General features: G+C 43.6%; 1 protein-coding gene across 1 annotated transcript; it reads right to left on the bottom strand.

Annotated features, from left to right (window-relative positions):
• Window positions 1-9,838: 9,838 nt before the first annotated feature.
• On the bottom strand, window positions 9,839-45,578 carry LOC121579196 (myosin heavy chain, fast skeletal muscle-like). Its single transcript, XM_045218293.1, has 39 exons — window positions 45,351-45,578; window positions 44,843-44,989; window positions 44,467-44,623; window positions 41,453-41,480; window positions 41,081-41,189; window positions 40,786-40,878; window positions 40,549-40,609; window positions 40,250-40,348; window positions 39,183-39,286; window positions 38,614-38,752; window positions 38,174-38,292; window positions 37,879-38,028; window positions 37,614-37,784; window positions 37,085-37,388; window positions 36,560-36,624; window positions 36,379-36,466; window positions 36,157-36,274; window positions 35,773-35,896; window positions 35,252-35,388; window positions 30,495-30,750; window positions 30,002-30,244; window positions 29,509-29,685; window positions 29,265-29,410; window positions 28,989-29,079; window positions 25,998-26,387; window positions 25,770-25,896; window positions 25,474-25,592; window positions 25,124-25,320; window positions 24,790-24,973; window positions 24,489-24,654; window positions 24,038-24,162; window positions 23,552-23,860; window positions 12,764-12,967; window positions 12,531-12,656; window positions 12,233-12,403; window positions 11,534-11,638; window positions 11,350-11,445; window positions 10,767-10,898; window positions 9,839-9,959 (listed from the first exon to the last, which is right to left on the bottom strand). Exons 1-39 carry the CDS (start codon window positions 45,564-45,566, stop codon window positions 9,939-9,941), a joined length of 5,814 nt encoding a protein of 1,937 aa, XP_045074228.1. The 5' UTR covers window positions 45,567-45,578; the 3' UTR covers window positions 9,839-9,938.
• Window positions 45,579-63,254: the final 17,676 nt, after the last annotated feature.

Here is a 63,254-nt window from a genome sequence, read left to right as displayed (position 1 = left end):
CGACGCAAAACCCACCACTGGTGTTTCATATGATCATAGCACCAGGTCCAATCCAAGTGCCGTTTAGCAAACTCCAGGCATTTACATTTGTTGAATGACATTGAAAATAGAGCAGAAAAGAACCCCATACCTACTGTAGAATGATCCTGGGGCCCTTGTTAAGGTCAACGGCATCGTGAACTTTATCCGTTATCATGACATCATAACCCACAACTTGGTTGCCTCTGCCAGGAGGCTGACTAGGATCTTCAAGCAAGACAATAACCCCAAGAACACATAAAAAATTAATCCACAAAGAAATGGTTAATTGACCATGGTGTAATATTCCTCTCCAATCTCACAAAACATTTCAGAAAAAGGCTCAGCGCTGTTATCCTCACAAGGTATTGAAAGGTATTGAAAACAGGGGTGCCAATCATTTTGACCTCTAGGTTTTTGAGAAAAGTATTACTTGTTAATAAACAAAATATATTTCTCTGAGCAATTGTATTAGTATAACAAAATATAATTTCGAAATGTTTTGAGCATACGATACAGCTTAGTAATTGTATTATTTATTTATTTGGACTTATTTTATACAGTCTTTTTTTGCTCATCTTAATCAAGGCCAATCATTTTGGACCTGACTGTATGTGTGTCGTGTCGCCTTATGACGGTGTTAAGACCATCGAAATAGAAGAATGGGTAGAACGTTCTAGGAACCTCTGGCAATTTAACTGCTGAACTAACTCATGGGTACACATACAACGACAAAGCTGGTATTGCGATGTATAATTTTCATGGCAATTTTGAAAAGTTAATACTAGGACTATTTGCTCTCAATGACTTCTTTGGACGAACAGATGTTGAGTATCTGTAAAGTACAGTATCTTCTCACTCACTTTTTTTGTCAAGTTAGCCTGAATGGCTGTCAGACATTAACTAGCCTTGTGTTGTCTGACATCACACCGTAAACGGCGGTAAAGACTGGAGATTGACAAAGGCCTACAAAATGAGCTGGTCTCTCTGATATTTACACACTTGTCTTCAGTCATTATCGCCAATGGCAATCGACCATTATCCTTTGAAAATCATGTAAAATACAAAGCACAAAGAACAAATGTCTCTTTTTTGCATGTGCACATTTAGGCGTGTGCATCTCTTCATTGATCTTCAGTTTTCAATACTTTATTTTCATCTAATTTATTTTTGCTTGATGCGAGGACCCCTGAACTAAATTGAATCGCAGACGTTGACCTTCATATTGAGTCTGTCTTTCTGATGTTTAACACGCGTATCTCTTTCCCCCTCTCAGTGTTTCTGTTTTGAGGAGCAGCGGTTGAACCCTAAAGAGGAAGTGGACATAACCGTGTTCTTCTACATCGACCCCGAGTGTGATGAGGACCTGCGTATGGCCCACGTCAACACCATCACCCTCTCATACACTCTCACCCCTCCCTGGATAATTTGACTTCACTACACGGCTAAAGATTGGCCTCGTCTTGTCAGCCATTTTTAAAGACTATTTACTGCCGATCCTCAGAGCTGCTGAGAGTATGTCCAGTATATACAGCAGGCATTCAATACATGTATTGGATCTAGTGCTGAGACACATTTCATCCCTGCAGTAAGTGGTTCACAAAAGCAAAAGGTTTATGTATGTGGATTACACTGTAATATCAGTCATCCCTGAATGAGAGAATGCAATTTAATATATGAAAATTATAATGTACAGAGAAGAGAGGTTATTTACATTTTAGTCATTTAGCAGACGCTCTTATCCAGAACGACTTACAGTTAGTGAGTGCATACATTTTTCATACTGGCCCCTGTGTGGGAAACGAACCCACAACCCTGCCGTTGCAAGTGCCATGCTCTACCAACTGAGCTACAGGAGAGCCCCTGAAGTCACTTTTGTAAAAATGTTTTCCATGCGATGAATAGTTCACTGATCATCAAGTGTCTTTAAGTGGAGGGTCCTCAGAGGAGGAAGGGGAGGACCATCCTCCTCAGTGAATATCATCAAAATACAAATAGTGAAACATAAAAAAAGTTATACTTTTTAGATAAAACTCGACTAAATATATTCACGTCACCAAATCATTGCAATGAGGGTCTACAGTAGCCTCAGCAGCACTCTGTAGGGTAGCACCATGGTGTAGCCGGAGGACAGCTAGCTTCCGTCCTCCTCTGGGTACATTGGCTACAATACAAAACCTAGGAGGCTCATGGTTCTCACCCCCTTCCATAGACTTACACAGTAATTATGACAACTTCCGTAGGACATCCTCCAATCTATCAGCGCTCTTGCAGCATGAACTGACATGTTGTCCACCCAATCAAAGGATCAGAGAATGAATCTAGTACTGAAAGCATAAGCTACAGCTAGCTAGCACTGCAGTGCATAACATGTGGTGAGTAGTTTACTCAGAGAGAGAGAAAGACAATAGTTTAATACTTTTTAACAAATTAATTTATTCCAAAATGATGGAGAAGCAAGAGAGACAGAGAGAGATTTGGTTGTATTTTTTTAAACGTTCACTTAGCTAGCGAATGCAGCTAGCTAGTTTAGCCTATTCAAACACCCTGCTCAAACAGAGAGGGATGCTATGCTAGCTAACTGGCTATGGCTAGCCAACACTGGAACTCTTAGTTAAGGTCAGGGTAAACTTTTGGTTTTATTCATTCATTGTCACTGGGGCCAGCCGGGGTAACTACTAAACTGCTTTCTGACTGTATACTGTACTGCATGATTGTAGCGGGTTTTCTAAACCGTTAGTTCTAGTAGCTATGTTGACTATGATGTGACAACGATGTAGGCTGTGTGTAGCGGTTAGCAGTCATGATTTGAAGGTTTGGCTTGGAAAGGTTTTTTCACCTGGTCACAGACAGCGGATGTGTTGAGCACTGAAGTCCACAAGTGAAGGGAAAAGGCGAGAGAAGGAGAGCGCGTTGATAGTTACAAGAAAAAATTATATAAACAACGAGCAAAGGGATCATGCTGTTTTTATGTGGCTGCTATGAAAGTGAACTGTGTTTGGGTATGATCAGGGGTGTATTCATTCCGCCGATTCTGTTGAAAAACGTTTCTTAAACGGAAGCCAACGGAACGAAACGTGAATAAACATAACTGAATTTGTCCAATAGAAACTCTCGTTTGCAACTGTTGGACTAATGATTACACCCTAGATCAGCTAGATGCAGGCAAGAGTGTACAAGGCGGTATTGAATGTGTCACTGACTGTCACTTTGATTACTAAAAAATTATCTTGACCTGTGCACCTACGTTGTAAACTTTCATTCATAGGCTAGGTTGTAGCAACCTCATGATGGGTACAGGGAAAATGTGAGTATCATGTAGTAGCCTGAACCTATCGATGTTACCTTGAGCTGGGTGAATGGAATATGAACGACAGTCATCCAATGCGCTGTAATAGAAATAAGGCCATGCAACAACAACAAAAAAATCATCCTCCCTCATCTTAACGACCATCACTGCTGCACAGGGTTCTTCAAACAAATACATTTTGATTAAGGAGCTAATTGTTGAGTTTTTCATGATTTCGTGAGCACTAATCAGACTCTTTTATTTTCCTCATGAAAGGTCAATTCATCCATCTGAACTTGCAAAAAAGCCTTTTGCGTGTTTATTTGTCTTACAGTGTTTATAATGTGTATTATCGTGATTTCACCACTAGAGGGCAGGAGGGATACGCTAATCATTATGGAACTGTACATCTGCCAAAGATCAATTGGAAATACAAATTAACTAATGATAAATCAATATCACAATTGTCAGTTATTATGGATGATTTTCAAGTACATATGTTGTAGAATTAAACACCTATATGCCTTAAAATGTTTATGGATTGAGAACCAGTTGAAGGGTTAATACAGAGCAGAGACATTTATGTGTTTTTCATAAACTCCCTGCAGCTGGTCTGGGTATGTCAATGACATGTGATGGCTGTGTGGAGATTGGAGTAACAATGGACCTAGTGTTATCATTTGTTTTGCTTATGACCCTATGACCTGACACATGGCCACATGCACATAATCTCAAGGGCCAGGGAGGATGGTAAATGATAAAAGTTTAAATGTATGTATGTGTAATGAGATTAGGGAAAGGGTCTGCTACTAATATAATGAGATTAGGGAAGAGGCTTCCTGTGGAAAAGCGCCCATGACCTTTTGGAGTAAACCACATGTGACATTTGGACGTTGAAAGATAAGGGTAGAGTGGCACTAAAATAAGTTAATCATTTGCCCTAAGGGGAGGGACTGTATATGCTATGTAACATGATTATGCATTTGTGTGTATCAAAGAGAGACAGTTGTTGTTCCATGGAACAAGCTCGGCTTTGTTATGCAAATAATAAAGTGTAATTCTTAGATTCACAAGCTCCGATGTCTTGAGAGATATTTTTGAGTTGACTATTTTTGAGTCAAATATTTCTACGACATTATTGGTGAGCTTTGCCAGGAGTTGAAAAATAGGGACCAGAGACGGTATACATCTGCAGTTGTGAAACGGCTTGGACGGACCATACAAACAAAAGCGGCCGCTTTTAACAGGTAAGCCAAGTTCTTACTTATATAGTATAACGTTTGTGTGGTCCGATCCGGGGCTCGGCAACATCTAAAGAAATACCAAAATAGGTCTCTCCAAATTTAAGAACCAGAACATTAGAGGCTAGGAGCTTTTGAATTTAAGAATACATGTCGATGTCACTCTGTTGTTTGTCTGAACCGTCTGTTCAATTGATTTGATTGATTTGATTGATTTGATTCATCTTGCTGATCGCTCTGTCTGGGTCATTTCGACACGGGCGGCTGTCCAGCTGGTTGAGCGATCAGACAATAACATGTTAAAAAGACCTACAGATACCGCTCTAGACGTGTAGTGGAAGTGAATCGTCTTGAGGACTGCTTAGGTAGGCGAAATCCTGTGCAATAACGCTCTTTCTCTGTGTCGTGAAAGTGTATCAGAGAAAGAGGGCCGAATTTACAGGTCGCTTAGGAAAGCGTAGTAGAAGTCCAGGTGTGTAGAGGAAGTGTAACACCTGGGCTAAATAAATAGAAATCCTGTGGATACCGCTTTGGAGAGCTAAAATTAGCACTCCAGAGGTCTGAACGGGCAGGTGGCTGGCTAAATTTGGGACCTACGGTACCGCTCTAATGAGGAATTCATTGTTAGAGGTCTGCTCGGGTAGGTAGGGCATCATCCTGTGTTGTGGTGATGCCAAAATTAGGTAGGGTCGATCAGGTAAAAAAGTTAGGTCAATCGGCGTAGGTGACAGCATAAATTGGAGTAACACCGGTCATCCTGAGTAGGTGAACGGGTTAAATAGCTACAAGGGCTTCAAAATATTGAGAAAGTGTTAAATAGAGTAGGTCTGCTCATCTCGTATGGGTGAATGGTTTGCTTGGGCCGCTGTGAGTCATTCAACTGTCTGATTTATTTGGGCACAAGTGGCTGCTCATCTGTATGAATGAGAATAATAAGAAATCCTGCAGATAACAGCTTATTTTCTGAGAAGCTGTGTTTGAGGTCGTTTGAAGTGTCGGTGTTTGGTGGAGAAAGGTTGGCGCACCTTTCCTGGACCGTTGTTTGAGTATAACCTGGTAGGAAGGATGCACCCGGTCTCACACCAAGAGAGGAAGAGTGAATGGTGCGTGGATATTCATTGACCAACTGAGTGTAGAAAATTCACGTTACCAGGAGGGGTAGAATAAAACCTGTTGGAGGAACAGGTCACATGTACCGGTGTGGTCATATGACGTCTATGCATTGTATTTTGATAAATCTTTTAGGGTATGTTTCTGACATTATATTTAGAAACTTTAGAGGTGATGTATTATTATGATAAATTGACTACAGTAAAATAATAACTAGGATAGGGTTAACATTCCAAATTTGGGCCCTTTGATAGAATAAAATATTCTTGTAGGTTATACAAATAGTAATTAAGGGCGTTTGAGAGCAACATTGTATAAATATGGAATAAGAGTGGTATAATGATGTAAATTAGTCGCACTCTGAAGTTTGAATGATGAGATATAGAGGTGTGTTTGATAATTATATATACGTTGGAATAATAAGCTTTTCTTGTAAATTATATCTTGGAGTTTCGTACAACAATGCCTGTCATAGAATTTTGTAAGATCAGGGAATAGTGACCAGCATATATGATTCTAGGAGGATTCTATGACTGAGGGAAAGGATTTGGGTAATTTGTTGTTTGTTCCGCTGAGACTAGATGGTGATTAACAGATTGTGGCAATAAAGAATAATTAGAAACATGAATGGTTTGGTAGATAAGAATATATTGGAATATAATGAATTTTCTGTGAGTGTGATTTAATACGAGGGATTGGATAAAAGTATAGGTGTTGACTTGCACGCCCAAACACGTAGACGTACGTGGAAATGGGAGAGAGTACATACGGCATGTGGTAGAATTAAGCATTATAATAAACTATCTATTATTTCAGAAGCAGAGGTAAGATAGTCAAGGAATTTTTGTATATTAGGGGAAAATATAATTTATTTGGTTAGGTCGTTAGATCTGTTTCCAAATCAATGAATGTGGGGTTTGACTTGTTGACTGTTAAATTGTATACGTTGAGCGTGTGAGATCTGTGTCCTTCAAAGCTATTTTCTGATAAGGTGTGGTATGTGCCAGATACTAAAACTACTGACCATTATCATTGAAATAAAGGAGGATTAACTTGTCTTTTCAATAAAGCATAGATTCTGCATCGCTGAACAGAGTCTGGGTTTTCTAAGTATAGTTTAGCTATAGTTGTGGGTTGTTTAGATTGAAGGAACATTCAGGATAAGACTGGACGATCTAGTAGCCTGAGTCTTTTCAGACTGAAGGACTCACTTATTCAACGGGAAAGAAGGAGGAGTGTCTATAGTCTAAATCAGAAAGGACAGTTACATTTGAATAGCGGACTGGCAATTTGGATAAGAGATTTGGCCATAATTTGAATTGTTTAGGTAGACTGGAATGAAAGTAAGGTATTATAATAGTATGAATATAAATATATTATTAGTTATTGTTGGGATGTTAATAGACTTTACTAATGCCATGAATTAGTTTCCGGTTAAAAGAGAGTCATACTTGCTTGACTGTATCGAGCTGAAAGAGATATTTGAAGCAAGTTTGAATAGTTGGATGGAAAACATTTATTTGACAAAATTCTAATTGTTATTACTTTATTCTATGGTTTGCGTGACACCAGTAATGTATGCGAATAGTTGGTGAATTGTAGAATGATAATGTATTTTCGTTACGTGAACTAGGGGATGCAAGGAGCTTTGGCTATTATGCCTGGTGAATAGCACCAATTTATAGTGGGTTCTAGATTTGTTGAATAAACAAACTTATATTTTAAACTAAATAATGCAATAGGCTACAATTATAACATAATCAGAAAAAGGCACTATACGCTCATCTGTGGTCCTCTGTAGCTCAGTTGGTAGAGCACGGTGCTTGCAACGCCAGGGTTGGGTGTTCGATTCCCAAGGGGGGCTAGTATAAGTATAATAATGTCGTTTGGAATAAGAGCATCTGCTAAAATGTTAACGGGTATGGAGAGGAGAGTACGTGGTGGTAATTTTTTAGTCATTGAATAAGGTGTTGCTAGATTAAACGAGTGACAATGGTGGAATATGTCTATAGATAAATTGGATTGTGATAAATGGATGATTTCAATATATGATGGTAAACTACAGCAAGTGTTTGGTGTTACTTGTAGTTTACTTAGAAAGGATAGATTAATAGATCTCATTCATTCTGATAATGGCGGAGTGATGGTTTAATTGCGTGGCATGATTTTAGTTGATTACAAGAGAAATAGGATATAGTTTGCGACGCATGGAGAAGCGAATGTCTTATATGGTAATAGATCAACTGAACCAAACATGACGTTACTACGGCAATTTAGGATGGTTAATGTTGTTAAGTTCGTTTTTAAACCCTATGATAGAGGTAAATGCAGAATGCTGTTTGAAAGTGTGTTTTATTAGGTCTGCTAGTAAAAATGGAAGAATTTCCATTTTTGTCTGTGGGTGATAAACATTGGGGCTTGCTGAAACGTGAGAACGCTATAAGGGACATTATGGGTTAAGTTAGGTGTACAAGGATCGCGTATTTTGTAGGAAGTCATAGGAGGTTGAATATTATGACTGTAAGTCGCTTTGGATAAAAGCGTCTGCTAAATGGCATATTATTATTATTATTATTATTATCGGCAGGAAATTGCTAGCTAGTTAGCGGTGAGAGCTAGTGCGGTTTTCGTTGGGTGCCGTCACTTGCTCTATGAACTGGAAGTAGATGCTTTGTGTGGCATTGGTGGAGCGACGGGTAATGGTGCTTCGATGGTGAATGTTGTCGATGTGTGCAGAGGGTCCCTGGTTCGAATGCAGTAAGGGACAGAAAGCAAATCTTTTACATTGATGCTATTGATGTGAATTACTGGTTTCATTGATAACATTATAGGAAATATGTTGTCCTACCAATCCATGTCGGATAGGATAACATAGTAATTAAAATTGCATATTGGTGAATTGGATGTTTTATTGGTTTTTACTATAAATATAAAATAATTTGTCATCTGTTGAGGTACCGTTATAAGGGAAATTAGCGGTAGAGTATGATAGATATTGTAGAGGGTTTAAAAAATAAGTTAATTGGGTGATGAGACAGGTTGACTTGATGTTGAATGGGATTGTTTAATAGAAGTAATTATTTATATTTAGGAGAATGAGAATATGTTATTAGGTAGTATTGCTTTGTGGAGATGATTTACTAATGAAGAACATGTCTCGATAGTTGAATAAGGAACGATATTTGATAATTGACCATTTTATTATGACATTATATAGTTTGTTTAAACAGCAGTGAGTTATGATGATTGTTTATTACTTCAGATAACGATAATTTGTTTATAGTACGTTGAACGATGGGAGATAGTTGTTGCTGTTGGCCTGATGAATTAAGTAGACATATTTTTATGGGTTTTGGATTATGAAACAATATGTTTATATTTTAAAAAAACATCAATGCAACAGTTTGCGACGTTTAAATTACTAGGTTTATAGTGGAAGGTGTAGTTAACTTAATAAAATGTGTTATTATCTAGTGTCTTCTAAGTGGGAGTTTTCTTTTAAGGATTGATGGGAGTCTCCTATAATATTATGTTAGGGGTAAAGTAGGACACGACGTATCAAACAATTTTAAATCGATGCTGGGGTTAATGATTGTTGATGAGATAGGACTGGGGATATATGTATGATGTTTTGTGTGTAATTACTATCTTTGGATTGTTGATTATATGTTAACGACATGTATACTTTCTCTTCCAGGAACATGGGGATTTCTTTATCTCATTGGGATGTTAAAAAAGTCTGTAGGCTAGGGTGGAATTCCCATGGGGGGCCAGTATAAAAAATAAAAAAAAAAAAAAAACGGTATTCACTAACTGTAAGTGGCTCTGGATAAGAGCGTCTGCTAAATGACTTAAATGTAAATATATTTACGTTGTCTCTCCACACAAGATTATTGTATGCATAATCGATGGCAAAATTCCCTGAAAACTTTGTTCTAAGTATTTCCAGACAATCTCCAAAGTGTTCTTTTTCAATTGCTACCATGGTTATGCATATGCTTCTCATAATTTGTTTTATTTTAGAACAATTTCAATTTTGGCGTGTCCATATAGGTAAATGCCGCAGAGTGTAAAGGGTTAAAACTATCATTTTGATGTTATGGATGGTCAGTCCTTGCATCCATAGCTCTGTTCATGAATTTGAGCTGTTTTCTGAGTAATAAGTCCACAGTCACAAAGGAAGTTTATGTAGGTCAACATATTTTTAATCAATGCTCAACATTTCACCATGAAAATCATATTTTATGCATCAAAGGAAATTGATCAGACTTTGGTCTTGTTTATTCAGCAGCTTCTTTTCCCTGTAAGAAGAAATACAGAATATAATGGATCAGTATTAATAATGAACATGATAAATATATGGACAGACTTGGATAGAATATAATGGATCAGTATTAATAATGAACATGATAAATATATGGATAGACTTGGATATAATATAATGGATCAGTATTAATAATGAACATGATAAATATATGGATAGACTTGGATAGAATATAATGGATCAGTATTAATAATGAACATGATAAATATATGGATAGACTTGGATAGAATATAATGGATCAGTATTAATAATGAACATGATAAATATATGGACAGACTTGGATAGAATATAATGGATCAGTATTAATAATGAACATGATAAATATATGGATAGACTTGGATAGAATATAATGGATCAGTATTAATAATGAACATGATAAATATATGGATAGACTTGGATAGAATATAATGGATCAGTATTAATAATGAACATGATAAATATATGGATAGACTTGGATAGAATATAATGAATCAGTATTAATAATGAACATGATAAATATATGGATAGACTTGGATAGAATATAATGGATCAGTATTAATAATGAACATGATAAATATATGGATAGACTTGGATAGAATATAATGGATCAGTATTAATAATGAACATGATAAATATATGGATAGACTTGGATAGAATATAATGGATCAGTATTAATAATGAACATGATAAATATATGGATAGACTTGGATATAATATAATGGATCAGTATTAATAATGAACATGGAAACTTGATGTGGTCATATTTGAACATGAGTCAAGTGTACGTTTAGCAGCAGTCCTGTACCTTTCCAGTGTCGCGGGTCTTGGCTCTGAGCTTGTTGACCTGAGTCTCAGCGATGTCAGCACGCTCCTCAGCCTCCTCCAGCTCATTCTGAACCTTCCTGAACTTAGACATGTGCTGGTTGGCTGCTTCCTCCTGGGTGAGATAAACAGAGGAGAGTATAACATCAGTATTCAAAGTTTGAAGCTTCAGATAGCAAATTAAATTAATTTTTTTATCGATATATTTAGGATAGCAATGTATTTAGGGAGATAGATGATATAGCAGAGAAAGTGAGTGGTGGAACAGAGGGATCAAACTGCTGCCTCCAGGGGCATATGTGATATAGGGGCGGCAGCACTACCACTAGACCAGCCCCCGGCACAAAGCTAAATAATATTCAACCCCCTCTCTTTTAAATTGGTAACACATAGGCAGAGGAGTCACTGTGCATACATTTCTTCAGCAATTACTTGCACTATCAACTGAGTCATTGTTGACTGATGTGCAGTAGCAACACTTCAACTAAACTGTCTGGACATGAAGTTTTGTAATGTCTACTAAGGAACGTAAGCTTTCAGAGTATTTGACTAAGTCTGTGACTCACCGCTTCCTCAGCCTGCCTCTTGTAGGCCTTCACTTTCAACTGCAGCTTATCTACCAGGTCCTGAAGTCTGCCAACGTTCTTCTTATCCTCCTCAGTCTGTGGGAGAAGATCAAAGAATCAATACCCCATAGTTTAATACACAAACCAGTGTGCTTTAGTGTGTGAAGAAGGCACATGTTCTTACCTGGTAAGTGAGCTCCTTGACTCTGCGCTCATACTTGCGGACTCCCTTGACTGCGTCTACACCTCTTCTCTGCTCGGCCTCCACCTCAGTCTCGAGCTCACGCACCTTTGTGGAAGAAATAAAGGTAGGCATTTATGTGAGGTGGTGAAATCAGACGTAACAAATCTTTGTAAAAACAGAAGTATATTCTTCTGCTAGTCAAGGAGGCACAATTGTTGTCTGTTCCTATGTACTTTTACCATTTTAATTAGAGGGGTCTATAATGAAAACAACTACTTTTCCTTATGTAGGTGGGTTATTGAGAGAGATCGTCTTACACAATGCCCCTGTGTAGGGAATCTTATGCCCTCTGCCTATAACAGAACACACTTTATGTCACCAAAAAAAATTCCAGCGCTTTCCATGCCTTACTGCTTAAACACCTAGACTTTAGCTTTTAAGAGTCAATTACTCAAAAATGTAATAATAAAACGTATACAATGTATTTTAACACACTAATCTTCAGGGGGCACTTATAAAAAAATTATTTTCCAAAAAATTGCCAGTATGCCATATTCAAATCTTACCAAAAGTTGCTTTTTTTTGTCAGAAAATATACATTTTCCTTAAGGGGGCATTTCCCCCGAAATACCTTATTTTTTATATGATCAAATACATTTCCAGCAGTCTGTCTTTGAATACACCCGGCTGTTAACTCACCCTGGACTCCAGTTTCTGGAGCTGCTTCTTGCCTCCCTTCATGGCCAGATTCTCAGCCTCATCCAGGCGGTGCTGCAGGTCCTTGACTGTGACCTCCAGGTTCTTCTTCATCCTCTCCAGGTGAGAGCTGGTGTCCTGCTCCTTCTTCAGCTCCTCAGCCATCATGGCCGCCTGGAATGGTACTTAGTTTAATTTATGCATCAACTGGCACCAACCATAATGTCCCTCTGAGATATTTGTTGTGGTTAATCAGCCCAGCTACCATTGGCAATCTAGCTAATGTAATTCAACGACTCACGTCAGTGATGGCCTTCTTGGCCTTGTCCTCTGCGTTCCTGGCTTCCTGGACGATGTCGTCCACCTCTCCCTGAACCTGAACCAGGTCAGTCTCCAGCTTCTTCTTGGTGTTCAGAAGGCTGGTGTTCTGAAGGAGGAAACAAGGCCATTTGTTTGACTCAGAAATTACGAAAATCTAAAAGCAAGCATTGCCGAATTCCATGTGTTTAATTAGAAATGGCTTTTGACCCGTACCTGGGAGTGCAGCAGTCCGACGCGCTCGCTGGCGTCTACCAGCTCAGTCTCAGCCACTTTGCGGCCTCTCTCTGTCTGCTCCAGAGCAACTCTCAGCTCCTCAATTTCAGCCACCATCAGACCGTTTCTGCGCTCCACCATGGCTGCCTGCTCCTTCATATCCTCTGAGAGGCGGACAGCGTCATCAAGGTGCAATTGGGCATCCTGGGGTTCACAATGACATAGGTTCATTAGGACTTGTGGAAATAGAGCGATGCGATCAGTGAGAGAAATGTTAATGGGTAAAAATGTTCCTCAATATTCCGACCTTTATACACTCTTAGAATTAGTGGTGATTCGAGGAACCCTGGAGATCCTCAAGAAACCCCTGGGGTTTCTCATTGAACCATTGCTAGTCATATTTGCACCTTCAGTTAGTTGAGGGGTTCTTGGAGGTACCTTTAATGGTTCGATGTAGCAACGAGTTCCTGGAGGCATGGCTTAGTAGGTGCGTGGTTTAAGACGCTTACATTTTTTGGGCCACCTGTCAGAGTAAATGTAATTCCTGTTCATCTGTTCTGTTGTATTGTCATTGTGACAGGTTAAAGGACATATTCATAGCCTGTTATACACTAAAAAGTATTAGTAAGTTCATGGTATGTAAGGATCTTAAAATATCTAAGGTTAAAAAGATTATGCATCCAGTACTAGTTCATAGAGATTGATAAAATGCATAAATGTGTTTAAAATCCGTCAAGTGTAAAAGGGTAAATCATTGTAAGAGGAATGTGTAAACGTTATATTGACTACTTTATTTTGTGGTGCCTAATTTAAGGGTAAAAGTGTTCATCTGTGATCTACTAAATGCTCTTAATCTATGAGCCTGAGATCGATTGCTCTGGTCTCCACCCAACTTCCTGGGGAAATCGCGGTCTTTTTCTCATTACACTAAATTTGTCAGTGAGGAAACATAACCGCGTCACGTTCGTGATTATTTCTCCCCTTTTTTCAGGTACGTTATTGATATAAAACGAGTTAATTTGAATGTAATAACTTGCTAACCTGTGAAGAGAGTTTAAGGTATGTGTTAGTAACATCTTGAGGAAGTTAGAGTTAAGTTGAAGAGAGTTATTAGGTGCGTGTGTGACTGTAATCTGCTTGGTTGCAGCGATATAGCTTCGTACTGAGAGTAGCTGCCATTTTATGCTAATTGTGAATGAATATGTGCGTTGTTAATAATATATTTGGGGTTATTTGTATAATGTGTTTCGAATACTTTGTTGACATGGTTGATAAATGTAGTTATGGGTTACTGAGCTAAAGCTACTTTGTGTTTGACAGTTATATTGAAACATTTGTATATGTTTTAGTGAATTACAGTTTATGCTGTTGTGACTTGAATAAGCTTTGTACCCTACAAAACTCTGGTTCCTGTAGATCTGTTGTTCTGTAAAATGTGGTATTTTTGTAAAATCATTACACTAAATTTGTCAGTGAGGAAACATAACTGCGTCACGTTCGTGATTATTTCTCCCCTTTTTCAGGGGTGTAACATTTTGGAGGCTCCGCTGAGATTGCTGCTCAGATGTCCGGCTTCCACATCCTGGTCGCTGAATTCTGAGCCAGCTAAATCCCTACATAACAACCCAGGCAGGCTGCAGTGAGGAAAGTGTTGCTGTTCGAGGGGAGCTGGAAGTTGGGGGTTAAGTACGTGTCAACTGAGGCCGTTGAGAGACCATCAGAGACAGTAAGGACCATCTAATTCAGAGTCAACTCCTGCACAGTAAAGGTTCCTCCTGTCCTGTCAACATGACAACCGCCTTGGAAGAACTACAGGAAGAGGTAGTAGGAGAATTGCACACCCTGACTAAAGACAAGTTACTAGACGTATGTGATTTCCTTGACATATCAGGCGAACAGAGAAGAGTTATTCAAGACAAATCCCGCATATCATTGATGACTCACATTATGATGTTCCTTGAAAGAGAGGAAGTTGCAGAGTTAGAAGATGGCGGCATGTCGGAATTATTGCTACTTAAAGACAAAATGACAGAGATGATCAGTGGCATAGATAACAAGACAGGGCAAACTGACCATGATATTGAAACAGCCAGAACACATCACAGAATAGAGGGACTGAGAACTGTAACCCCACAACAAGGGGTGGGAACTGAGCAGAGTACTGCAGACCAAGCCAGTGATTCTCTGCGCCAGCCCCAACCCCCTGCCCATCTTCAGAGGAGCATGCAGCTCTCACCCAGTGCACAGCCCGGCTCATACTGGCGCAAAGAGTTAAAAATTTCTGGTCAGATAGGTGAACCGGGCCAGAAAGATAAACTGACTTTTTCCAGCCTTGCCCATCAGATTGAGAATGGACTTAACAGAGGCTATCCTGAGGTAGAAATAGTAGACGCAGTAATCAGGGCTATTTCTCCAGGCTCACAGCTACGCAGCTACTTGGAAGGTAAACCCCAGCTAACTCTTCCCACACTTAGATGCATCCTGCGTTCCCACTTCCAAGAGAAGAGTGCAACAGAGCTTTACAAACAGCTAGCTTCAGAAGCACAGCATAGCAAGGAGACCCCTCAAAGCTTCCTGATGCGCGTCTTAGATTTGAGGCAGAAAGTACTATTTGCGTCCCAGGAGTCAGAATCAGGGCTTAAGTATGACCCTGCTCTAGTCCAGCGCATGTGTTTACACACAGTCCTTACAGGTCTCCAGAGTGACAGTATCAGGATAGACATGCAGCCTCTCCTGCTTGATAGCGAAACATCAGATGAGGTTTTGCTAGAGAAGCTTAACATTGCTTGTGCTAATGAGATAGAAAGACGAAACAAAAAGCGTTTTAATGCCCCACAGCCTGCTACAACTGTAAGTGTAGTTCAGTTAGAAGATACGCCATCTGCAAAGTGTCCTGTGAAGGAAGCCAAAGCTAAGATACCCGCAGAACTGTTAACAGAGTTAGCTGAACTTAAGACAGGTGTAGCTTCCCTAAAAGGTCTCAGTGCAGAGATTGCTCAGATTAAGGAGACATTACAGCAGCCTATGTTTCAGTCATCGCCTTATGCCCATGCCCCACTTCCAGTTAGGAGGCCAGATAGGGACCCCCAGCCACCTGTTTCCCAGCAGCAGTATTACAGCAACTACAGTCAGCCCCAAGCACCTGACCCTGCGCAGTATCAATATGCACCTAACCTGTATACCAACCGCTCTGCTCAAGCTCCAAGGAGGTGTTTTGTCTGCCAGCAGGCCAGAACAGATGCACGCTGCACACACTGCTTCCGATGTGGGAGTGGAGAACATTTTCAAGCTGGATGTAAAATCCGGGAGTCAGACCATCCAAAGAGGCCCCTTTAAACGGGGAAGGGTTACCGCTGAGGGACAAGTGTTAACCGTAGCTACCAAAAAGTCCCAGAAATGTGCAAATTGTGCCAGAGAAGATTCATTTGAGAACCTGAAACAATGTTCATCATGTAAAGAGACACTGTACTGTTCCAAAGGATGTCAAAACCAACATTGGACTAAACATAAGGAAAAATGCACTCACCTGAAAATGGACTCTACCTGTGAAAAGCTTTCCTGTACAGAAGAAAATGCCCACTCTTTACCATCCCTAGCTCAAGGTTGCCACCCCCCATAAGGTCACCTCGCTAGTCGGTAGACAGTGCCTTGTTGAGTGTCACCTGAATCGCCACCACCTCCAAGCTCTATGGGACACAGGCTCTCAGGTATCGGTCATTGATGAACGATGGAAAGCGGAATCTCTCCCAAACGCAAGGCTGAGGGATGTTTCAGAAATTCTGGACTCACCTGATGATCTAAGATTGACGGCAGCAAATGGGACTGAAATGCCGTACCTGGGATGGATTGAAACAACTTTTCGGTTAGCCTCTGAAACTGACCAAACGAAGGAACTGATCATCCCAGTGCTGGTAATGAAAGGCTGTCACCTATCTCATCCCATCATAGGTTTCAATGTTATTGAGCACATCCTGACAATGACCGAAAAGACTAAACGGTACAGTACAGTGAAAAAAGCTTTCCCAAGCCTCAAAAGAAATAAGGTGAGGGCTTTTATACAGGCTGTTAGCGCAGAACAGACAGATGAATACGCAGTGAAGACCAAGAAAGAGAAGGTTGCTGTACCAAAACACAGTAGCATTCAGATTGAGTGCCGGGTAGCTTCCCAGCCTTTCAAAGATGACATGACAATGCTTTTCCAGCCAGACCTGAACCCGCAGTGGCCAGATGAACTTGAGTTCTTTGACACACTAGTCAGAGTTAAGAAAGGTGTTTTTCCAGTTGTCATGCTTGATGTCTCTAACCCCACTGACCACGACATTGCCCTGCTAGGACGCACCATAATCGGTACAGTACAAACCATTATGACTGTGTTACCTGCCCAAGTCTTTGAAAAAGCTGTCACCCCAGCCACAGTGAATCACACTAGTGTTCAAACTCCATGTACTGCTACTGAACAGTGGGATCCACCAGTAGGTTTAAGTCACCTAACCGAAGAACAGAGAGAGGTTGTTAGGAAAATGCTTAGAGAAGAGTGTCACTCCTTCTCCAGATCAGACAATGACATTGGCTGCATTGAACGATTGAAAATGACTATTTCTCTAAAGGACTCTGAACCAGTCAAGCGCACATACATGTCAGTGCCCAGGCCACTGTATCAGGAGATGAAGGGTTACCTTCATGACCTCATAGCCCAGGGTTGGGTTAGGAAGTCAAACTCTTCATATTCTTCACCTGTCGTTTGTGTTAGGAAGAAGGACGGGACCCTCCGGTTGTGTATAGATTACAGAGACCTGAACAGAAAGACACATCCCGACCGCCAGCCCATCCCTCGGGTCCAGGACATCATGGACAGTTTAGGTGGTAATTCCTGGTTCTCCCTTTTAGATCAGGGAAAAGCATATCACCAAGGGTTCATCTCGGAAGAAAGCAGATCACTGACAGCATTTGTGACCCCATGGGGACTCTATGAGTGGATACGTATGCCATTCGGCCTCATGAACGCTCCTGCAGCTTTTCAGCGTTGTATGGAGGAATGTTTGGAAGGGCTCCGGGACAACATCTGCATTCCTTATCTGGACGACACGCTAGTTTTCAGTAAAACTTTCGACAGCCATGTGAATGATGTGCAAAAGGTTTTGCAGCGTCTCAGAGAGTATGGCATCAAACTCAAGCCAAGTAAGTGTGATCTCTTTAAACCCCAGGTCCGTTATTTGGGCAGAATAGTGTCTGCAGACGGCAGCAAAGTTGACCCAGCCGATTTTGAAGCAGTAAGAGCATTGAAAGAGATCAGACCACAGACTGTGGGCCAGCTCAGAAAAATGCTTGGTTTACTCACTTACTACAGACAGTACATCAAGGACTTTTCTAGGAGGGCCAGCTGTCTGTATGACCTCCTGAAAGCAGATTCAGAGAAATTACCTGACCACCCACGGAAAGCAAAAACAAAGAAAGTAAGTCATGTGGTGCCCTCAAACAAGCCAATCCTGTGGACTGACCAGCATCAACAGGCACTTGAACAGCTGATTGAGTGTCTGCTTCACCCACCAGTCTTAGGTTTCCCTGACTTCACTCAGCCATTTGTTGTACACACTGATGCGTCACACCAAGGCTTGGGAGCAGTTCTTTATCAAGAGCAAGATGGGAAGCTTAGGGTCATTGCTTATGGCTCTCGAACCTTAACAGCAGCTGAGAAGAACTATCACTACCACTCTGGCAAGCTAGAATTTCTAGCTCTAAAATGGGCAATCACTGATAAGTTCCATGATTATTTGTACTATGCTCCGACCTTCACTGTATACAGTGATAACAACCCGCTGAGCTACATTCTGTCTACTGCAAAACTGAACGCAACCACTTCCAGGTGGGTTGCAGAATTGGCTGATTTCCACTTTACAATAAAGTACAGGCCAGGCAGAGAGAACGGTGATGCAGATGCTTTGTCAAGGATGCCACTGGATGTAGAGTCACTGATGAGAGAATGTTCTGAGGAGCTTCCACCAGACACCATTGCCGCCACTATACAAGCAGTAGAGGTACAGAAAGAGCCTTTTGTGCCTTGGTCAATTTCAGCTGCATCTATGTCAGTATCAGCTGAAGGTGAGACAACTACAGCAACAATCAGCTCGATCCCAAAAGAGGGGATAAGAGAGGCACAAGAGTCTGATCCGGTCATCCGTCCTGTGCTCGATTTCAAGCTGTCTGGTTCCAAACCGCCAGTTAAAGAGCAAAAGGAATTCAGTCCAAAGACAAAATGCCTATTCAGAGAATGGGACAAATTGACAATCGACAGTGATGGTATTCTTTACAGAATCACTACAGCCCGCAAGCAGTTAGTTCTACCAGAGCAGTACAAAGGTAAAGTGATGGAAGAGTTGCACAATAACATGGGACACCAAGGTACTGACCGCACTGTATCACTAGTACGTGACCGCTTCTTCTGGCCTTATATGCAATCTGACATTGAGCACTATGTGACTAAAACTTGTAGCTGTGTCAAGCAGAAAAAGCCAGGCCATGAAACAAGAGCTCCTCTGACAAACATTGTGACAACACAGCCATTTGAACTGGTATGTATAGATTTCCTCCATCTCGACAGATGCAAAGGGGGGATATGAGTACATCCTCGTGATTGTTGATCATTTTACACGTTACACTCAAGCCTACGCCACCACATCAAAGTCAGGAAAAACTGCTGCAAATCTCATCTTCAATGACTTTGCCCTGAAGTTTGGGTTCCCCTCCCGCATCCACCATGACCAAGGGGGAGAATTCGAAAATCAGTTGTTCCATCAGTTAAAGAAACTCAGTGGCATGGCGGGGTCCAGAACAACACCCTACCACCCGATGGGGAACGGTCAAGTGGAACGAATGAACAGAACATTGTTGCAAATGCTAAAGACACTAACTGAGACACAAAAGTCAAACTGGAAGGAGTCTCTAAACAAACTGGTTTATGCCTATAACTGCACCCGTTGCGAAGTGACTGGCTATTCACCATTTTATCTTCTGTTTGGGAGATCACCCAGGCTTCCAGTTGATATGTTCTTTGGATTGTGCACAGAGGCAGGTTCCAGTAACCAGCGAGACTACGTGGAGAACTGGAAACGAGGAATGGAAGAAGCATACGCCATTGCAAATGAAAATGCTCAGAAAGCTGCTGAAAGAAGTAAAAGTACTATGACACTAAAGTTAGGAGTTCAGTGCTACAGCCTGGCGAGCGAGTTCTGATTAAAAACCTGACACCAAGAGGAGGACCAGGCAAACTCCGTAACTATTGGGAAGATCAAATTCACACAGTAGTGAGACAAATGGGTTCAGACCTGCCGATTTATGAGTTGAGACCAGAAAAGGGTAGGGGACGCTCCCGGGTCCTGCACAGAAACCTGCTCATGTCCTGTGACTACTTACCTTTTGAGAGACAACCAGAAATGACTAAAGATGACAAAAGTAAGAAAAAGAGACATCAGCCTGGATCACAGCCTCTAGATTCTGATGAAGACAGCGGGGATGAATATGACCTTCATCATGAGCCGCTACAGGTCCCCACATTTCCTACAGTACCTGAGAGGTATGCTGAACCAGCGAGAGAGTCGGAAAACAGGCCCCCACCAGTGAAACAAACAGTTGCGGTGCCAGTTCCTGATACGCTACCAGCACAGCCTCTTGTTGAAAATCAGCTGGAGGAGAAAACAACAGTTAAAGAACTGCCTGCTGAGGAGATGAACTTGCCTGCTGAAAATGTGCTGGATGATCGTCCACTAAGTGCCTTTCCTTCATTAACTGCTGCTGCTGAACCTGAGGAACCAGCTTACCAGCTGCCACAAAGAGAGAGACACCCTCCAAGACGTATCACCTATGATCAGCTTGGTATCCCTTCCTGCTACAGTATACAGCCACAGCCACAGTTGTTCCCTGTCTACCCTGCACCAGGACTGGTTCCATGGCTGCCATCACTACAGGGATATTACCTTCAGCCACCCTACATGTATGGACTTCAGCAAACTTGAGGCCACAGACAGAGTTGACATGTTTGACCATGGACTACTGACTGATTTCACAGACTTTCACAAGACAATTAGCAGACTATGCATATAGATCATTAAAACTGATGGACTGTTGACAATAGTATGAGAAAAGACTGCTTATGGACTGTTTATACAGCTGGTCAACAGATATGGACTGTGAATATAACTTCTTGGTTCTATTTGAACTGTGAACTTTGACCTCTGCTCAAGGACTATCTTACAGAAGAGGATTTTCTACGTCCAGTGCTTATAGACTGTTTATGAAGATAATGTTGGTAATGTTGGGACAACATTTATTTTGTCGGGGAGAGTGTGACAGGTTAAAGGACATATTCATAGCCTGTTATACACTAAAAAGTATTAGTAAGTTCATGGTATGTAAGGATCTTAAAATATCTAAGGTTAAAAAGATTATGCATCCAGTACTAGTTCATAGAGATTGATAAAATGCATAAATGTGTTTAAAATCCGTCAAGTGTAAAAGGGTAAATCATTGTAAGAGGAATGTGTAAACGTTATATTGACTACTTTATTTTGTGGTGCCTAATTTAAGGGTAAAAGTGTTCATCTGTGATCTACTAAATGCTCTTAATCTATGAGCCTGAGATCGATTGCTCTGGTCTCCACCCAACTTCCTGGGGAAATCGCGGTCTTTTTCTCATTACACTAAATTTGTCAGTGAGGAAACATAACTGCGTCACGTTCGTGATTATTTCTCCCCTTTTTCAGGTACGTTATTGATATAAAACGAGTTAATTTGAATGTAATAACTTGCTAACCTGTGAAGAGAGTTTAAGGTATGTGTTAGTAACATCTTGAGGAAGTTAGAGTTAAGTTGAAGAGAGTTATTAGGTGCGTGTGTGACTGTAATCTGCTTGGTTGCAGCGATATAGCTTCGTACTGAGAGTAGCTGCCATTTTATGCTAATTGTGAATGAATATGTGCGTTGTTAATAATATATTTGGGGTTATTTGTATAATGTGTTTCGAATACTTTGTTGACATGGTTGATAAATGTAGTTATGGGTTACTGAGCTAAAGCTACTTTGTGTTTGACAGTTATATTGAAACATTTGTATATGTTTTAGTGAATTACAGTTTATGCTGTTGTGACTTGAATAAGCTTTGTACCCTACAAAACTCTGGTTCCTGTAGATCTGTTGTTCTGTAAAATGTGGTATTTTTGTAAAATCATTACACTAAATTTGTCAGTGAGGAAACATAACTGCGTCACGTTCGTGATTATTTCTCCCCTTTTTCAGGGGTGTAACATCATCACATGTTAATATTGAACACTGACAGTTTTGTAGCTTCAATGAGGCCAATGGAGGTGTATGAGTTGCCCATGAGCAAATCACAAAGTTAAAATTACTCAATTAGAATATGTAATTTGCATAAATATTCAAGGAACATTTTAATTTGCAGTTTTTAAACTGAAGGTGATGAACAGGAATTACATTTATGCTAATGGTTGACGAAAAAATTATCCTACAATAAGCCACGTCTCCAATCTGATAGGCTGCCACCTCTACAATATATTATTAAAATGGTTCAAAATATAACCCCTCCCATCACAAAAAGGTTCCGGTTTGAAACTTTAGACAGGAGTTATGAATAGCCATTTCAGAGGGGATCATCATTGAAACTTTTTCAACGAGAAAGGTTCCACAGGAGCAGCAACCCAAAAGATTATTCCAGGCACCTTTACTTCTAAGAGTGTACAGTGTATTACAGTGTATTACAGTGTATTATGGTGTATTACAGTGCATTATAGTATATTACAGTGTATTACAGTGTATTATGGTGTATTACAGTGTATTATAGTATATTACAGTGTATTACAGTGTATTATGGTGTATTACAGTGTATTATAGTATATTACAGGGTATTTCAGTGTATTACAGTGTATTATAGTATATTACAGTGTATTACAATGTATTAGTCTTTACTTCTAAGAGTGTACAGTGTACTACAATGTATTAGTCTTTACTTCTAGGACTGTACAGTGTATTATTCTTTACTTCTAAGAGAGTACATTGTATTAGTCATTACTTCTAAAAGTGTACAGTGTACTACAATGTATTCATCTTTACTTCTAGGAGTGTACAGTGTATTAGTCTTTACTTCTAAGAGTGTACATTGTATTAGTCATTACTTCTAAGAGTGTACAGTGTACTACAATCTATTAGTCTTTACTTCTAAGAGTGTACAGTGGATTAGTCATTACTTCTAAGAGTGTACAGTGGATTAGTCATTACTTCTAAGAGTGTACAGTGGATTAGTATTTTCTTCTAAAAGTGTACAGTGTATTAGTCTTTACTTCTAAGAGTGTACAGTGTATTAGTCATTACTTCTAAGAGTGTACTGTTTATTAGTCTTTACTTCTAAGAGTGTACAGTGGATTAGTCATAACTTCTAAGAGTGTACAGTGGATTAGTATTTACTTCTAAAAGTGTACAGTGTATTAGTCTTTATTTCTAAGAGTGTACAGTGGTTTAGTCTTTACTTCTAAGAGTGTACATTGTATTAGTCTTTACTTCTAGGAGTATACAGTGTGTTAGTCTTTACTTCAAAGAGTGTATAGTGTATTAGTCCTTACTTCTAAGAGTGTACAGTGGATTAGTCTTTACTTCTAAGAGTGTACAATGTATTACAGTGTATTAGTCTCTATTCCATTCCTATTTTCTATTATTTTCTACTGATTCACAAACAAATCCCTCCCCATGTTCAGGTTGTTGAGCCTGATGTCCCAGTCCCTTTACCTTGAGCTGTCCCTGGACGTTCCTCAGCTGTTTCTGGGCCTCAGCGGCCTGCCTGTTGGCGTGGCTCAGCTGGATCTCCATCTCATTCAGGTCTCCCTCCATCTTCTTCTTCACCCTCAGGGCGTCATTCCTGCTCCTGACCTCAGAGTCCAGGGTGCTCTGCATGGAGTCAACCACCCTCTGGCTGTTCCTCTTGATCTGTTCCATCTCCTCGTCCTTCTCAGCCAGCTTCCTGTCCACCTCACCCTTGATCTGGTTCAGCTCCAGCTGCACACGCAGAATCTTGGATTCCTCGTGCTCCAGTGTGCCCTGGACAAAGAGAAGCAGTCAGGTGAATTGTGCTCAATACATTTGGATGTGTATAACACAAGGAATTACATACTGTATAAATGACTACAATAAACACCAATAAAGGGGAGCATTAGACTGTAGCTGGCATTGGCTAGTGTAACACTGCTTTTCCTATCAAACAGCTGTAGTTTGTACCTCAGCCTCCTCCAGAGCGGTCTGGATCTCAGACTTCTCTGTCTCCACGGTCTTCTTAGCCTTCTCCAGCTCATGGATGCTCTTGCCAGTCTCTCCGATCTGCTCAGTCAGGTCAGAGATCTCCTCTGCACACACAAACACAGGAGCAGATTATACTATAGAGATTTCCACAGTGGATATCACCAATGCACTGAAGTTTATAATGAATCATAATAACAGTTAATTAATTAACAGCATTTCATACTGTCTTCCAAATCTAATTGCCCCCCACATTCTTGGGCTATTCAAAGGAATACCAATTACAAGTTCCAAAAAATAACATTTTATACTTTACATGAAAATTCTGAGATGGTTTAATAGTAATTTTGATATAATGTTGATGATTACAGTTAATTCCATTTTCAAACACTAGTCAAACATCAGTCAAATATAACTGCTGTCAAATGCTCACGTTGCAGGTTCTTGTTCTCTCTCTTCAGAGTCTCCAGATTATCCAGAGCCTCCTCGTAGGAGTTCTTCATCTTGAAGAGTTCAGTGCTCATAGAGCGAGCCTCCTTCTGAGCTCCTTCCAGCTCAGCCTGACCCTCCTCATACTTCTGCTTCCACTCTGCCAGAACCTAGGGAAATACATGGGATTTTCATTAGAACGCATTGATGGAGAGTTTTGATTGAGAAATATGCTACAATTATACTACAACTGATCAAATAGCAGACAGAAAATATCACCTAGAGTGAGGTTTATAAATGTTCACCTTGTCAAAGTTCCTCTGCTTCTTGTCAAGGTTGGCGGCCATTGCGTTGGCTCTCTCAACGTCAATCATGAGGTCCTCCACCTCTCCCTGCAGTCTCTGCTTGGTCTTCTCCAGGGAGGCGCACTTTGAGTTGGTCGCCTCAATGGTCTCCTCAGCCTCCTGCAGACGCTGGGCCAGTTTCTTCCTGTTGGACAACAGAAGGTGGTGTTATGGTGAGCAATTTGTTGTGAAACAAATGTTGCACTACATATTGACATAACATTTTCTCAGAGCCCCCTATCACCCTCACCATCCACACCATTTATTTGATTTTTTGCAACTGCGTGCAACTCACTTGGCCTCCTCCAGCTCCTCTGTGCGCTGGATGGCATCAGTTTCATACTTAGTCCTCCACTGAGCCACCTCACTGTTGGCCTTAGACATGCCGCGCTGCAGCTCTGCCTTGGCCTCCTGCTCCTCCTCAAACTGCTCTCTCAGGAGGTCACAGTCATGGCGGGCAGACTGGACACCGTGGGCCAGTGCATTTTTAGCCTGAGAAAGAAAGCAAGAAAGACAAAGACAAAGAGAGATTAGATAGAGAGTAAAACAAATGGCAGTAGAAGTCTCTGAGGGTGGCGTAGTCACCGTCTATATGTATATAGAGCTCTAAATTGTGGTGGGTGGTTTCCATTTTGGGTCCCTTACCTTGACCTCCTCCTCAATCTGCCTCTTCAGTTCCTCTACCTGCTGGGTGAAGGCCTGTTTTCCTCTGTTAAGCTGAGACACCAGGGCTTCCTTCTCCTCCAGCTGACGGCCAAACTCACCTGCAGGGAAATAGTGACCTCTTGTTAATGGGGTCTCTGTTCTCTAAGATTGAAAATGTATTTGAGGTATCGTAGGGCAGAAACTATGTGGACTGAATTTACAGCCCAAACACATGTTATTGTTTACTACTGAGGTGAACTACATTGGTTTGGTTTGTTGTTCATTGTTGATGGTACCATTTTCTGTCAGGAGTCTGGCCCTCTGTCCGCTGATGTCGTTGACCTGGCGAGCATTCTCATCATTCTTAGTCTTGATCTCGCTCAGCTGGTCCTCAAGAGTACGGCACATCTTCTCCAGATTGCCCTGTTAGTGAATCATATGCGACTCCTGTCAACTTCAGTTTACTTGAATGGTAATGTAGCTGACCCTCCTCAACACTGCTTGACCAAAACATCACTACTCACCTTAGCCTTGGCGACAGCCTCCATGTTGCTGGAGAGGTCATCAATCTCCATCTTGTACTCACTCTTCTCCTTCTCCAGCTTCTGCTTGACACGCTGCAGGTTGTCGATCTGCTCCCCGAGCTCAGCCACACTGTCGGCCTGCTTCTTGCGCAGAGCGGCAGCTGTGGCCTCGTGCTGCAGGGTGGACTCTTCAAGATCCCGACGCAGCTTCTGGAACTCAGCCTCACGCTTCTTGTTCATCTCAATCTGAGCAGCAGTGGCGCCTCCGGCCTCCTCCAGCCTCTCGCTGATCTCCTCAAGTTCCCTGGAGAGATCGGCCCTCTGCTTCTCAACCTTAGCCCTGGCAGCACGCTCAGCCTCAATTTCCTCCTCCAGCTCCTCAATACGGGCCTAGAACAGGGGGCAGGAGCAGGGGGGATGAACACTACAATAGAGTTGAAACAATTGAACCTCACTACATAATAATAGTAATAATAATAATAATAATATGCCATTTAGCAGACGCTTTTATCCAAAGCGACTCACAGTCATGCGTGCATACATTTTTTTTTTTTTGTGTGTATGGGTGGTCCCGGGGATCGAACCCACTACCTTGGCGTTACAAGCGCCGTGCTCTACCAGCTGAGCTACAGAGGACCGCATAGTATGTCTAGCATATTTAGCATAAATGTGTTAATACATAGCCAGTTACACTAACATATTTACTATATTCATTAGACAGTGTCCCAAGGGCGGAACTAACAATGGTAAGAAGCACCATCTTTCCATCGAAAGAAGCACCATCATGAAGCACCATCTTCCATTCTTTAAAATTTTTTTTTTTTACCTATATTTAACCAGGTAAGCCAGTTGAGAACAAGTTCTCATTTACAACTGCGACCTGGCCAAGATAAAGCAAAGCAGTGCGATAAAAACAACAACAACACAGAGTTACATATGGGATAAACACAACGTACAGTCAATAACACAATAGAAAATCTATATACAGTGTGTGCAAATGTAGTAAGTTATGGAGGTAAGGCAATAAATAGGCCATAGTGCGAAATAATGTGCAAATAGAGATACTGGGGTGCAAATTAGCAAAATAAATAACAATATGGGGATGAGGTAGTTGGGTGGGCTAATTTCAGAAAGGCTGTGTACAGGTGCAGTGATCGGTAAGCTGCTCTGACAACTGATGCTTAAAGTTAGAGAAGGAGATAAGAGTCTCCAGCTTCAGAGACTTTTGCAGTTCGTTCCAGTCATTGGCAGCAGAGAACTGGAAGGAATGGTGGCCAAAAGAGGTGTTGGCTTTGGGGATGACCAGTGAGATATACCTGCTGGAGCGCATTCTACAGGTGGGTGTTGCTATGGTGACCTATGAGCTAAGATAATGTGGGGATTTGCCTAGCAGTGATTTATAGATGACCTGGAGCCAGTGGGTTTGGCGACAAATATGTAGCGAGGGCCAGCCAACGAGAGCGTACAGGTCACAATGGTGGGTAGTATATGGGGCTTTGGTGACAAAACAGATGGCACTGTGATAGACTACATCCAATTTGCTGAGTAGAGTGTTGGAGGCTATTTTGTAAATGACATCACCGAAGTCAAGGATCGGTAGGATAGTCAGTTTTACAAGGGCATGTTTGGCAGCATGAGTGAAGGAGGCTTTGTTGCGAAATAGGAAGCCGATTCTAGATTTAACTTTGGATTGGAGATGCTTAATGTGAGTCTGGAAGGAGAGTTTACGGTCTAACCAGACACCTAGGTATTTGTAGTTGTACACATATTCTAAGTCAGACCTGCCAAGAGTAATGATTCTAGTCAGGCGGGCGGGTGCAAGCAGCGTTCGATTGAAGAGCATGCATTTAGTTTGACTAGCGTTTAAGAGCAGTTGGAGGCTACTGAAGGAGTGCTGTGTGGCATTGAAGCTCGTTTGGAGGTTTGTTAACACAGTGTCCAATGAAGGGCCAGATGTATACAAATGGTGTCGTCTGCATAGAGGTGGATCTGAGAGTCACCAGCAGCAAGAGCGACATAATTGATATACACAGAGAATAGAGTCGGCCCGAAAATTGAACCCTGTGGCACCCCCATAGAGAATGCCAGAGGTCCAGACAACAGGCCCTCCGATTTGACACATTGAACTCTATCTGAGAAGTAGTTGGTGAACCAGGCGAGGCAGTCATTTGAGAAACCAAGGCTATTTAGTCTGCCGATAAGAATGCGGTGATTGACGGAGTCGAAATCCTTGGCCAGGTCGATGAAGACGGCTGCACAGTACTATCTTTTATCGATCGCAGTTATAATATCATTTAGGACCTTGAGCGTGGCTGAGGTGCACCCATGACCAGCTTGGAAACCAGATTGCATAGCGGAGAAGTTACGGTGGGATTCGAAATGGTCGGTGATCTGTTTGTTAACTTGGCTTTCAAATACTTTTGAAAGGCAGGGCAGGATGGATATAGGTCTGTAACAGTTTGGATCTAGAGTGTCACCCCCTTTGAAGAGGGGGATGACCGCGGCAACTTTCCAATCTCTGGGGATCTCAGACGATACGAAAGAGAGGTTGAACAGGCTGGTAATAGGGGTTGCCACAATTTCGGCGGCTAATTTTAGAAAGAAAGAGTCCAGATTGTCTAGCCCAGCTGATTTGTAGGGGTCCAGATTTTGCAGCTCTTTCAGAACATCAGCTATCTGAATTTGGGTGAAGGAGAAGCGGGGAGGGGGGGCATGGGCAAGTTGCAGTGGAGGGTGCAGAGCTGGTGGCCGGGGTAGTGGTAGCCAGGTGGAAAGCATGGCCAGCCGTAGCAAAATGCTTGTTGAAATTTTCGATTAACGTAGATTTACCGGTGGTGACATTGTTTCCTAGCCTGTTACTCTTACCATCTTACTGAGCCGTCAGAAGCAACCAGATAGAATGTGTGCTACCAGAAGAAATGTGTCCGTTTTTTTCAGGAAATGATTCAGGTGTGTGCTTTCCTGTACAGGAGCTTAGATCCTGTACTGTACCTGGAGTTCCTTGATCTTCTTCTGCAGCTGAGCTCCCAGAGACTGCTCATCCTCAATCTTGCTGAGGAGCTGGGTGGTCTCAAACTCCTTCCTAACAAACACAAACACGTTGATTGCAAAGTTTGATTTGGTTAGATAGTGTAAAGGGAGCCTATATTACCATTCTCTTTGCTTTTAAGAATCACATACAAATTCATAATTACAAGAATGAGCCAATAACAACCATTATTTTGATCAAGATGGCAGGTAATACTGTGGTCATTGATTTGTGTTTACTTCTTGATTTTCTCATCAGACTGCTGCTTGTCATTCTCCAGGTCCATTATGGACTCCTGGGCCAGTTTCAGATCTCCCTCCAGCTTTCTCTTGGCTCTCTCAAGGTCCATACGGAGCTTCTTCTCTTGCTCCAGAGAACCCTCAAGCTACAAGATAAAAATACACATATATTGGTCAAATCTAAACAATTGAAGATAATATCATCTTACATACTATCATGGCCAAAATGTCAAACTCCACTCACGTCGTCCACTTGCTGTTCCAGCTTGGTCTTGGCCTTGGTCAGAGTGTTGACTTTGTCCTCCTCTGCCTGCAGGTCGTCCAGTGTCTGCTGGTGGGCCTCTTGGAGGGCTTTCTTCTCCTTGGTCAGCTTGGCAACACTCTCATCCACAGACGCCATCTCCTCTGTCAGGTTTTTAACCTGAAAACGGCAACAACAAAATTAGTCTTTGGTCACTTCACCATGAAGGGGATATTTAGTTTAATTAATATTAGAAGTGTGTCAACAAGTGCTGTACTATAGATTCAACACTAGATGGCACTGTACTTCATTCCGGTGTATTGAGGGGAAGTCATAAACGAGGGGGGAAAAGAACATGTAATGAATGTGTGGATTACCCTACAAATGAAATTCCACTATTTTGTGTCTTAGTTTTTACAGCACCCACAAAAAAACTTGAATTCCTTTTCTGTTTTGAGTTGATTATTGTTTGGATTATTGTTTGGTTAGACGAAACCTTGTTTTCAGTGGCGTGCTTCTCCTTCTCCACTTTGGCCAGGGTGAGCTCCAGGTCATCAATGTCCTTCTTCAGCTCTGAGCACTCATCCTCCAGCTTCCTCTTCTTGGCAGTCAACTCAGCATTCATCTCCTCCTCATCCTCCAGCCTCTCAGTCGTCTCTTTGAGTTTGGCCTCCAGCTGGATCTTGCTCTTGATGAGCCCCTCGCACCTTTCCTCAGCATCGTTCAGATTCTCTGAATCCTGGTTTCGGAGCAGGAGAAAATATCATTGGCCTCTCTTTGTGTATCAAAACATAGACTTAGTTTGGTCAAATAGGTCAGAGCAAATGCATTTAAATGCATGAAATATAAATATATACCATGGGCAATACATTTGTTTGAGATTGCCAAAGTGTGCGTGTGTTCACATGTGCAGATGTTTGTGTGATTGTGGTCGTGTCTATGTTCATTTGTGTATAAATGTGCTCTAATGAGGGTCGTTGCTCACTCACAGCTGCGACTTGAAGCGCCAGGTCATTCTTCTCCTGCACCATGGACACCATCTTCTCCTCCAACTCCTTCTTCTTGGCCAGAGCCTTGGCCAGGTCCGTCTGCATCTTCTCATAGTTCTCCTTCATGTTGGCCAGCTCCTTCTCAGTCTCAGCACTCTTCAGCAGGGGCTTGATCTTGAAGTACACCTTCATCCATGGCCAGGTCTTCACATTCATGAATGAGCGGATGTTGTACTGGATGGTGAAGACAGAATCTCTGGTCGACAGAAAGGATGGAGTGGCATGGTGAGTGGCATGGTGAGTGGCATGGTAAGTGGCATGGTGAGTGGCATGGTGAGTGGCATGGTGAGTGACATGGTGAGTGGCATGGTGAGTGGCATGGTGAGTGGCATGGTGAGTGGCATGGTGAGTGGCATGGTGAGTGGCATGGTGAGTGGCATGGTGAGTGGCATGGTGAGTGGCATGGTGAGTGGCATGGTGAGTGGCATGGTGAGTGGCATGGTGAGTGGCATGGTGAGTGGCATGGTGAATGGCATGGTGAGTGGCATGGTGAGTGGCATGCTTAAAGATCTCCTCCAGTGATTTTAAGAACTTTTCCTGTGGAAAAGCGATATCCCAAGTATAAATACAGTAAAGTACACACACTAAAGGGTAAAAATATACATTTTGAAGAAAATAGTGTGAACTGCAGACTTCAAAGAAACTGCAAGGAGTTGGTCTGATGGTGGCTTTTCAAGGAGTTGGTCATTCATGACGACGTACTCACTCAAACTGTCAAAACTACCCCAAAACTTTACACAACGTTAGACACGGACACAAATGATCTGCTTGGCGTGTTAACACACAGGTGGTTTGTTGTAACCGAGTATTGGTGCTAAACCGTGTTATTGGAGGCTGGCATGCTAGTTGGCTTTGGCGTCATATGATTCGGTGTACCAAGTTAGCTAGCTGAACTTGAAACATTGAACCGCTGTAGTTTACAACAATTATAATTTCTAAAGTGGAAGTTGGGAGAGTTATATTTGAGTGTTTCAGTGAAACGTAAGTGAGGGAGGCCCCGCTCTCTCGCTTTCCCAGATGTTTAGTTAATTTCATTCCGATCTCCTTTGCATTATTGTAGCCATGTCAACTATGTGTCTGTCTATCCCTGCTCTCTCCTCTCTGCACAGGCCATACAAACGCTTCACACCGCGTGGCTGTTGCCAATCTAATCTGGTGGTCCCTGCGCTCACGACCCACGTGGAGTTCCAGGTCTCTGGCAGCCTCTGGAACTTCCATTCTGCGGCCAACAAGGCAGAGTTCATCTCAGCCTATGCTACCCTCCAGTCCCTCGACTTCTTGGCGCTGACGGAAACATGGATTACCACAGAAAACACTCCTACTGCTCTTTCCTCGTCTAACCATGTGTTCTCGCATACCCCGAGAGCATCTGGTCGGCGCGGCGGTGGCACAGGAATCCTCATCTCTCTAAAGTGGACATTCTCTCTTTTTCCCCTAACCCATCTGTCTGTCTCCTCATTTTAATTCCATGCTGTCACAGTCACTAGCCCATTCAAGCTTAACATCCTTGTCATTTATCGCCCCCCAGGTTCCCTTGGAGAGTTCATCAATGAGCTTGACGCCTTGATAAGTTCCTTTCCTGAGGATGGCTCACCCCTCACAGTTCTGGGTGACTTTAACCTCCCTATGTCTGCCTTTGACTCATTTCTCTCTGCCTCCTTCTTTCCACTCCTTTCCTCTTTTGACCTCACCCTCTCACCGTCCCCCCCTACTCACAAGGCAGGCAATAAGCTTGACCTCATCTTTACTAGATGCTGTTCTTCTACTAATCTCACTGCAACTCCCCTCCAAGTCTCCGACCACTACTTTGTTTCCTTTTCTCTCTCGCTCTCCTCCAACACTACTCACTCTGCCCCTACTCAGATAGTAATGTGCCGTCGCAACCTTCACTCTCTCTCTCTCCCACTACTCTCTCCTCTTCCATCCTATCATCTCTTCCCTCTGCTAAATCCTTCTCCCTCCGATCTCCTGATTCTGCCTCCTCAATCCTCCTCTCCTCCCTTTCTGCATCTTTTGACTCTCTATGTCCCCTATCCTCCCGGCCGGCTCGGTCCTCCCCACCTGCTCCGTGGCTTGACGACTCATTGCGAGCTCACAAAAGAGGGCTGCGGGCAGCCGAGCGGAAATGGAGGAAAACTAGACTCCCTGCGGACCTGTCATCTTTTCACTCCCTCCTCTCTACATTCTCTTCCTCTGTTTCCGCTGCTAAAGCCACTTCCTACCACTCTAAATTTCTAGCCTCTGCCTCTAACCCTAGGAAGCTCTTTGCCACCTTCTCCTCCCTGCTGAATCCTCCTCCTCCTCCCCCTCCCTCCTCCCTCTCTGTGGATGACTTCATCAACCATTTTGAAAAGAAGGTTGACGACATCCGATTCTCATTTATTAAGTCAAATGACACCGCTGGTCCTGCTCACACTGCCCTACGCTATGCTTTGACTTCTTTCTCCCCTCTCTCTCCAGATGAAATCTTGCGACTTGTGATGGCCGGCCGTCCAACAACCTGCCCGCTTGACCCTATCCCCTCCTCTCTTCTCCAGACCATTTCCGGAGACCTTCTCCCTTACCTCACCTTGCTCATCAACTCATCCTTGACCGCTGGCCATGTCCCTTCCGTCTTCAAGAGAGCGAGAGTTGCACCCCTCCTCAAAAAACCTACACTCGATCCCTCCGATGTCAACAACTACAGACCAGTATCCCTTTCTTTCTTTTCTCTCCAAAACTCTTGAGCGTGCCGTCTCTAGTCAACTCTCCTGCTATCTCTCTCAGAATGACCTTCTTGATCCAAACCAGTCAGGTTTCAAGACTGGTCATTCAACTGAGACTGCTCTTCTCTGTGTCACGGAGGCTCTCCGCACTGCTAAAGCTAACTCTCTCTCCTCTGCTCTTATCCTTCTAGACCTATCTGCTGCCTTTGATACTGTGAACCATCAGATCCCCCTCTCCACCCTCTCCGAGTTGGGCATCTCCGGCGCTGCTCACTCTTGGATTGCGTCCTACCTGACAGGTCGCTCCTACCAGGTGGCGTGGCGAGAATCTGTCTCCGCACCACGTGCTCTCACCCCTGGTGTTCCCCAGGGCTCAGTTCTAGGCCCTCTCCTATTCTCTCTATACACCAAGTCACTTGGCTCTGTCATATCCTCACATGGTCTCTCCTATCATTGCTACGCAGACGACACACAACTAATTTTTTCCTTTCCCCCTTCTGATAACCAGGTGGCGAATCGCATCTCTGCATGTCTGGCAGACATATCAGTGTGGATGTCGGATCACCACCTCAAGCTGAACCTCGGCAAGACGGAGCTGCTCTTCCTCCCTGGGAAGGACTACCCGCTCCATGATCTCGCCATCACGGTTGACAACTCCATTGTGTCCTCCTCCCAGAGTGCAAATAGCCTTGGCGTGACCCTGGACAACACCCTGTCATTCTCTGCTAACATCAAAGCGGTGACCCGATCCTGCAGGTTCATGCTCCACAACATTCGCAGAGTACGACCCTACCTTACACAAAAAGCGGCACAGATCCTAATCCAGGCACTTGTCATCTCCCGTCTGGATTACTGCAACTCGCTGTTGGCTGGGCTCCCTGCCTGTGCCATTAAACCCCTACAACTTATCCAGAACGCTGCAGCCCGTCTGGTGTTCGACCTTCCCAAGTTCTCTCATGTCACCCCGCTCCTCCGCACACTCCACTGGCTTCCAGTTGAGGCTCGCATCTACTACAAGACCATGGTGCTTGCCTACGGAGCTGTGAGGGGAACGGCACCTCCTTACCTTCAGGCTCTGTTCAGACCCTACACCCAAACGAGGGAACTGTGTTCATCCACCTCTGGCCTGCTAGCTCCCCTACCTCTACAGAAGCACAGTTCCCGCTCAGCCCAGTCAAAGCTATTTGCTGCTCTGGCACCCCAATGGTGGAACAAGCTCCCTCACGACGCCAGGACAGCGGAGTCACTGACCCACCTTCTGGAGACACTTGAAACCCCACCTCTTTAAGGAATACCTGGGATAGGATAAAGTAATCCTTCTACCCCCCCCCCCCATTAAAAAAAATAAGAAAAAAGGGGTTGTCCCACTTGCTATCATAAGTTGAAGTCGCTCTGGAAAAGAGCGTCTGCTAATGATGTAAATGTAAAATGTAAATGTCTGATGGTGGCTTTGTGATGTCATCGGCCTCCCCCCTTGCTTGAGGAACAATAGAGGAGCAATAGAGAACAGAAGAGGAAAGGCCCCACCCCTCACTTGTGCCATGCCATGAGGATACCTGGAGCACCTAATGAGATGTGCCTTTTGTTAAGTAAATCAGGTGTTTAATGAGGTGAAAAGGAGACTGGGGTAGGACTTTAAAGCTACGTTCTGGGATTCAAAGAATAACAAAACGGGGACCCCTGCCACTTTTTGCATACAGCTGAGGAATTGGGCTTGGGAAATGTAACCCCACCCACTTACATTCATAGACAGCTCTCTAGGTGAAAGGACTGACAGGTAATGTTAAGATCAGGAGGAGTCATATTCTTCAAGAATGAATGGGTAAATATCACAAATTTAAATAACAATTGAACAGCTTGTTAAATCCCAAACTGCTGCTATAACATACTTTCTCATAGTGAACAACTCACAGCATATACAGTCTGTAATCATAATGCTTTACATACAGGTGGTTGACAGAATTCTTTGCCAAGTTGTCTACTATTCCTCACCTCCTCTCCATCATCTTGGTGAACTCTCTCCTCATGAGGAATCCACGGCTGAGAGCCTGGACCATGCCGACCAGAGAGGCCAGCTTCTCATCTCTCATCTCCTCAAGGACACCCAGCAGACCAGCTTTGAAGAACACCTGACACAGGTAAACATGGTCAATTATGGTACCTCTGTCAGATGGTGACAGATAGAAAGGTTTGAATCAAAAGAGAGGAACAACGCCACTAGATTGATTTCACCAACATAAACATTGCAGTGCTTACAAACAAACCATGGGTTAGGTTGTTTATAAGTTGTAAGTTATTTTACAGTTGTAGATGAATAATGTACACTGATACAGATAACTGCAGCCACACCACTCTGACACAATGCACATGATAATTAATTGAGATTTTTTCAAATTCTTAAGAAATAACGAAAAGATGGATAGATCAACTGGAGAGACATTGAATGGTTAGAATTTATATTATCATTGAGGGTGTGTTTTATTGTTAGCCTTTGCTGGGGATATTTGACTGACCTTGGTGTGTCCAAACTTGTAATCCTCATGATTCACATCAATGGACCCAAGCAGCTTCTCAGAAGCCTTCTTGTTGTCCATGAACTGGCCCTCGGGGATGACACTGGCATTCAGTACTTTGTACCTGAATGAGGAGACATGTTTAACATGTGGTAGAAATTTAACAAATATCAAGTTATAATATTACGTTAACGATAAGGCTATTCTGATGTTGGGAAAACCCTTAGAGAAGATATTTCTGTGTGTCTGTCTGTTTGTGTGTGTGTGTGTGTGTGTGTGTGTGTGTGTGATTGTGTGCGTGTGTGATTGTGTGTGTGTGTGTGTGTGATTCTGTGTGTGTGTGTGCGTGCATGCAGGAATTGATTTGTGTTTGTGTGTGTGTACCTCTGCTTGAAGTCAGCATAGATGATTCTGCTGGGGAAGCCCTTTCTGCAGATCCTGATACCTTCTAGAACACCATTACACCTGAGCTGGTGGATAACCAGGAAGTTCTCCATCAGACCTGGAAACACAAACCAAGTCTCATTAACAGGTTAAAGATTGGTTCGTTAAGGTCACTGATACTGTACTGATAAGATGTCATATTTAACTCAATATTTCTTGTACCTGGAGTCTTTGTCTCGTTGGGGATCAGGCAGCGCACAAAGTGAGGATGAGTGCTCCTCAAGTTGGTCATCAGCTTGCCCAAGTTCTCCTGTAAGAGGGTTACAAAACATTTTTTCAGAGATTATTTCTGATAATCAATGCACCTTTTTAAAGCCTGAATATACACATTTTAAAAGCTCACCCTGAACTGGGAGGACACAGTCTGCATGGAACCACCCTTCTTCTTGCCTCCTTTCTTGGTTGTATCTGTTAAAATGGGGAAAAAGTGATATATGATTCTAAATTAGAGAATATCAGGTTAACTTCACACTTATCTTAATGCAAATGCTGCCAATGAGATTGTGTAAAATAACACCTATTGTATGAGTACATTAACAGAGCGGCACGTCTTGCTCTTCATTGTAATCAGAGGGCTCATATAAATACTATGCATGCCAGTCCCTCTTGGCTAAGGGTTGAGGAGAGACTGACTGCATAACTTCTTCTTTTTATAAGAAACATTAATATGTTGAAAATCCCAAATTGTTTGCATAGTCAACTTACACACAGCTCTGACACACACACTTACTCCACCAGACATGCCACCAGGGGTCTTTTCACAGTCCCCAAATCCAAAACAAATTCAAGAAAGTGTACAGGATTATATGTAAATGTAGCAACTGCAGATTAACCCTTTAAAGGAGTTTTAATATGATGCTAGTCTTACCCTCAGGTGGGGCAGCGACATACAGGGTAGCCATAAGTTTGACTGAGGACTTCCCGTACAGCTGAAGAACTGAGTCGTTCAGGGGGTCCTTGTTCTTGTCCAGCCAGCCAGTGATGTTGTAGTCCACCGTGCCGGCGTAGTGCACCAGGGAGAAGTGGGCCTCTGCCTTGCCTTTAGCAGGCTTGGGCTTCTCAAATGCCTTGTTTTTCCCAAGATGCTGGTCATACAGCTTGTTCTTGAAGGAAGTGTCTGAAGCCTTGGGGAACATGCACTCCTCTTCAAGGATGGAGAAGATGCCCAATGGCTTTACGAAAAGAGATGTATATCAAATTAGTGATATTTACATTTAGGATCACATATATTCCTTTATCAAGCATGCTATTATCAGAGTATCTTCATTTAGGGGCACATAATAGGATACAGAGTTCTCAACAGTCAGATACCTTGTACCACTGTGGTAATATCTCACACAGCGCTCTCTATGAGCTTTTGCTGTTGTGGTCCATTACAATCCTGACAGACAGTTTACCTTCTCAATAAGCTCAATGCAGGCAGCCAAGTCCATGCCGAAGTCAATGAAGGCCCAGACGATTCCCTCCTTCTTGTACTCCTCTTGTTCAAGGACGAACATGGTGTGGTTGAAAAACTGTTGCAGTTTCTCATTGGTGAAGTTGATGCACAGCTGCTCCATGCTGTTGTACTGTTGATGGAATTTCAAAAGGGATCATTTCATCATACAGGGCTGTAATCAATCTCAAACACAACTAATTGTCTTGTTCTGGTCTCATACTCACATCAAAGATCTCAAACCCAGCAATGTCAAGCACACCGATATAGAACTGCCTTGGATTCTTGGTGTCCAACATCTCGTTGATACGGATGACCATCCACAAGAACATCCTCTCATAGATGGACTTGGCCAGAGCACAGACTGAGTTATTAACCTGCAATGATAATACCTCAAATGAATACATGAGACATTGACCATAGAAGGTGATAATACATCACTATTCAAAACAAGCAATGCACTAATCACCTAAATATTTCTGGTGCTTAGAAAATGGTAGATGCTGTGTTTGGCCGCCTTACCTGAGGCACAGTCTGTCCCTTGGTCACATACTCGTTGCCGACCTTCACTCTGGGGTAGCAGAGAGCCTTCAACATCTCAGCTGAGTTCAGGCCCAGCAGGTAGCCGATTTTATCAGCCACTGGAGAGAGAACCAACAACAACAGACTCAGGAACACAAGATCACTTGATTCTGATGTCACACTGACAAAAGGATTTGGCAGTGTTTTCTGTGGGTTCGTTGAACCCACATTGATAATTTCAAATCATTTCTGGAGGTTGGAATTTGGTCTCCATAAATGATCTCCTGCCGGACTTTGATGAGGCGCTGTCTGTCTAACATATTGCATATCTATGAGTGGGACTGGAAATGGGACTAATGCTTTACATATTGTATGTCTATGAGTGGGACTGGGAATGGGACTAATGCTTTACATATTGTATATCTATGAGTGGGACTCACCCTCTGTGCCGTCTGGCTCGGCCTGCTCCTCACGCTGCTTCTGCTTGAATTTCAAGTTGCCATGGTGCAATACAGCTCCTGTCAGCTTGTAGATGCTAATCTTCTCATCATTATTGAAGCCCAGGATTGTAATGGCATCCTGGTATTTGACAGGAAGTACAACAGTGATGAACTGAACGGTAGTTTGCTCACTTACAGTACACTACAGTTCTGTGCTCTCACCAGTACAAATGGGATGGATATATTTGACTGGCTTCTCAGAGCCACATGATTACGCTTGGCCAACACTAGTAGATGACAGCACAAAAGGAGTTTTACACAGTTTCACAGGGCACTTAGTGGCCCTCTCTTGTGGATGTCTTACATGTGTGTGCCTCAAGGTGAAGTGTAAAGTCATGAAGAATGCCTTGAGGCACATGCCTAACTAAAACAAGGCATTTAGAATCTGACAAAAAAATACATGAAAATTCCCAGCTGCTACCAAGTTGGAATTGAACAGTGCATTAATTGTGTATGGTGGTTGTACCCATTCCATATCTAGAGTTTGGTTAGCCGTTTGTTTGACTCACGTCTGTGGCATCCAGCTCTTCCTTGTCGTTGATGCTGGCCACAGTGATCTGACCCTGGCTGCACATGGGGAAGTCGTAGGGGTTGGTGGTGATGAGCGCCATTTCTATGGACAATGGAGAATGTTTTGTCAGTTAAATCTCTTAGAATTGTGCACACTATTAATGTTCATAGTGCCCTGTAGCTCAGTTGGTAGAGCATGGCGCTTGCAACGCCAGGGTTGTGGGTTCGATTCCCACGGGGGGCCAGGGGGGCCAGTATGAAAATGTATGCACTCACTAACTGTAAGTCGCTCTGGAAAAGAGCGTCTGCTAAATGACTAAAATTGTGCTGTCCTACCTTTACAATATCTCTCCCTCCTTTACTCAATAGATGGACTCAAGTACGTCACCATTAGGGTTTCAAAACTAATTATCAAAGTTACTGGAATCTTCAGTAATTTTGGTAATTAGCAGAAAACCCATCGCAATCTATCGTAACTTTGGTAATTTATACTTTAATAACTTGTTAAAAATTTCTTAATATATACGTCTCTTCCAACTATTCCAACTGCCACCAGTTTGATGCCAAAATATTGACAACCAATACATATTGACATAGTAAAATAAATCAGATATTGTCAAAATAAATTGAATAGTTCATGGTTTATATTTAGGTTTAATGTTTTACTGATTTGTCATTCTATTTTCTATTTTAAAATCATATTATATTAATAATTGTTTCATATTTTACTTGTGATAAGGCCACACAGAGGGCCAGAGATAATTACAGACCCCTGGGATAATCTGAAACACCCAAAAGGGCCACTGGATGTTTTACATAAAATCCTTGAAAGATACCAAAATGCTGGTAGTTTACTGGTAAACTTGGAAAAGTTTCCAGTAAAATACCCTCCATTTGCAAACCTAATCACAGTGCATTACTTTCTTAAAGACCTAATCCATATCTAGATGCCTTGTTACATTGGATGTACTCATTGTAATAGTATAAATAGTCTGGACTGTGGACATTTTTTAAAAGTTTCACAGATGGGGGTGGGAAACATGTCCTCTGAAACTCTTTGCCATACCAACGATCTCAGGTTTATGATTGGTCATCATCTGGAAGAAGATGTGGTAGCCTCTCTCATCGGGAAGCTGGAAGGACACTCTGGACTTCTCTAGCAGGTCTGAGAGAGAAAGAGAGAGAGATTGACACAAAGAGAGAGAGAGAGAGAGAGAGAGAGAGAGAGAGAGAGAGAGAGAGAGAGAGAGAGAGAGAGAGAGAGAGAGAGAGAGAAAGAAAATTAGATAATTAGATAATTATGATCTCCCAAAAAAATATGTGTGAATTTAGTAAAGCATTGAGAAAAAATCAAAATCAACTCACAGGTCTCAATGTCAGCTTTAGCCAGTTTGCTACCTTGGAAGTGAATCCTGATGAATTTACCCTATAGTAGAGCATGGGGGTTAGAAATAGGTCAACTAAATAAATCTATCATTTTACCTTGATAGACCCCTTTAAATGTTACAGAATGTTGGACATCTATTGATATAACAAAAGGGAACTACTGAAATAAATGTTTCCAATCTAAGGTCACTTCCACAGTATGCCCTTCATACTTACAAAGCGAGACGAGTTGTCGTTCCTCACTGTCTTGGCATTACCGTAAGCCTCCAGTAGAGGGTTAGCTGCAATGATCTGATCCTCAAGAGACCCCTGATTGAGACAAACACATTTACATTTTAGTCATTTAGCAGACACTCTTATCCAGAGTGACTTACAGTAGTGAGTGCATACATTTTCATACTAGTCCCCCGTGGGAATCTACACGGTTGCTCATAAACTGGTAAAGTTAGTTTTTCTCAATCGCTTGAACACAGCCCACCAAACTGAAATGTGTTAGAAAGGTAAAACCTACCTGCATTTTGCCTGGCTCTGCTTCCTTCTTGGCACCAGAAACTGCAATGGTGGCGAAGTACTGGATGACACGCTTGGTGTTGACAGTCTTTCCTGCACCGGATTCTCCACTGGTTAATATGACAGAGAAAGAGGGGTTTTAGTCACATGTTTGAATGTCAGATTGGTTTTCACTAAGAAATAGCATTGAAAAATACACTGTTGACCTGGTTTCTTACATAAGTAAATCATTAACAAATATTCCCACTCATCAACTTATTATTATGCATAGCCTAATCCATTCATTATGTCATATATTTTCATCACACCCAAGTGACCCAACATATTGCAGCAGAAACACTTTCTCAAGTGAAATTTTTAGTACACAACTCACGTAATCAGGACGGACTGGTTCTCCTGGTCTGTAACCAAAAAACATATTGCTTATCATACTCGAGCAACATTCTGGGTACATTATTGAATTCATAGCATCATCATGAATTTCATTTAGGAACATTTTTCATTCAAGGTTACTGAAATCAGATATTACCAGCAAACTGTTCCAACCTAGACTAGAAAACAGTAGATAACTCTCTAAAGCATATTTTAACTTCCATCCATCCATGCATCCATCAATCCATCCATCAATCTATCCATCAATCCATCCATCAATCCATCCATCAATCCATCCATCAATCCATCCATTAATCCATCCATAACCACTTATGGACTTTGAGATCCAAGAAGGAAGTAGACCCCAGCAAAATGCAGGAAGGTTGTGGCTTTTTAACACTTCAGTTTTCTTGGCTGTGTAAAAAAATGTTCCACCTGTGAATCCTGTTTCAAGAAAAGTGTTCAAGCAATCAAGAAAACTAACTTGACCACTTTACCAGTTTCTGAGCAACTTGTGTTTGTCTCCATCAGTGGCCTCTTAAGGATCTGATCAACGCAGCTAACCCTCTGCTGGAGGCTTACGGTAATGCCAAGACAGTGAGGAACGACAACTCCATATTAACATAGGACAATTTAAATGTTTCTGTATCTCTTGCTACCTCTGTCCCTAAGCAGTTTGATTGTCTCGTTCTTAACGTGGACCTTGGTCATAATAACCAGCTGACACTAATGGGAGTTCATCACCCTCCCTCGGCTCTCTCATGTGCTCTTAACAATTTATCTGAATTGGTATCTAAGTGTGGTCAATCTGAACTATTTATGATGGGTGATTTTATTGACTGGAGGTCACCAGTGTCAGATACGCTGAAAGATATTTGCTCTGAGCTAAACCTGTCTCAGCTGATAACTGAGCTTACACGGCCAAATCCTAAAGATCCATCGAAATCTACCCTGATTTATCTTATTTTCACAATAACGCCAGATGAATATGTTGCTGGTGGGGTTTTCCCACAGGATTTTTGTGACCGTTGCCCAGTTGTCTGTGTCAGAGATGTGAAAATGTGTACATCTAAGCCTCGTGTAATCACTAAGAGGCACTTTAAAAACGTTAGTGAACAAGCTTTTTTTTACATGATCTATAACTTAGTGACCTTGACTGTATCTCAGCTAACCCTGAACCTGATTTGTCTTTAAGCTTTTTTCCAAACATCTTCAATACTATTGTAGATAATCATTGCCCCTTCAAAACGGATTTATCTGAAGTCATTCATAAGAGAATTGTTGCCTTGGTCAAGGCCAGGAACACAGGCTTAGGCCCGGATTGGTAATCTTTTAGACAACTGAGGACTCAATGTGTAAGACTGACCAAGAAAGCTAAATCTGATTATTTTGTAAATTACTCTTTCTGATTGTAATGGGAACCCGGCTAAATTCTGGAAAACTGTCAAATCTCTAAAGGGTTGCACTTCCTCCTCTCTGACCCAACTAATTCATTCAGACTCTGGCCCCATTACGGACAAAAATGCTATCATTGATGCATTTAATCGTCTTTTTATTTCAGCTGGCTATCTTTTTTGAAAGAGCATCTAACCCTTGTATCTCTGAGAGTGGGCTGAACGCTGATTCAGGAATTTTGCAGATTGAAAACGGTAGTCAAGATTTTGCATTTCAGTAAATCACAGAAAAATAAGTCCTTGATGCCTTACTTTCTATAGATACCTAGATAACCACAGGGGCTGACCAATTGGAGCCGGGTCTGCTCAAGTGTGCTGCCCCCCGCATTGCTGGCTCAGTAACCCAGATCTTCAATCCAACATTGTTCACAGGAAATATTCCAAAAGTATGTAAAACAGCTTATGTGCTGCCAGTCCATAAGGGCAGGGATAGTAGTTATCTTGATAATTATCATATCATCTCCAGGCTTCCATGCTAAGATTCTCAAATCAAAACAAGCAACTTGAAATATAAATCAATCAGGGTTTAGGCCAGGGCACAGCACTAATCACAGCAACCACATTAGTTGTTAAGGATATTGTCAACGCTTTAGACACTAAACTGAATTGTGCCGCCTTGTTTGTGGACCTTTTCCAAAGAGTTTGATACTGTTGATCATATGGTTTTATAATTAAACGAGTCCCTGCACACAAATACCTTGTTATTTTTATTTGAAAATGATTCATCATTTAAAACACATACGAATGAGCTTGTTAAGAAACTACGTTTTAAAGTGTGCTTTTTTTTGTTTTTTTACAGAAACAGATCTTGTCTCTCTCTAGTCAACAGGAAGCAGATTGTGCAGTCAGCCTTTCTACCTGTTCCTGATTATGGTGATAGTATTTATCAACCTTTCTACCTGTTCCTGATTATGGTGATAGTATTTATCAACCTTTCTACCTGTTCCTGATTATGGTGATAGTATTTATCAACCTTTCTACCTGTTCTCTGATTATGGTGATAGTATTTATCAGCCTTTCTACCTGTTCCTGATTATGGTGATAGTATTTATCAAAGTGCAGCTGCCTCTACTCTTAAACTCATGGAGGCCGTTTTTCATAACGCCATGATTCATTTTATCACAGGAGACAGTTTTATTAATCATCACTGTGTTCTTTACCAAAAGGTTGGCTGGACCTCTTTGAAGTCACGTTGATCACATCGTTACGCTCTATTTGTTTACAAAGCCCTGCTCCACAAGCTTCCGATTGACCTAACGTCACTGTTAAGATTTAAAATGACTAGTTACCAAAACCCTGTTCACAGGGTCGGTTAATAACTCTGGAGACTCCTTTGGTGTGTAAATAGCTAGGGACGCCAGCATTTAGATTTCTTGCCCCACATGTTTGGAAAGATGAATCCAAAATGCATTTAGAATAGATGTGTTAGTGACCCTGGGGCACATCCATCCATCCATCCATCCATCCATCCATCCATCCATCCATCCATCCATCCATCCATCCATCCATCCATCCATCCATCCATCCATCCATCCATCCATCCATCCATGAGAGCTCGTACCAATCTGCATGAACTGAAAGGCGTTGTCAGAGACGGAGAAGATATGGGGTGGAGCCTCCATCCTCTTCTTCCCTCTGTAGGCGTTGACAACCTCCATGTCGTACACAGGAAGCCACTTGTAGGGGTTCACCGTGGCACAGAAGAGCCCAGAGTAGGTCTGGATGAAAGGGATTCAACTAAATTAGGGGATTAGCTCAATCAGATTGACTTTTACCTGGATTTATGTGAGGATGTAGGTGTACTATGGTATACTAATGTAGGTCTACTGTATTGGTATGTTTTGGTTTCTACCATTCATTTATGTGTAGTACTGTATGTGTGAGTGTTTCTCATGTTCATGTGTGTGTGTGTGTGTGTGTTTATGCAGGTATCTTACATAGATCATCCATGCTGCATAACGCTCTTTGAGGTTATACAACACAGAGGCTTCATTCAGGTAGGTCATCATGGCCATGTCCTCAATCTTGTCGTACTTAGGGGGGTTCATCTGGTAGACGTCTGCGTCTTTGAACTCTTTTCCTGCCTGGAACAGTCAGAAATATAGATTATACACAGCTCAAACTGGACATGACTGAATGCTTTTTGCTCATTAAATACGAGTTCAATCTTTAAATATATATTTTTAACTGCATACCCCCATCTAATCCAACTACTTTGTTATCACCCACTGACACATACATGGTGATTCTTAACTAGTCCATATACATTTGTAATTAGCAGCGATAAAATGTATGTGTTTGAAGGTTATATTCTGCTTACAAAAAAACCCAGAGGAATCCTTCTCAATCTATCTTTTGTTACTGATTTCATTTTGCCTGTTGGCATGTTTGGATAATTTTGATGTTTATTTCAAGAAATGGAGTAATTGCACCAATCAGGCTTACCTCCTTAGTGCCGTCAGGATGCGTGACTGTTACAGTACACTTCCCATCAGCCCTTGCAGTGACCAGACCCTTAAGGTACAGCTCCTTGGTGTCTGACACATAGCAGGCGTTCTTTGAATCAAACGGTGCGGTTTGTGCCTCCATCCTCTCCTTCTCAGGCTTACGGAGGTATATGGCAGCCTTGCCGTAGATTTGCATCTCCGCGTCCGTACTCATGGTGACGGATCACTAGGAAAGAGATGAGACAAGAAACATGATTGACTCTGTGGTGCTTCCTCCCCAGTCAACAGAGCTGTGAGTGGTATCTCTCACAGAACATTTGTCACTTTTCTTATGAAGACTCAAACTATGTCTCACCTTCTTTTTCCCCTCCTACAGATGAATGTGTACTTCTTGGAGAACCCTGGGAAACATTAGGGTGTTGTGATTACGCACAAAAAAAGTTTGAATGGCATCATTCAACACAATCATTACGGCCAATTCAACTACAGGTGCAACTTGTAACATTCATTTTCCTATTGGCAACTCACTTTACTACAAATTCTGTCAAGAATTCAAATAAAACCCCTGAAAACCCAGTTACATTCTAGACCACCCCCTCAATTTACAAACAGCAGGAGCACTACATTTGACCCTAAATAAAAGCTACAGGTTTGAAGTAAAACACATTTAAAGCAAAAACCTTTTTTTCCCCCCAAAACAACATTTTAAATGAATGCCACTTGATTGCATATTGTAAAATCTGACAAGGGACATGTAAATAAGTCAATCCAGAAGTCAATTCCAACAGTGCAGTTAGCTACTGACTCAGATGCTGAGCACAAAAAAATATATATACAAATGGAAACATCTAAGGAGGTGGAGAGTCTTACCACAGAGAAGGAAGGGATCTGACTAATGGATGCTGGGGTCTCAGCCTGCTTATATCTGGTTGAAAGTGCCAACCAAGCAAAAGTTAATTATGGACCACTCTGGTAAAGGAAATGGATGGGATGAGAGACCTCTGTATTTCTGTGTCTCACTAGCACCACCAACTTCCAGGAGCGCTAACACTCCCGTTACATGACTTTTTAATGTCATATTTGTCTCTGAATTAAATTGAATTAACATCAGTAAGAGATGTCATTACTAATAATGATGACAGTATCAAAAGTTTGAGTTATCAGATTGACTCCAATGTTACTACCATTGACCTCAAATACTGTAATGGAGTACATGTTACCCCACTACCACTAAAAACATTTCATAATAATCTGACCTGATTTAGTTGAGTTACATTAATCTTTATCAACAACTTAATATGTGTTTTTGACCCATGTTTTTCTATTTTGCTTGTCAACACATCTGAACTGTGTCCTCAGTCACCTCATGCTTGTGATTTATCACCCTGGTGAAACCATATTAAATAAATATTTAAAAGCTGGAACAGAAACATTTAGGCTTTCAATTACAGCTTCATCAAAGTGTTCAATCAACTGTGTAGTTATTTATCTCCAGTCTGATCTATTGAAGATGCTGCAGGGGCTTTTATTGGTCTCACATTTCAGTTGGCTAAAACCATCCAGTGGGATTCTTAAGGCTTACATAACATCATTACAGTGCTTCAATCATCTCATCCACTCATATTTCTGACAGCAATATAGCTGCCTCAAACTTCTATTACACTCTGAAGTTAACCGTTTAGCAGCTGGTTTTTAATAAAACTGCTATAAAATTAATAGGGGATAATTACAATAAAGTAACAGATTACTTTCCATTTCCATTTTAATTAATCCTTCACATCACAGTTTTAATATCTTTCTAAAAGACAGCTCTAGCAACTTGGGAAGGAGCCACCATCAGCAGAGACGTTGGTTAAAATTATTTTTAATACATGTATCTGAGCAAGGTCTTCTTTAAAGTCAGACATTTCACAGCTTTCAATGTCGATCACATCTTTTCTGTTTCAAAACCTCTACATTCAAACAGTTGTTCTTTGTGTCTAATGTGGTGCAGCTAAATTAATGTTCAGTAGGGTGAATCCATACAGAACGTTCAGACAGAAATGTGTTTTAAAGAATAGATACGACTGTCTGTCAGATAGAATAGAGAATCATGTCAGCTTTATTCAATACATTTCTATTAGCAACGTTCAGAACATTTCACCTGAATACACCCTGCTTGTTTTGTGAGCAGTGTCCACCCAGCACAACAAGAAGCCCCATAGCGGGGAGCTGCTTAATGCACTAGTTGAGCAGGGGGCTGGACTGGACTGACCATCTGGAAGGACCATCAAGGCCTTTTCATTTCTTGGACTGTGCTCTCGTCTTCACTTTAGCCAAGGTTTATTGTTTGGTATATCTGCCAACATTTCCACACAGTCTAAATCTGGCACCGATGCCACTGTTATTAGACAGAATATATTTACTTGGCATGTTTGTGGAGAGAACATTCACACCATGCAGACCAAGAGTTTATGACATTCAAGTTATTTTAATGTGCAAAGATCTGGCATGATATCTGACCTGTGTTTTTGTATCTGAGGGACATAGTGCTGGGATGTAATATGAGCCTGCATACCATGTGGATGGGCTGTCCAGAACAGGAGTTGCAGGCCTCTGAGATACTGTTAACTGCCAGACGTCAAATCAAAATCAAATCAAATGTTATTTGCCACATGCGCCGAATACAACAGGTGTAGACCTTACAGTGAAATGCTTACTGGCAAGCCCTTAACCAACAATGCAGTTTTAAGAGAAGAAAAAAAGTGTTAAGTAAAAAATAGATAAGTAAATGCAAATAGTCCGGGTAGTCATGATTAGCTGTTCAGGAGTCTTATGGCTTGGGGGTAGAAGCTGTCATTAAACAGTTGAGTAAACTGACATTATAAAACTGTCATTGTACATATTTAACATATTTTGGCAGGTCCTTGGGAGGATCGGACATTAACTCTTGATCCAAGACATTTTAATGGTGCTTTCAACAACTCAGGCTCGCAATGTAGTTTAATCATCACAGACAGGAGCTTGCCTGAGACGCCCAAAAGCCTTGGTTCACCTGCAGCACTTTTAACATGATTCAATCCATTAAAATGTCACAGCCAGTCACATCTATATCTGGATATGACATGTCACATGCTGTGGCATGGATCCACAAAACAACCAAGCTGGACTCGGATCCTTCACATCTTATTCAGATCTCACCGTCAATCTATTATGGGGGCCAATCCCATGTCAGCGATGTCAGCAATGTGAGGACCTCATGGTCGACTAATAAGGTCAAAATAATGTGCTGGCTTGTACCGGATCTCTCTGTGGTTCACAGTATCGGTTATGAGGTCTTCACTTTTCAGCATGCAGTGTGAAGTCAATGGAGGGCTAAATGTAATATTTATCTCAGAAATGTACAAGGATAAACACATGGATCAAATAGGGAGCTGTTGTGTTTTTTTTTAGCAAGCTTTACAGATCTTTGGACAAACGTACAAAATGTTCCAAGAGGTATTACCTCCTGTCAGTGAACTTCTCCAGCTGCTGAGCTGTTCTTGACACTCCAATTTCATCCCATCCAGTCGATGCCCAGAGTTCCAAGAAGCATACCAAAGCAACAGATGAGTTACGAGCCCAATATGGCCGTGTTCAGTGTCAGAAATACATTCAGCTTCCACAGCAATCTCTAAGGTAGTTTGGCATTGCTTCGTTGCTTTGTTGGCAGATCTGCTGCCATTTGAGCTGTGCACCAGAGGATATGGCCTGCTTCTTTTAGGAACGCTTTATTTTTAGACTCACAAACTTGTTCATGGAATTGCGATCAGGCCACACCGTCCCAGCTCTCATCCTCCCAGAGCATGCCAACATGTACACGGACACAGGGAAAATACTGGGCATTTAATGGCAAAACCCCGTCCCACTCTAACATCTAGCACCTGTAAATAACGACAGTAGGTGAGGCATGTCACACAGAGAACATAAATATAACTGGGAATCCCACACATTGGGTCTGGGGGAGCAGGGGACTCGTCCTAGCCAAGCCTTTGGAAGAGTCAAGGACAAGTGACAGCCCAATCTACTAGATGGCCCGAGGCCAATGATCAATGTCTAGAAGGGAAACACTTCACATCCATTCACACAATTGGAAGATTGATTTAAATAACGGGGGAAAAGGAAAGTGTTCCTGTCTGCCTGGGAATGAGTTGACCAGAAGGTGTTGAGTGGAAGGTTGTCCAGTTTAACTGCTGTTGTGGTAATTGCCTTGACCTCTATGGCAGCTGTTATATCTGGGACGACTGAAGACCTGATGATAGGAGCCTCTGCTGAGGGATTTATGTCAAACTGTCATAATAACAGTCAACTTTAATATCACAATCATCTCAATAATGACCGGAATCAGAGTTCTTAAATAGGCATATTGAAGTAGGAAGTTTACATACACCTTAGCCAAATACATTTAAACTCTGTTTTTCACAATTCCTGACATTTAATCCTAGTAAAAATTCCCTGTCTTAGGTCAGTTAGGATCACCACTTTATTTTAAGAAAGTGAAATGTCAGATAGTAGAGATAATTATTTATTTCAGCTTTTATTTCTTTAATCACATTCCCAGTGGGTCAGAAGTGTAAATACACTCAATTAGTATTTAGTAGCATTGCCTTTAAATTGTTTAACTTGGGTCAAACATATCGGGTAGTCTTCCACAAGCTTCCCACAATAAGTTGGGTGAATTTTGACCCATTCCTCCTGACAGAGCTGGTGTAACTGAGTCAGGTTTGTAGGCCTCCTTGCTCGCACACTCTTTTTCAGTTCTGCCCACAACTTTCTATAGGATTGAGGTCAGGGCTTTGTGATGGCCACTCAATACCTTGACTTTGTTGTCCTTAAGCCATTTTGCCACAACTTTGGAAGTAAGCTTGGGGCCATTGTCCATTTGGAAGACCCATTTGCGACCAAGCTTTAACTTCCTGACTGATGTCTTGAGATGTTGCTTCAATATATCCACATAATTTCCCTTCCTCATGATGCCATCTCTTTTGTGAAGTGCACCAGTCCCTCCTGCAGCAAAGCACCCCCACAGCATGATGCTGCCACCCCCGTGCTTCACGGTTGGGATGGTGTTCTTCGGCTTGCAAGCTTTCCCCTTTTTCCTCCAAACATAACGATGGTCATTATGGCCAAACAGTTCTATTTCCGTTTCATCAGACCAGAGGAAATTTCTCCAAAAAGTACGATCTTTGTCCCCATGTGCAGTTGCAAACCGTAGTCTGGCTTTTTTATGGCGGTTTTGGAGCAGTGGCTTCTTCCTTGCTGAGCGGCCTTTCAGGTTATGTCGATATAGGACTCGTTTTACTGTGGATATAGATACTTTACTACCTGTTTCCTCCAGCATCTTCACAAGGTCCTTTGCTGTTGTTCTGGGATTGATTTGCACTTTTCGCACCAAAGTACGTTCATCTCTAGGAGACAGAACACGTCTCCTTCCTGAGCGGTATGACGGCTGCGTGGTCCCATGGTGTTTATACTTGAGGAGGTCTACAATTTCTTTTCTGAGGTCTTGGCTGATTGCTTTTGATTTTCCCATGATGTCAAGTAAAGAGGCACTGAGTTTGAAGGTAGGCCTTGAAATACATCCACAGGTACACATCCAATTGACTCAAATTATGTCAATTAGCCTATCAGAAGCTTATAAAGCCATGACATCATTTTCTGGTATATTCCAAGCTGTTTAAAGGCGCAGTCAACTTAGTGTATGTAAACTATGATCCACTGGAATTGTGATACAGTGAATTATAAGTGAAATGATCTGTCTGTAAACAATTGTTGGAAAAATTAATTGCGTCATGCACAAAGTAGATGTCCTAACTGACTTGCCAAAACTATAGTTTGTTAACAAGAAATTTGTGGAGTGGTTGAAAAACAAGTTTTAATGACTCCAACCTAGGTGTATGTAAACTTCCGACTTTAACTGTATGTATGTATGTATGTATGTATATACAGTGCCTTCGGAATACTTCGGAAAGTATTCAGACCCATTGAACCCGATGGTCACTCTGACAGAGCTCTAGAGTTCCTCTGTGAAGATGGGAGAACCTTCCAGAAGGACAACCATCTCTGCAGCACTCCACCAAACAGGCCTTTATGGTAGAGTGACTAGACGGAAGCCTCTCCTAAGTAAAAGGCACATGACAGCGCGTTTGGAGTTTGCCAAAAGGCACTTAAAGTCTCTCAGACCATGAGAAACAAGATTCTCTGGCCTGATGAAACCAAGATTTAACTCTTTGGCCTGAATGACAAGCGTCACATCTGCTGGAAACCTGGCACCATCGCTACGGTTAAGCATGGTGGTGGCAGCATCATGCTGTAGGGATGTTTTACAGCAGCAGGGACTGGGAGACTAGTCAAGATCGAGGCAAAGATGAACGGATCAAAGTACAGAGAGGACCTCAGACTGGGGCGAAGGTTCACCTTCCAACAGAACAACGACCCTAAGCACACAGCCAAGACAACGCAGGAGTGGGTTCGGGACAAGTCTCTGAATGTCCTTCAGTGGCCCAGGCAGAGCCCGGAGTTGAACCCGATCGAACATCTCTGGAGAGACCTGGAAATAGCTGTGCAGCAACGCTCCCCATCTAACCTAACAGAGCTTGAGAGGATCTGCAGAGAAGAAATGGAGAAACTCCCCAAATACAGGTGTGCCAAGCTTGTAGCGTCATACCCAAGAAGACTCAAGACTGTAATTGCTGTCAAAGGTGCTTCAACAAAGTACTGAGTAAAGGGTCTGAATACTTACACTACCGGTCAAAAGTTTTAGAACACCTACTCATTCAAGGGTTTTTCTTTATTTTTACTATTTTCTACATTGTAAAATAATAGTGAAGACATCAAAACGATTAAATAACACATATAGAATAATTTAGTAAACAAAAAAGTGTTAAACAAATCAAAATATTTGTTATATTTGAGATTATTCAAATAGCCACCCTTTGCCTTGATGACAGCTTTGCACACTCTTGGCATTCTCTCAACCAACTTCATGAGGTAGTCATCTGGAATGCATTTCAATTAACAGGTGTGCCTTCTTAAAAGTTAATTTGTGGAATTTCTTCTAAAGAATCTCAAATATAACATATATTTTGATTTGTTTAACCCTTTTTTGGTTACTACATGATTCCATATGTGTTATTTCATAGTTTTAATGTCTTCACTATTATTCTACAATGTGGAAAAAAGTAAAAACAGATAAAAACCCTTGAATGAGTAGATGTTCTAAAATTTTGACGGGTAGTGTTTGTAAATGTGATATTTCTGTTTTCAATTTTTACTTAATTAGCAAAAATGTCTAAAAACCTGTCACGAGTTGCTAAGCCAGAACCCAGAAGCAGACCAGGACAAGGTAAGTTGAAACGAAGGTGAGTGTTTATTTACAAGTTCAAGAGTGATGCTGAATAATCCAGGGAACAGAGCGGGCGGCGTTGATTAGTTGTTGGGGGTGCAGTGGTTGATCCCATCCTGGGTCGGCAGCCGCCGACCACCAGGCAGAGGTTGGATGAAGGTTCCGGACGGGTGACTGCAGATGGAACAAAAACGGGGGTAAGTAAGCAACAAACCAACAAGGTGCAAAAACAACAAAACTAACGCTAGGCTCTAAGACTGATACTCTGGTAAACCTACCGTTCATGGCTAACGATCCGGCAGGGAATGGATGTTAGGCCAGAGCCTAAGAAGGGTGATGATCAGGACCAGGTGTGCAGATTGCTGATGGGATGCAGGTGCGGAAATCAAGAGAGCTCCCCGAGCGTTCCAGAACCCTCGGGAAACTGGAGATCACGAACATAACAACTAGTCCACAGACAGGACCCGACTCAGACTGCCGGGATCGTTACAGTACCCCCCTCCGACGAACGCCACCGGGCGGACTCCCGGAGCGCCAGGATGGAGGCGGTAGAAGTCACTGATGAGGTCAGCATCTAGGACCTGTCGCCGCGGAATCCAACTCCTCTCTTCAGGACCATACCCCTCCCAGTCCACGAGATACTGGAAACCCCGGCCCCGCCGTCTGGAATCCATGATGCGACGCACCGTGTAGGCAGGACCACCTCCGATCATCCGAGGAGGAGGAGGAGGAGGCGGAGGAGGCAACAGAGGACTGAGGAAAACAGGCTTGAGGCAGGAGACATGAAAGGTGGGATGGACTCTGAGCGTCCTCGGGAGTTTGAGTCGAACTGCCACCAGATTGATCACCTTCTCCACCACAAACGGACCAATGAACTTCGGTAACAACTTCCTAGACTCAGTCCGTAAAGGAAGATCCCGTGTGGCCAACCAGACCCTATCTCCGATGGTGTAGGTGGGAGCGGGGATCCGGCGACGATTCGCCTGGAGCTGATACCGGTCCGAAACTCTAAGGAGTGCTTTTCTGGCCCGATGCCAGGTCCGGTGGCAACGACGAATATGGACCTGAACAGAAGGCACTGAGAGCTCCTTCTCCTGAGAAGGGAACAAGGGAGGTTGGTAGCCATACAGGCACTGGAAGGGAGACATCCCAGTGGCAGATGTAGGGAGAGTATTGTGGGCATACTCAACCCAAGGCAACTGAGAGACCCAGGAGGTGGGGTTGGAAGAGGCCAGACAGCGTAGCGTGGATTCCATCTTCTGGTTGGCTCTCTCCGCCTGACCATTAGATTGGGGGTGAAAACCAGATGTGAGACTGACTGTAGCTCCAATGGCCAAACAGAAGGACTTCCAGACAGCAGAGGTAAACTGAGGGCCACGGTCGGAAACGATATCACTGGGCAACCCGTGGACCCTGAAAACCTCCCTAACCAGGATCTCGGACGTCTCCGAGGCAGAGGGAAGCTTGGCAATAGGCACAAAGTGGGCGAACTTGCTGAATCTGTCCACGATAGTCAGAACGACCGTGTTCCCCTCAGAAGCGGGCAACCCAGTGACAAAGTCCAGGGCCAGATGCGACCATGGTCGCCGGGGAATAGGAAGGGGGTGAAGTAGTCCAGAGCTGGGCCGATTGGTACTCTTATTCTGCACACACTGTGGACAGGCAGCAACATAACCCCGAGTATCCTCGGCCATGGCAGGCCACCAAAAACGTCTGCGAAGAAACGCCATTGTCCGAGCCACGCCAGGGTGACAAGCCATCTTGCTGGCGTGGGACCATTTGAGGACAGCAGGACGAACCGACTCAGGCACAAACAACCGACCGGGTGGACCGTTACCGGGACCGGGCTGAGTCCGAAGGGCCGCCAGCACCTCCTCCTCAATCTTCCACATAACTGCTCCCACGACGCAGTTCCGGGGGAGAATTGTCTCGGTCTTGGACCCACTCTCCTCCGTCTTGGAGAACATCCGGGACAAGGCGTCCGCCTTGCCGTTCTTAGATCCAGGTCGGAACGTCAGGGAAAACTTGAATCGTCCGAAAAACAACGCCCACCTGGCCTGACGGGGAGTTGAGACGTTTAGCCGATTGCACGTAAGCAAGATTCTTGTGGTCAGTCCAGACAATAAACGGTTGCTCCGCCCCTCCAACCAGTGGCGCCACTCCTCCAAGGCAAGTTTCACCGCGAGAAGCTCCCGGTTACCCACATCGTAATTCCTCTCCGCAGGCGAAAGGCGACGAGAGTAGTAGGCGCAGGGATGGAGTTTACTGTCCGTGGAGCATCGCTGCGACAGGATGGCGCCAACTCCCACATCAGACGCGTCCACTTCAACGACGAACTGACGGGCCGTGTCCGGTTGAGAGAGAATCGGTGCGTTGGTGAATCGCCTCTTCAAATCCAGAAACGCTCGATCCGCCTCCGGATTCCACTTGAAGGTCCTGATACTGGAAGTCAAGGCAGTTAACGGAGCGGCCACACGGCTGTAATCCCGGATGAATCTGCGGTAGAAATTCGCAAACCCCAAAAATCTCTGGAGCTGCAATCTCGTACCGGGCTGGGCCCATTCCAGAACCGCTCTAACCTTCTCCTGGTCCATCCTAATCTCTCCCCTGGAGATGATGTACCCGAGAAAGGATGTCGTGTGGGCGTGAAACTCGCACTTCTCGGCCTTCACGAACAGGCGATTCTCCAACAATCGCTGCAGAACCTGCCGGACATGCTGGACGTGGTCGGAAGGTTCCTTCGAGAAGATCAGAATGTCATCCAGGTAAACAAACACAAAGAGACCGATCATATCTCTCAGGACGTCGTTCACCATACTCTGGAATACCGCTGGAGCATTGGTCAGTCCAAACGGCATCACCTGATACTCGAAGTGACCCATCGGTGTATTGAAACCCGTCAACCACTCGTCCCCCTCTCTGATCCGGACCATGTGATACGCATTGCGTAGGTCTAGCTTGGTGAACACCGTAGCACCCTGTAAGGAGTCGAAGGCAGAACTCATCAAGGGCAGGGGATACTTGTTCTTGACCGTGATGTCATTCAACCCCCGATAATCAATACACGGTCGAAGAGAGCCATCCTTCTTACCCACAAAGAAGAATCCTGCCCCCAGGGGTGATGACGAGGGACGAACGAGACCAGCAGCTAGGGACTCCTTGATGTAGGTCTCCAAAGCCTCACGTTCAGGTCGGGAGATACTGTATAACCTTCCCTTGGGGTAGACAGCTCCAGGGAACAGGTTGATGGCACAATCATATGGTCGGTGGGGAGGGAGTGACAGAGCCTTCTGCTTACTGAAAACTTCCCCCAAATCGTGATATGTCTCGGGAACCAGGGACAAATCTGGGGGTTTAGCCTCAATCACCTGACTGGGAACCGAATGGGGGCAGGCAGTCTTGAGACAGTTAGCATGACAATCAAGGCTCCAACTCGTTACCTTGCCCGTCACCCAATCGAACGTGGGATTGTGTTCCTTCAGCCAGGGGTATCCAAGGACCAGAGGAACCTGGGAAGACGGCAGAATGAAGAATGAAATCATCTCAGAATGATTCCCCGACAACCGCATCTTAACCGGTTCAGTCCTCATCGTGATACGTGCCAGACTACTGCCGTCCAGAGTGGTAGCTTCAATGGCTTCCGGCAATTGCTCCTTGGAAAGCCCCAGCTGTTCCACCAACTCGGCATCTAGAAAGCTTCCATCGGCACCTGAATCGATAAAAGCGTTAATCGCTAAGCTCTGATTCCTGTTCATAAGGGTAGCCGGGAAACGGGGTCTGACAGAGGTATTGAGAGGTCGAAACTGGCTCGCTAAAAGTCCTCCCAACTTTGGCGAGCCGCGCAGTTTGACGACCCGACTGGAACCTGAGAAGCTGATCGGTTGGACGGAGCCCATTGCTTCTCCCTCCTTCGCTCTCGGACTCGATTATCCACCCGAATAGACAAGGCTACCAAGCTGTCCAGGTCACTAGACTCCGGATAGGAGATCAACTCATCCTTGAGCTGCTCCGACAGACCCTGGTAAAAGGCCGCTTGCAGAGCCTCCTCATTCCACCCACTCTCCACAGCCAACGTCTTGAACTCGATCACGAAGTCGGCCACGCTGCGAGTTCCTTGGCGAAGCGAAAACAGGCGCCTAGCTGCGTCCCTCCCTCGGACGGAATGGTCGAAGAGCTTCCTCATCTCGGCCGTGAACCCCTGGTATGAAGCCATGCAGGGATCCTGTCGTTCCCAAACGGCTGAAGCCCACTCCAGCGCTCGACCACGCAGCAACTCAATCACAAAGGCTATCCTAGCCTTGTCTGTGGCATAAGAGTAGGGCTGTAGATCGAACACTAATCCACACTGCATAAGGAAGGAACGGCATCTTCCCAGCTCCCCCTCATATTTATCCGGTGTCGGAACCTTGGGCTCACGGAAGGACACAGCTTCAGAAGCGGCAGGCGAGATGGGTGAAACCGGTAGTGGATCTTCCACCGGACACTTGCGTTGGTTCTGGACCTCCGTCAGACCGGTAGAAAGGTTCCGAACTGACAACGCGATCTCCTGTAGTACCGTGCTATGATGGCCCAACATCTTCTCCTGCTGGGTAATGGCATGGCGAACAGAGTCCAGGTCCGCTGGGTTCATTACTGGCCGGATCGTTCTGTCACGAGTTGCTAAGCCAGAACCCAGAAGCAGACCAGGACAAGGTAAGTTGAAACGAAGGTGAGTGTTTATTTACAAGTTCAAGAGTGATGCTGAATAATCCAGGGAACAGAGCGGGCGGCGTTGATTAGTTGTTGGGGGTGCAGTGGTTGATCCCATCCTGGGTCGGCAGCCGCCGACCACCAGGCAGAGGTTGGATGAAGGTTCCGGACGGGTGACTGCAGATGGAACAAAAACGGGGGTAAGTAAGCAACAAACCAACAAGGTGCAAAAACAACAAAACTAACGCTAGGCTCTAAGACTGATACTCTGGTAAACCTACTGTTCATGGCTAACGATCCGGCAGGGAATGGATGTTAGGCCAGAGCCTAAGAAGGGTGATGATCAGGACCAGGTGTGCAGATTGCTGATGGGATGCAGGTGCGGAAATCAAGAGAGCTCCCCGGAGCGTTCCAGAACCCTCGGGAAACTGGAGATCACGAACATAACAACTAGTCCACAGACAGGACCCGACTCAGACTGCCGGGATCGTTACAAAACCTGTTTTTGCTTCGTCATTATCCGGTATTGTGTGTAGATTGATGAGAGGGAAAAAAAACAAATTAATTAATTTTAAAATAAGGCTGTAACGTAACGAAATGTGGAAAAAGTCAAGGGATCTGAATACTTTCCGAAGGCACTGTATGTATAGTATGTATGTATGTATAGCTTTTTAATTCCAGCCAAACTTCCTTTCTCAGGTAGTTCATGTTTCCTCTTTCAGAACATTTTCATCAGGAACTCCCTCTTCCTATTTACACAGGAAGATCGTCAAGGACATGAACCGCCCGAGCCACGGCCTGTTCACCCCGCTATCATCCAGAAGGCCAGGTCAGTACAGGTGCATCAAAGCTGGGACCGAGAGACTGAAAAACAGCTTCTATCTCAAGGCCATCAGACTGTTAAACAGCCATCACTAGCACATTAGAGGCTGCTGCCTATAGACATAGACTAGAAATCACTGGCCACTGTAAGAAATGGAACACTAGCCACTTTAATAATGTTTACATATCTTGCATTACACATCTCATATGTACAGTGGGGAGAACAAGTATTTGATACATTTACATTACATTTACGTCATTTAGCAGACGCTCTTATCCAGAGCGACTTACAAATAGGTGCATTCACCTTATAGCCAGTGGGATCACCACTTCACAATGTTTTTATTTTATTTATTTTTATTTTTGGGGGGGGGTTGGGGTTTGGGTTGGGGTAAGGGGGGGTAGAAGGATTACTTTATCCTATCCCAGGTATTCCTTAAAGAGGTGGGGTTTCAAATGTCTCCGGAAGGTGGTGAGTGACTCCGCTGTCCTGGCGTCGTGAGGGAGCTTGTTCCACCATTGGGGTGCCAGAGCAGCGAACAGTTTTGACTGGGCTGAGCGGGAACTATGCTTCCGCAGAGGTAGGGGAGCCAGCAGGCCAGAGGTGGATGAACGCAATGACCTCGTTTGGGTGTAGGGACTGATCAGAGCCTGAAGGTACGGAGGTGCCGTTCCCCTCACAGCTCCGTAGGCAAGCACCATGGTCTTGTAGCAGATGCGAGCTTCAACTGGAAGCCAGTGGAGTGTGCGGAGGAGCGGGGTGATGTGAGAGAACTTGGGAAGGTTGAACACCAGACGGGCTGCGGCATTCTGGATGAGTTGTAGGGGTTTAATGGCACAGGTAGGGAGCCCAGCCAACAGCGAGTTGCAGTAATCCAGACGGGAGATGACAAGTGCCTGGATTAGGACCTGTGCCGCTTCCTGTGTAAGGCAGGGTCAAACTCTCCGAATGTTGTAGAGCATGAACCTACAGGATCGGGTCACCGCCTTGATGTTAGCGGAGAATGACAGGGTGTTGTCCAGTGTCACGCCAAGGCTCTTCGCACTCTGGGAGGAGGACACAACGGAGTTGTCAACCGTGATGGCGAGATCATGGAACAGGCAGTCCTTCCCCGGGAGGAAGAGCAGCTCCGTCTTGCCAAGGTTCAGCTTGAGGTGGTGATCCGTCATCCATACTGATATGTCTGCCAGACATGCAGAGATGCGATTCGCCACCTGGTTATCAGAAGGAGGAAAGGAGAAGATTATTTGTGTATCGTCAGCGTAGCAATGATAGGAGAGGCCATGTGAGGATATGACAGAGCCAAGTGACTTGGTGTATAGGGAGAATAGGAGAGGGCCTAGAACTGAGCCCTGGGGGACACCAGTGGTGAGAGCACATGGTGCGGAGACAGCTTCTCGCCACGCCACTTGGTAGGAGCGACCGGTCAGGTAGGACGCAATCCAAGAGTGAGCCGCGCCGGAGATGCCCAACTCGGAGAGGGTGGAGAGGAGGATCTGATGGTTCACAGTATCAAAGGCAGCAGACAGGTCTAGAAGGACAAGAGCAGAGGAGAGAGAGTTAGCTTTAGCAGTGCGGAGAGCCTCCGTGACACAGAGAAGAGCAGTCTCAGTTGAATGACCAGTCTTGAAACCTGACTGGTTTGGATCAAGAAGGTCATTCTGAGAGAGATAGCAAGAGAGTTAGCTAAAGACGGCACGCTCAATAGTTTTGGAGAGAAAAGAAAGAAGGGATACTGGTCTGTAGTTGTTGACATCAGAGGGATCGAGTGTTGGTTTTTTGAGAAGGGGTGCAACTCTCGCTCTCTTGAAGATGGAAGGGACATAGCCAGCGGTCAAGGATGAGTTGATCAGCGAGGTGAGGTAAGGGAGAAGGTCACCGGAGATGGTCTGGAGAAGAGAGGAGGGGATAGGGTCAAGCGGGCAGGTTGTTGGGCGGCCTGCCATCACAAGTCACAAGATTTTATCTGGAGAGAGAGGGGAGAAAGAAGTCAAAGCATAGGGTAGGGCAGTGTGAGCAGGACCAGCAGTGTCATTTGACTTAACAAACGAGGATCGGATGTCGTCAACCTTCTTTTCAAAATGGTTGACGAAGTCAGCAGGGAGGAGAATGTGGCAAAGAGCTTCCTAGGGTTAGAGGCAGATGCTTGGAATTTAGAGTGGTAGAAAGTGGCCTTAGCAGCAGAAACAGATGAAGAAAATGTAGAGAGGAGGGAGTGAAAAGATGCCAGGTCCGCAGGGAGTCTAGTTTTCTTCCATTTCCGCTCAGCTGCCCGGAGCTCTGTTCTGTGAGCTCGCAATGAGTCATCAAGCCACGGAGCTGGAGGGGAGGACCGAGCCGGCCGGGAGGATAGGGGACATAGAGAGTCAAAGGATGCAGAAAGGGAGGAGAGGAGGGTTGAGGAGGCAGAATCAGGAGATTGGAGGGAGAAGGATTGAGCAGAGGGAAGAGATGATAGGATGGAAGAGGAGAGAGTAGCGGGAGAGAGAGAGCGAAGGTTGCGACGGCGCATTACCATCTGTGTAGGGGCAGAGTGAGTAGTGTTGGAGGAGAGCGAGAGAGAAAAGGATACAAAGTAGTGGTCGGAGACATGGAGGGGAGTTGCAGTGAGATTCGTAGAAGAACAGCATCTAGTAAAGATGAGGTCAAGCGTATTGCCTGCCTTGTGAGTAGGGGGGGACGGTGAGAGGGTGAGGTCAAAAGAGGAGAGGAGTGGAAAGAAGGAGGCAGAGAGAAATGAGTCAAATGTAGACGTAGGGAGGTTGAAATCCCCCAGAACTGTGAGGGGTGAGCCATCCTCAGGAAAGGAACTTATCAAGGCGTCAAGCTCATTGATGAACTCTCCAAGGGAACCTGGAGGGCGATAGATGACAAGGATATTAAGTTTAAATGGGCTAGTGACTGTGACAGCATGGAATTCAAATGAGGAGATAGACAGATGGGTCAGGGGAAAAATTGAGAATGTCCACTTGGGAGAGATGAGGATTCCTGTGCCACCACCCGCTGACCAGATGCTCTTGGGGTATGCGAGAACACATGGTCAGACGAGGAGAGAGCAGTAGGAGTAGCAGTGTTTTCAGTGGTAATCCATGTTTCCGTCAGCGCCAAGAAGTCGAGGGACTGGAGGGTAGCATAGGCTGAGATGAACTCTGCCTTGTTGGCAGCAGAACGGCAGTTCCAGAGGCTGCCTGAGATCTGGAACTCCACGTGGGTGGTGCGTGCAGGGACCACCAGGTTAGAGAGGCAGCAGCCACGCGGTGTGAGGCGTTTGTGTAGCCTGTGCGGAGAGGAGAGAACAGGGATAGGCAGAGGCATAGTTGACAGGCTGCAGCAGATGGCTACAATAATGCAGAGGAGATCAGAATGAAATGAACTAAACATCTGGGAAAGGAGAGAGCGGGGCAGTGAAACTGAATGTTATGATTGCGGTTGATGTCACCAGGGTGAAGCATATACAGGGTGAAAAGGATGGGGCCCAGAATTGACCCCTGAGGGACACCACAGTGAATAGGTGCTGGGGACAATACTGGACCACCCATGCTCACTGAGAAATGTCTGCCACAAAGATATGACCTGAACCAGTCGAGGGCAGAGCAGGGCACCAACGACAACAACACACTAAATTGTCTTAAACAGAATTTTTCGAGTTGTGGGAGTTCTCAGAGACCAGGGTAGATACAGTGGGGAAAAAAAGTATTTAGTCAGCCACCAATTGTGCAAGTTCTCCCACTTAAAAAGATGAGAGAGGCCTGTAATTTTCATCATAGGTACACGTCAACTATGACAGACAAAAAGAGAAAAAAAAATCCAGAAAATCACATTGTAGGATTTTTTATGAATTTATTTGCAAATTATGGTGGAAAATAAGTATTTGGTCAATAACAAAAGTTTCTCAATACTTTGTTATATACCCTTTGTTGGCAATGACACAGGTCAAACGTTTTCTGTAAGTCTTCACAAGGTTTTTACACACTGTTGCTGGTATTTTGGCCCATTCCTCCATGCAGATCTCCTCTAGAGCAGTGATGTTTTGGGGCTGTCGCTGGGCAACACAGACTTTCAACTCCCCTCCAAATATTTTCTATGGGGTTGAGATCTGGAGACTGGCTAGGCCACTCCAGGACCTTGAAATGCTTCTTACGAAGCCACTCCTTCGTTGCCCGGGCGGTGTGTTTGGGATCATTGTCATGCTGAAAGACCCAGCCACGTTTCATCTTCAATGCCCTTGCTGATGGAAGGAGGTTTTCACTCAAAATCTCACGATACATGGCCCCATTCATTCTTTCCTTTACACAGATCAGTCGTCCTGGTGCCTTTGCAGAAAAACAGCCCCAAAGCATGATGTTTCCACCCCCCCATGCTTCACAGTAGGTATGGTGTTCTTTGGATGCAACTCAGCATTCTTTGTCCTCCAAACACGACGACTTGTGTTTTTACCAAAAAGTTATATTTTGGTTTCATCTGACCATATGACATTCTCCCAATCCTCTTCTGGATCATCCAAATGCACTCTAGCAAACTTCAGACGGGCCTGGACATGTACTGGCTTAAGCAGGGGGACACGTCTGCCACTGCAGGATTTGAGTCCCTGGCGGCGTAGTGTGTTACTGATGGTAGGCTTTGTTACTTTGGTCCCAGCTCTCTGCAGGTCATTCACTAGGTCCCCCCGTGTGGTTCTGGGATTTTTGCTCACCGTTCTTGTGATCATTTTGACCCCACGGGGTGAGATCTTGCGTGGAGCCCCAGATCGAGGGAGATTATCAGTGGTCTTGTATGTCTTCCATTTCCTAATAATTGCTCCCAGAGTTGATTTCTTCAAACCAAGCTGCTTACCTATTGCAGATTCAGTCTTCCCAGCCTGGTGCAGGTCTACAATTTTGTTTCTGGTGTCCTTTGACAGCTCTTTGGTCTTGACCATAGTGGAGTTTGGAGTGTGACTGTTTGAGGTTGTGGACAGGTGTCTTTTATACTGATAACAAGTTCAAACAGGTGCCATTAATACAGGTAACGAGTGGAGGACAGAGGAG

Source organism: Coregonus clupeaformis, unplaced genomic scaffold (assembly GCF_020615455.1).
Source record: "Coregonus clupeaformis isolate EN_2021a unplaced genomic scaffold, ASM2061545v1 scaf1487, whole genome shotgun sequence".
In the NCBI taxonomy this organism is placed as follows: Eukaryota; Metazoa; Chordata; class Actinopteri; order Salmoniformes; family Salmonidae; genus Coregonus; species Coregonus clupeaformis.
The sequence above is the reverse complement of the archived record's forward strand: the minus strand, read 5'-3'. Positions and strand labels throughout refer to the sequence as shown.

What these genes read in the sequence shown, in the direction of transcription:
- LOC121579196 (XM_045218293.1), bottom strand. Translation starts at nt 45,566, where the DNA reads ATGAGTACGGACGCGGAGATGCAAATCTACGGCAAGGCTGCCATATAC. An exon ending in AGAGAACAAGAACCTGCAAC is followed by an intron (nt 24,163 to 24,488) that starts GTGAGCATTTGA and finishes TTGTGTGTGCAG; the next exon opens with AGGAGATCTCTGACCTGACT. An exon ending in CCGCTCTGGAGGAGGCTGAG is followed by an intron (nt 23,861 to 24,037) that starts GTACAAACTACA and finishes CTCTTTGTCCAG; the next exon opens with GGCACACTGGAGCACGAGGA.